This window comes from Silene latifolia, chromosome 6 (genome assembly GCF_048544455.1).
Source record: "Silene latifolia isolate original U9 population chromosome 6, ASM4854445v1, whole genome shotgun sequence".
NCBI lineage: Eukaryota > Viridiplantae > Streptophyta > Magnoliopsida > Caryophyllales > Caryophyllaceae > Silene > Silene latifolia.
Window position 1 is genome coordinate 14,527,715 of NC_133531.1, and position 72,089 is coordinate 14,599,803.

A 72,089-nucleotide genomic window follows, 5' to 3' on the forward strand; every position below is an offset into this window, starting at 1 on the left:
ATGTATTAATTTTCCCTTTCATCTTCACCTACTAACGTATTTATCCTAAATGACAAAGAGACGTTCAAACTTTCACATACAAATTTTAGTACAAAATCTATACAATCTAATTAAAAGGCAATCTTAACCATTTAATTTTTTTTACATGGGGCCATGAGTTACAGAACTCATTGATGATTTGAAGGTGTTTTTTTTGTTTTTTTTAAACCCAAAATGTTATTAGTATATTAATTAAAACAACAAATAAAGTACAATATATAGTTTATTGTTAAAGAAATAAGGCGTTAACTAACTAAATTTTATATATTTTAAGACTACATTTTTAAAATGGATCAACTAATTGCTCGGACAAATATAAACAATAGAGAAAAATAACTAAACTAAAACAGATAAACCCGTGAATTTCACGGGTCACAAACCTAGTTTATTAGATTTCTAACTGAAGGAATAAATCGCGCGGCAGGTGATAGAAAGACGCCATTCCAAGAAGAGATACGCTTTAAGACACTTTCAATCAGACCTCTATCTTATCTGTTCTATCAAGCTTATCAACTTATTTTCTATCGGTATTTAAAATATCGATAAGTGTGACTAAGAAGATTAACTCTCTCTTGTGGCATTTTTGGTGGGCGGGCTACAGATTAGGTAAATCGCTTCACTGGTGTAGTCGGATGTTTACCAGTCTCCTCAAGAGAGAGGGAGGTCTTGCATACGAAATATTGAGTGTCTAAATCAAGCAATGCTGGCCAAACATGCGTGGAGGTTAGTCTCTGATGAGGATTCCTTATTCTGCCGTACCTTCCGGGAGAAAATCTTAGGCTGCTCCTTTTTTCAACATGTGCCTGTTCATAGAGTGTCTGGTGACTTTTTGTTGCCAAAAAATTTCTCTCTACATGTTAGAGAGAGTCTTTTCTCTCGTTTGAGAGTTTTAAGTAAACACAAAAAAGAAACTTTTAATTTTAAAGCATGTTTTTTTACGCAAACTTTGCTCTTCTTTTCCTTCCAATTAAAAAGAAAAACAAATTTCTTCTTTTTGCATGTACTTTTGGGAAATTACATTTCCTTTTTAACCGTTTGCTCTTCTCCAAGTTCTAATGATTGCTATCCGGCGCAATCTTTTGGAGTTCTTTTTTAAGATCTTTTATTTTTTGTCAGAACTTTTCTTCCTTTTGCCTTACATGCAGTAACGGATGTTGGTTCTTTTAATTATTTAAACCTTCAATCTTCTCTTCACCTTTCCATTCTCATCCGCTTTCTCTTTATAAAACTTCCTTTTTAAATCTCTGTTTCTTTTCTAAGTATGGAAAATAGCTTTAACTTTTACATGGAGGATATAAATCCTCCTTTGGAAAATACCTTCAATGATATAAATTTTCGCACGGAAGCAGCAAATAATCCTGGCATCATTAGTGAATGGCGTTTTCCAAGAATTGGGAGCATTGTTTCTCCTAGTCCTGAGGGTTTAGTTGATTCAGTTTATTTCTGGAACCAGTGTCTTTTGGGCTATCTGGTTGATTATAGGCTTCTCCGAGCTTATAATGTCAATCGCATTATAGAAGATCATTGGGCTACAAGGGGTCATGTACATGTTCGTCGCATGGGAGATTTATATATCATTCATTTTGATGACATGCATGACCTCCAGGATGTGCTTGATCGAAGCGTTTTGGTTATTGATGGTGCCCTAATGGTTTTAAAACTGTGGCAGCCTGCTCTAGTTCCTCGCACGGTTACTTTTCCCACAGCTAGGGTTTGGGTACGTGTATGTGGATTACCATTTGAGTATTTGAATATGCATGTTGCTAATCTGGTTGCTAGAATATTCGGGGATGATACGATTATTGAAGAATTTAACACCATTCCAGATCATGATTTTCTTCGGTTAAGGGTTACTGTTCAGTTGGGTAATCCATTAAACCCGGGTTTCTTTCTTGCATGCTGCGAGAATAAGCTGTTATGGATCCAATTTAAATATGAATAAATCTTCAAGTATTGCGTTCGTTGTGGTCGTGTGGGACACAAGATTGCTCAACGCATTGAGCAGATTGATGATATTGTTCACAGCATTAATTCATCTTTGGAATATGTTATTCAGCGAGGCTTTGCTGTCTTTCAAACACGTTACCAGTTCACTATGTTCAATCTCAATCTTTGTGCTTTTCCTTCCACAACTAGATTCGTGACTTCACGAATAAGGCTCGGACAACATAGAGGGAGTTATGTACCAGCTGATTATCTCACTGAACGGGTCATTGATTTCGATTTGGGTCTTGTTTATGGAGGACGAATTTATCCGGGGATGGAGTTTGCCGTCACTGCTCTTCCCTTCGCAAGTCCAATTATCTATGATAATGTTGATATTTTAAATCAACATATGCAACATGCAGCTGATAATGGTGAAGATGTGCATGTGAATGTTGATATGGAGACGGAGGATAATGGTAATATTACTCCAATGATGCATGCAGCAGTCCCTACTGAATAGAATGGTCATGCAGAGCATGCGACGGAGGATAATGGAAATTTTACTCCAATGATGCATGCAGAAGTCACTGCTGAACAGAATGGTCATGCAGTACATGCCAATGGTTTTTTGGCCCCGGCTGGCCCTCCTAATGGTCCCATGCATCCTTTGGATCCACATGCAAGAGAGTTGAATGGTTTTGGGGCAACAACAATTCTTACTGCTGACGATATCCAGAATATTCAAGATGATCAGGAAAATCGGATTGACGGTTTCAATCCAAATGGCACTATTGTGGTAGGGGACCCTCTTACTGATGGTAATATCTTTTTGGTTCCAGTATCTGAACCTTTACAAAACATTGCTACACCTTTTCATCATATTGATCAGAATGGAGGTTTTCTTCCAAATGGTTTGCCTACTACTCATTTGGGCGATGCTGTTACTACAATTCCTTTTCATACTACTAAAGCTACTGCTGTTCCTGTCATGCAAGAAGATGTTACTCCTCCTGTCCAAGGTAATGGTTCACCGTTTCCTCCTGAAAATGGTCATGTTAACTTTTTCCAGGCTGAAATTAATCCCAATCCACCTGATGCCGGCCATAATGACAATGTTCATTCTTCTCCTGATCCTGTCAATGTATCACATCATAACTCTCCTCCTGCTTGGAATCAAGGTGAACCATATTTAATTTATCGTGGTCATGGAGAGATGGAATTCAACTTCAATGAAAATGCTTTCATTCTCAATTCTATTAGGGTTCGTAAGGAGAATCAAGAACTTCTTGTTCTTAGGGAAAATGATGATCGAGGATACAATCAATTTATTGACGCTCCTGAAGACGTTCTTATCTTCTTTCATGCTCCTATTGCTGATTCTGATTTTGATAATTTTGTGGCTGCTAATACTGTTCATAACAGTAATGCTTGTGGCTCCACGGATTCTGTTTTCTCTACACCTGAATGGCCTCTATTGAGTAATTCTTCTCATTCTCTGGATACGACTGGATCTTCATCTCATTCTGATTCACTCTTTCATGACGCTTTTCAGGAGCTCAATGAGGTCATTGCTCCGTTGGATAATAGAGTTACAGCAATACAAAACGCTGACAGTATTGTACCTCTTCGTGTAAACAATGATATTATTGTTTCCAATCTTCCTACCTCTTTGTTTAATCAGGATATTGTTAGGTCTGCTGATGTGCAGTTGTCTAATATTGACGGGAATGCACTAGTTTCTCATGGAAAAGGCAAAGATTTGCGTATGGTTGCTGAAAGCTTGGGTCATTCATATGAGCCTCCTTCTGCTTCTTCCAAAAGAAGGGCTTTCTCTGATCCAGGGACTTACTGTAGCACGGGCATGGAGTTATATGATTATGATGAAGATTTTCTTAAGGCTACTGTCAGTCCAAAGAAGCATAAAGCAAATTCTCTTTTCTATCATGGCGAGAGTTCTAGGCCATCATTTTCTGCTTTCCATTTAACTATTGCTGATGATGATATGATCATCTCTAGCTCTGAATCTGATGACAATGGAAATGGAGCAGCTAAAGGTTTTGCGGGGGTTGAGCCTAATCAACCCCCTTCGTCATCATGAGGTGCATATCATGGAATTGTAGGGGACGCAAAAATTCGCTCGCCCCTACAATTTCAAAGATTAGAGCGATGACCTATAAAAATAATATGTATGATATAGTTTTTTTATCTGAAACCAAATGTAGTACGCAGTATGTAGCTTCTATTTTTCACTTTTATGGGTTTGATCATTATGTGGGGGTTGATGCAATTGGTTCTAAAGGAGGTCTATGGGTTGGATGGAAGTCCTCTTGGAATATTGATTGTATCACTAAGAACCCTAACTTTATTATTATCAAGATTAATGAATGTGGCGGACGTTTCTGGTACATCTTCTTTATTTATGGTTCACCAAAAAGAGAGCAACGACAATCAGTATGGCTTCATATCGAACAATGGATTACACGTATGGATTTGCATTTTATTTTACTTGGTGACTTTAATCAAGTCGAATTTAAAGAAGAAAAATTGGGAGGTAATAAGGGATCCATTTACGGAGCAGAATTTTTCTCGGAATGGAAAGTTCGAAATTCCCTTTATGATATTGTTTATAAAGGACCGAAAATCACGTGGTGTAATAATCGAAAGGGTGCCAAAAGAATTTACGAACGTATTGATAAAGGGTTAGCGTCTCCTTTATGGTATTCATTGTTTCCCTATTTTGGTATAAAACATTTCCCTATTCAATGTTCCGATCATGCGCCAATCATTTTTTATACCGGTTTTTTTGAACCACATAAACGGAAATTTTTTCGCATGGAAGCCTGGGCTTTTGAATATGAAGATACACTTCAACTTTTGAAGCAAGAATGGTTTCATTATGATAGAGGATCTTCAGTGACAAAGCTTTCACGGAAATTACGACGAACTCGATATGTTTTCAAGAATTGGACTCTCAATAAGCGAAAATCATGGAATGAAAAATGGTCGGAGTTTGATGACAGATTAGAAATTGAGCTGGAAATAATTTTTAGTGGTCATAGTGAAGAAGGATATCAAAAATGGCATGATACCTATATTGAATTTAATAAAGCTGCAACACTTTATTGGCGACAACGATCAAAAATACATTGGATCAAATATGGGGACGCTGGTACTCGGTTCTTTTTTAATTCGGTTAAACATCGGCATGATCGTAATTTGATTGTGGGTTTGAAAAAGGATGATAATTCTTGGACCTTTGATAGGCAAGAGTTAGCTGGTATTTTTGATGATCATTTCAAAAATATATATGGAGTCAATATTTCTCATGGTACTTTTCAACAATATCAAGAGACTCATAAGCATTTGTTTGGGAATATAAAGTTCTTGTTATCTAGCGATCAGCAAGACTTTTTCTCTTCCTCTTTCACACGTAAGGAAGTAAGAACGGCTGTTTTTCAACATGGCTCAACTAAATCACCCGGACCGGATGGAATTCCTGCTCTTTTCTATCAAAAATTCTGGTTTCACATTAAAACCGAAGTTGAGGATGCTGTTCTTTTTATGCTTAATACGGGGAATATTTCAGCTGAATTCAATCGTACTGCTATTGCACTCATTCCTAAGGTTGCTAGTTCGAAAACAGTTGACAATTTTCGACCAATCAGTCTTTGTAATGTTATTATGAAGATTGTTACAAAGTGTATTTCTAACAGATTAAAAGGGGTCATGTCTTTTCTCGTAGGGGATTATCAAAATGGGTTTGTTCCTGGTAGACACATTGCTGATAATATTTTATTATCTTATGAGTTATTACATCACATCTCCAATAAGCGTATTGGAAAAAGGGGTCTTATTGCTGTTACAGTAGATATGAGCAAAGCTTATGATCGGCTGAATTGGAATTTCATTAGATGTACTCTTCTTTCCATGAAGTTTCCGTTTACTTTTGTCGACCTTATTATGAATTGTGTCACTACGGTGTCTTATGAAGTTTTGATCAATGGTTCGCCAGGGAAGAGTTTTACTCCAAAAGCTGGTATTCGTCAGGGGGATCCGCTTTCTTCGTATCTCTTTGCATTATGTACAGAAGTTTTATCTCAATTACTTTGCTCAGCACAAGACAAAAAACTGATTAAGGGTATACGAATTTCACGTGATGCTCCTCCTATTTCGCATTTACTTTTTGCAGACGATTCTATTTTCTTTCTAGATGCTCGGGCATCGGATTGTGTTGCCTTAATGACGTTATTAACTCAATATGGGGACGCATCTGGCCAACGCATAAATGAGGCTAAGACTACTATTACTACGAGTCCTAATTGCACTCTTCGAAATTACAAAGATTGTTTGAAAATCTTGAAAGCACCGGGGCACAAAAGCATGGGCAAATACTTGAGGTTACCTACTGATTTTGGATCTTCGAAAAAGGAGATTTTTGCTATGGTCATTGATAAAGTTCGAACAAGAATTCAAAGCTGGAATAATAATTACTTATCATCGGCTGGACGACTGACTCTTATTAATTCAGTACTCTCTTCGCTTTCCCTTTTCTCTCTATCGGTATTTAAAATGCCGGTAACTGTGAGTTCGAAGATTAATTCTCTTCTCTCACAGTTTTGGTGGGGGGGTACTATTATGAGGAGAAGTCTTCACTGGTGTAGTAATATTATTATTAGTGCTTCGAAATCTGATGGTGGACTTGGCATTCGTAATATTGGTTGTCTTAATCAAAGTCTTTTAGCCAAAATTGGATGGAAAATTTTGATAGCTCCTACTAGCCTTATTAGCAAAGTTCTTGGGCCAAAATATAAAATATTTCCTCACACAATTTTTAGCTGTTCCTTTGCTACAACTGGGAATCATTCTTGGGGAGAGCGTGGAATTCGCTGGGGTGTTCAATAACTACGGGAAAATTTAGCTTGGCAAGTTGGTTTTCCATCCCTTCTTGATGTTTGGAAGGATAAATGGATTTATGGATTGTCGTTGGGTCAGCTTCTCGGCCTTTCTGAACATGAAATCAATGCGAAGCCATCTCTTACTGTGTGTCAATTGCAAAATGCTTCTGGGGATTGGGATGTTGAGGCGGTTTTTTCTATTTGTGGCAATATTTTGGCACCTTACATCCTTGCTCTTCCTCTTGCTGCTGAAGATTTTGATGATAGTCTATATTGGACTAGAAATAAAAATGGTCAGTATTCTGTTAAAAGTGGATATGCGATGGCCTTGTCGAAATTTTGGACTACCAAGGCTACTCATACAGATCATAATCGGATGACTGCTTCTTCTAAATCATTTTGTAAAAAACGATAATGGACTCTTCCTATTCAGGGCAAATGGAAATCTTTCCTTTGGAAACTTTTATCCAATTCTCTTCATATTGGTCTTGAAGCCAGTAAAAGAAATCTTCCATGGAATTATCAGTGCAAACTTTGTGCATCTTTTGATGATCACTTGGAATCTTTAGAGCATCTTTTTCGTGACTGCTTGATTTCATCACACATCTGGGCGGGTTCACCGTTAGGCATTCGCAGTTTTAATGGCAACAATATTCCTATTCAGTTATGGGTAATTAATTGGATTAGTTTTCTTCATAAGGAGTATTCCTTGGATTCCTGCATTCTCTTTATAAGCACGTTATGGCGAATATGGTGCTTACGGAAAGATTTGGTTTTTCGTCCGGACTCGGTTATGGGGTTATCTTCACAAATTAGGATTCTTACGACGGATGCTATCAATAACACTTCAGTGGCTAAGCTTCGTCTTTCTTCCTTTGCCATTCCACTTTCGGGGGATTCATCTGTATTGGAGTCAATTAAGAATCATCTGCCATTTTTTATCATCAACAATTGTCTTTGCTCCGATAACATCCGTCTTATGTGCGATGCTTCTTGGCATTCGGATTTTAGGGCTTCTGCTGGATGGATTCTTCAGGATTCAGTTGGAGACGTTCTTTATACAGGACGTTCTCGTTTTCGGGCAAGCTCTGCTTTTCAAGCTGAAGCAATGGCTCTGTTTCATGCTCTCAAGGATGCTGCTTGTAAGGGTTATTGGCATGTTGATGCTCAGTCTGATTGTCTTCCTCCGGTTCTTCTTCTTGCTGGCTGCACGGATGTCCAACAAGACCTCAAGACTCTCTGTCGTTCTATTTTTAATGTTCTTACTTCGTTTCATTGTTGTTCAATAAGTCACTGTCCAAGGGTTCTAAATCGGCCTGCTCATTGTCTTGCGATTTCCGCAAGATGATGATCTTAGCCTTTCCGTAATAAAAAAGGGTGTCTGGTGGTGCCTCTTAGGGCACTAGAAGTATTGCTCATAGCTTGGGTTTTATTTTGGATCATATTGCCTTGAAGCCAGGGAGAGAGTCCAATCTGAATATATGGAGCACTCGGTGGGTCGATGGAGGATTACCTGATCCTAATGAAGATTTGTTAGACCCGAGTTTTAATTTCTTAACACTAATACAGATATAGGGTATAACAACGGTTAAAGACCGTTGTTATATAAAAAAAGTGGACGTTGTTAAAGTGTCCGTTGTTAAAGGTTTTAACAACGGTTGGTTTTTTAAGAAACCCGTTGTGAAAACTATAACAACGGTTAAAAACCGTTGTCGTTACGAGACATTCGTTGTGTAAAGTGTAACTAATTTTTGGTGGGAAAGTTATAACAACGGTTACAAAAGAAAAAACCGTTGTTATAACTAAAGACAACGGTTTTTTTTTTAATAACCGTTATTATTGTGTTTAAAAAAAATAAAAAAAATAAAAATACAAAGCATTACTGCCAAAATCCCTCCTGCATCAATTAATTATTACTAGATGCATGCATTATTACTGCCAAAATCTCTGCATGAAAGGACACAATATATGGAATGCGAAGGGTTATAAGATTTGAAGCAGTGATATGGCACAACTTCCTAAACAAAATCTGTATTAATTTAAGCATCAAACCCTAAATATATTAATTAAAAAACAACTCAAACAACACATTACTAATTATAAATTCATTCTACTATCTCAATAACCAATCCATTATATCACTATCTCCACCCTAAACTTCAAACCCTAAATCTTTCACTACAAGAAAATAGGATTCGGACGACTACTTTAGGCAACTGAAAACAGTCGATAAAACCATATTGGCGACTGAAAGTAGTCGCCCGAGTCCAGTCGCAGGCACAAGTCGCCAATTTTGATTCGGGCGACTGAATTCAGTCGCTAAATTTGGCGACTGCTTTATTAGTCGCCAACTAGGCAATTTGGCGACTGAAAGTAGTCGCCAATTTGGCGACTGAAAACAGTCTTTAAAGACTTTTTTCAGTCTCTATTTTCGCGACCATGTTCTTTTCGGTCGCCATTTTTCTATTAAAAAAAGAAGCTACAAACCTGTCAATCCAGCTCAAAAACCCAAAAAAAATCATCAATAAATTTACATTTATTTACTAAAAAAGTCGCGTATCTACTCATTTTTATACTAGATTTACAATCAAGTTTAAGATTAAACCACCATCAGCATTAACAACAAGTTCATATACCACGGAAAGTACAATGAATTTTTGAGCTTCCATTTCCTCGTCGAACACCACGCTTCCCTTTCCTCCTTGTTCTTTTTTGTTTCCCTGTTCGTGTTCTTCCTTTTGCACCTATTACCACAATAAGTTTTAAAGTAAAATCGATTTTAATTCAAGATCTAAATAGAAATTTAAATGCATGTTAATTTAAAACGAAAATACTTTGAAATTAAAATCTAAAAAATTAAATCTATAAGATAAAAAGACTAATACTTTTAATTAGATCAAGGAGGGTGAGGTTATGATGAATATTAGACGAGAATAGCAATTAAACTTGAAATTGGATAAAAGAATATTGTTTTAACGAGATGAAGTTGGGTACTTTTGTGATTAAACAAAATATTGGGAAAAGAATTGATTTCAAATCAAGAATCTCGTTTTAACGAGATGAATTTTTGGAAAAAAAGACGAAGTCAAAGTGATGAGGATTTGTTTAATACTTGTTTGTTTTGATGGAAAAGATGAGTGAACATAAGAAAGAGGGAATCCAATGTTTGTTTATTTGTGTGCGAGGGAAAATAAGAAAGGATAATGGGTTTGTTTGTTTAAAGTAAGAGTGAGGGTCAACTAGGGGAGGTGGGATCCTATGTTATTTGTGTGCTGTGCAAATAAACTGGCGACTGAAGGTAAAATTGGTCGCCAATTTGGCGACTGATTTCAGTCGCCATTTCTGAAATTCAGTCGCCCGCTCTAATAATTGGGAGGAAATTGGTAGTCGCCAAATTGGCGACAGTTAGTAGTCGCCCGAAGTTTTTTTCAGTCGCCAATTTGACGACTATTTCAGTCAGTCGCCATATTAAGTCGCCCGAAACATGATTTTTTGTAGTGTTTAAAACCTAATAAACTTCAAACTTCCTTCAATAATGAATGATACCATTCGTTTAACATGCATTATGACCGAGTACAACAAAAGTTTCATACGCCGCTTGCAGGAAATCGAGAGTAAGTACAGGCTCTTCCATGAGGAAGCTCGGATCGCACTCAAGGACGCCAAAAAAAAAGGCTTGTTAGAGCCGCAGATAATGCAGCTATATGAAGATATTGCATTTGCGGAACGAAACCTCCAAATAGCAAAGGAGGAGAGGATGAATATCATAGAAGAGAATGCATCCCTATATGACCATTTAAGAATTGTATTTTTAACAATGCATTAAGTTTATGTATATATATCAATTAATTAAGTTTATGTATGTTAAATGTGGATTTGTTTTACTATCCTCTCCATCATCTTCTTTGTTTTATTTTATTTAATTTGTTTTACTAATAAACGCAGAAAAACTAAGCGAATAATAATTATAGAAAGAACAATGACGGAGAAAAACACATGTAAATAAAATAATTAGAGAAAGAACAATAATGACGGAGATGACAAAACCTAAAACCATAAAGCGATAGATATATACCTGATAATTAGAGAAAGAAAGAGACGATGACAACAACAGTGACGGAGATGATAAAGCGACGATGAGAAAGAGTGTGGTTGTGTGTTTGTGTTTGTGTTTGTGTTTGTGTTTGTGTTTGTGTTTGTGTTTGTGTTTGTGTTTGTGTTTGTGTTTGTGTTTGTGTTTGTGGCTGTGGCTGTAGCTGATCTGTGTTTGTGTGGTATTTATTGTGGTAAAGTACTGACAAAGGTTATTATACATAAACCCGTTGTCATTAGATAATATATTAACAACGGTTCCTTTGACAACCGTTGTTAAAAAGTATTAACAACGGGTTCTAATATAACCGTTGTAATTACTTTTCACTAATTTTGTGTCAAATTATTAACAATGGTTATAATGTATTACAGAGTAAACTGTTGTTATTAGTTTTTATATTAACAACGGTTGTGCAAGATTGACCCGTTGTTAAAATCAATAACAACGGTTAACAATACATAACCGTTGTAATTAAGTTTAGTAAAATTTTGCGCCACCATCAACAACGTCTTATGGTGATTTTCGTGAATAAGAATTGTTAAAGGGCCGTTGTAGTTGTCTGGATTTGTAGTAGTGTAAAAGACCTCCGTATCAAGGATTTATGCTACAATGCATGGGGGTGTAATGAGGAAATGATTAAGTTGGTGTGTAGTGAAGAGAGTGCTAATAAGATCTTAACAATACCTCTAAGAAGTCAGCAATGGGGGGACGAAATCTATTGGCCGTTTCATAAAAGTAGTGATTATTCGGTGAAGCGAGGGTATGGTATTATTTTTAAAAATTACTTTGAAAGTAAGGGATCAAGAAAGGATAAGAAATGGCTTGATCAAGGACGACAGTTGTTCTGCAAGGCTAGACTATGGAGGCTTCCTGGACCGCAAATGCGGAATATTTTAGTATGGAAAATTATTACTAACTCCCTCCCTGTAGGCGATGAATTTATCAAAAAAAAGTTGTATTGGGAGCCCTACTGTCACTTATGTCACAAGGACAAGGAAAATATGGAATCGTTGGATCACCCATTCAGGGATTGTGACATCGTCTCGAGGCTTAGGGCTGGTTCCTTTCTAGGTATTAAAACGGAACAGGCTCACAGTATAAGTGTTGGGGACAGGATTATTAACTGGATTTACTACCTGGGAAAGCTGGAGGATGGAAATGCAAGGATCCTTCTTTTCTTGGCGACTTTGTTCTCTATTTGGACTATGAGAAATAACTGTATATTTAGGGGTGATGTTCTTATTCCCAAGGTTTTCTATGACCAATGTCACCTGCTGGTTAGTCTGGCTTCTCGAAATGCGGATGTTAAGGACGAGCCTCAAGACTTAACCCTTAATTCTACTCCAGTTTGCCAGGAAAGTGTAAATGATGTGTGTAGGCTGAGGGAGGGCAATCGTTTTACTGGATTGGAGACACTGGCTCTTGCAGGATGACGACTATTTATGTTGATGCAAGTTGGGAGTCTACGTGTAAGGCAGCTGTAGGTTGGGTGGTTTATGATGAAATGGGGATTATTCGATTTGAAGGGAGCGTTAAATGCAGGCACTATAAGAGTTCCAGTCTCGGGCGACTATAATAGGCGACCAATTTTAGTCGCTAAAATTAAATTGGCGACCGAAAGCTGTCGCCCTGCAGTAGTCGCAAGGCCTAGTTGCCTAAATTGACTCGGGCGACCAATTTCTGTCGCCAATTTGGCGACTAACAAATAAATTTCGTCGCCAAATTGGCGACCGATTTCTGTCGCCAATTTGGCGACTGCCACGTCATCCGTCGCCAGTTTTGCTATTTTTTTTTTTAAAAAAAAGTGTCACATCTGGAAACTCACGATGCAAATTTCTTCGTTTCGACATTGTTCTTCACCAAATGACAACAACAACAACACAATCAATTCCGCTACAAAATTTAGACTCTAAAATCACGCTGCAAATTTTTATACGATTACATTACAACTAGTGTAGATCCCGCACACGAGCGGTATATATAGAAATTTTATTTTTAGTTATTATTTATATTTTGAATTGACTCATCAATAATTTGTCATGCACCTCACTTTTTGAGATGAGAAAAAAATTGAACTATAAACTAATCAAGAAGATTAAAGATATAAAATGTATATTTACTGGAAAAAAATCTATTTTTTCTTTACCATAAAACTAATGATTACAATTTATAATTTTTCTCAATTTATTTTAATGATCTTTTATTTTTGACGAAACTTATAATATCCGTGTTACGTCATTATCTAATATATAATAATAACAACAATAAAAACTTAGAAATTTATAGTTTATAAAATTATAGCAAATTTATCTTAGTTTAAGTAAGATTGTAATTTAGATTTTAATGAAAATATTATATTCGATTAAAAGATTATATTTTGATGAAATGATAATAATGTAATGAATAGTCTTTTCGTTTCCTTATTTAACTTGATGCTTTTGGAGGGAGAATCTTGAATAATTTTGTTATCTCAGTATATAGGGGATGAGATAATTTAATTATAGTAATGATTGATGATTCATCTAGTTTATATTTTATATTTTATTTTGTGAGCTTGCCTATTTGGCCCATAGTGTGCTTAGTAGAATGAAAAATTAAAGGCCGAAATAGAAGATAATATAGTTAGGCGGGAAAAAACGTAGAATCACCTATTCATTTAGTAAATAGGGGATTAAAAACTTGAAAACAAACCATGGCTACACGATATCAATAAATTTACATTTAGTAAAAAAACCATTTGCTCATTTCTATATCAAATCTAAATTTACATTTACATTAACTTTACATTACATTACAATCAAAATTAACATAAAACTACCAACAACAACAACAACAATTGGAATAACACAAAAAAACCAAATTATCGACACGAAAAAAAACTAATTACACCCCTTTCTTCTCGCCTCTTCTCCTTCCTCTATCGTATCTCACCACCATGTTCCACGCCGTCAGCTTGTCGTCGACCAAAATACTTTGAAATTAAAACAGGTGAAATTGAGATGGGTTTGGGTAAAATTTGATAAAGAATGAAGAAATGGTAAAATAAAAAAAATGAAGAAAGTGGTGGATTTGATAAATAAGAAGAAGAAAAAAAAGTAGAGTAAAAAAAATTGAGAGAAGAAGGGGATTGAACAGATGAAGAAATGAAAGCGGGGAGTGAATAATTGTTGTTTGATAATGAAATGAAAGAGGAGTGCCAAGTATATGGGGGTTATGTAGGGGGAAAATGGATTCTCTCTATTTTCTTTCTCTCCATTTCCTCTCACAATCTATTTGAATAATAATAACCCCTCTCACTCCTATTTTCCCTTTATTTTTATTCGTAAATTTAAAACCGTTAGATGTTACCAAAATGCGATCCGGACCATTAAGAGGAACTTGCCTCTCCATTTCTTTTGAGGAAATGGAGAGAAATTGGGCTCATGTAGGGGAGGTGGGATTTGTTCTGGGTACAACAAAAAAGGCGCAGGATTGAACAAGTATATGGGGTTATGTGTGGAAGGTGGGATTTATTTTGGGTAAAAAAAAAAAGGCGTGTGAAATATTGCGACCGAATTTCAGTCGCCCATGTCAATATTTCAGTTGCCATATACAATTATTGTACGGAAAATAGCCGTCGCCAAAAGGGCGGAATCCCCTTTACAAGCGGAGGCACGAGGGGTCTTAATGGCTATAGAATGGGCTTGCAATCAAGAGGTTCTGCACTTGGATTTGGCATCAGACTGTCTACAGTTACTGCTGCAATGGGCATGAACGGAGAGCAAAAATCATCAAATCAAAGGGCTTTTGGATGACATTTCTCGATTATCGGCATCTTTCCATTGTTTTTGTTTTCGTTATGTGTGCAGAAGGCGTAATGAAGACGCTCGCCGCCTTGCAAGACGGGCGCTGGTTTCTTTTTAGGAACTTATTTTTCTGGCTACCAAAAAAAAAAAAAACTGAAGGAATAAATGTAACAATTGTAAATATGGAGGCGATAGAGTCAATTGTTGATTTGTTGTATCTTTAAATATACGTCAAAAGAAAATAGAGTATCGAGTGCAACATAACAATGAACATAATTGATGTTACAAACTCGATTCGTAACCATAAACAACTTTATTGTTGTGTGATTTTATATATGCAGTTTATATACTTTAGTTTTCATTACTTTTGCCAAAAAAAATTATTTTACTTACACATATTTTTGTTTTTTCATGCTTATGAATTTGATGTCCCATATTGTTACTTTCTCTAGAGCTAGGAACCTAGCCTTAAATGCCATCCATCAAGGGTGGACTATTTTATTTTTTTTTTTTATTTTTTTTTATTTTTTTTTTTGAATTTGTTAAACACCTCCTTAGGGCATCAACAATAGAGGTTTGTCAACAAAGGTTTGTGTACTTTTTAGAGGTTTGTTGACAAACCTCTCTATTGTTGGAGATGGGGTTTGAGGTTCATCCATAGGAATGGTTACACATTTGTATAAGGATTTGTTGATTGACATGGCAAGTGGTCCCCTAAAAGTTAGTATATTTTTATTCTCCAACAACATATATATAAGGGGAAAAAATGGGTAATTTTATGTGGGTCCTATGATATGAACCTTGAAAATATTTGTTTATTGTTGTATATGGGTTTGTTATTGAAGAGGTTTGTTAAATTGATGATGTGTCATGTGACAAACCTCTTTAGAGGTTCATCTATTGTAGATGCCCTTAGCATACTCCCATATCATATTGTCAACTTACATTAAAGTTTATAGTGAATCTTACAAAATTCAAATGGTCCATCTTATTATAGATGGATAGTGGTCTTCTCACAAAATTAAAATAGGCGGGTAAGCGGGGTATTCATTTCCCACAACTTGCACTATCCAGTACCCACTTACATTTATGAGAGGGACAACTATAAACGGATAGTGTCGTCTATGAGAATTTGTGAAATCCAAATTACATCCCATACTAGAAGATTTGTCTTTTTATCACTGGTATATAAATCAATTAGTTATGGAGTAAATATCCATCTACAATAGGTGGGTAACATTACAACTTAATATGATAGTCATGACTTCAGACAAATTTTGATCTAGCATACGTCAAGAATTGACTAGTTTTTCCTTTTTTTTTTGAATTTTTTTGTCAAAAACTACTTAATATTTATCTCATTTTCATACATACTACCTAAAGTTTTTAACTTTGCGAGAAACTACCTAAATTTTCTTGATTTTTGTCAAACACTACCAAATCTAAAAAATCCGATTAAATTAGACAAAATTCTAACTCGAAAACATTACTTTTGGCATTCAACATACATTACTTAACCACCGCCAATTGTTTAGATTAGCTACTAACACATTTATTTCAATTTTTTTTTTACTACAATTTTGACTAGTTTGGCGCCGAGATTGTGATTAATTTGGACAAAATTATGATTAATTTGATTGGTATTTTGACTTAAGTGCTTGTTTGGTTACTCACTCAATTCATGGGAGTTCTAAAATCCCATGAATTGAGTTTTTTCAAACTTGTTTGGTTGCCCTAAATATGGCAAAATATAGGAATTTACAACTCTCTGGAGTTTCCAACTCCTACATGATGTAGGAGTTTAATTACCTAGCCCCCCCTAGGTAATTGCAAACTCCTCCATCTTATCCTTCTAAATTTACCCATTTACCCTTAATACAAATTTGAGGCTAGTAATATTTTTGAGGGATATATTGGTATTTAGAAATTAAAATCGGGTGTATTACATAGTTTAACCAAACAAACCATTGGAGTTTAATTCATGTGAAAAACAAACTCCTCCAAGGCAACCAAACACGTTTTTGCCATTTCATGTGATATGGGAATTGAAATCCGGTGAATTGTAAACTAACACAGGAGTTCAATTCCTGTATGAACCAAACGAGTTAGGTAGTATTTATGAAAATAAGGTAAATATTAGGTAATTTTTGACAAAAAACTCTTCTTTTTTCACAAAATCTCATTGAAGACGGCACGTATCCGTCACTTTGCAGTGACGGATACCATTTTCTCTCACAAATGACCCAAATAGAGGAGAGAGGGAAACACATGGGGTGCCCCCACCTTGTCTCCCCTATCCGTTTTATGAGTGACATTACCCGTCAGTCCGTCACTTGCTCCGACCCGTCTTCACCAAGACTAACAGTTCTTTTTTAAACCAAATCGAAAACTTCCTAGTCTTTGTAGAGAATAATAATCACCAAGTTAGAGTAGTTACTTAAAAAAGATATTAGCATTATAGGCAAGCTTAAGTTTCTATCATAAATATAATGATATATAATCCAAATTTTTTAAAAAGAGCAAAAAGAAGTTATTAGATTTTACTTTTTTGTGTAAAAGTCACAAGTTTTTAAAAACTGGAAAAAAAAAACGCACATACATAAATACAATTAGATTTGTTACACTTGTATGCAACGCCACTATATATAACTAGTGGTAAGTTCGTAACTTTGTATCTTAATATTTTATCTTAATAATGATAAATAATTAAATTTAAAATTCGGAACAATGTAGGTGTCGTGGTGTAGTTGGTTATCACGTCAGTCCAACACACTGAAGGTCTCCGGTTCGAGTCCGGGCGACGCCACTTTTTCTTTTTCGCTTTTCCATTCTTGTATTCCTCCGGGCCTCATCAAATGACTACCTTTTCAATGGGCAGAAGTGTAAAAAATTAAGCCATCTACAATGCACTGCCACTTCGTCCTCCACCTCTACAAAGACAGTACAACATTTCCTCGCTCACTTGTAGGCGACTTCCGAAATGAAATGTGATCTTCTACTCTCTTCATAGTTCATCCATGATGTCGCATTATTCATAACTGCCTGTTAAGATTATTTAATATTGTGTGATAATAAGTGTTAGTTATTATGTGAATCATGATGATCCTTGTGAAGCATCGTGACTTTTAGTGTGGTTATCCTAATAGTTTGCTCTATATAAAGAGCAGATTTGTGTATGTATTTTATATCAATAAAACCAAATAAAACAATTTATTATATCAGTTTATTCTATCAGTGGTATCAGGCCAGTGAGAGAAACGTTAAACAGAATAAAAGAACATCAAAGTTAGATTAGTGTACAATACTAATAATTGTTCATGGCAGCGGAAAATTACGTGCATGCTTCAATTCCTCGTTTTGATGGTCATTATGATCATTGGAGTATGTTAATGGAGAATTTCTTAAGAAGAAAGGAATTTTGGGATGTAGTTGTTTCTGGCGTAGCGGAACCAACCAATCCCACAGAGCCACAAAAATCCCAACTTGAGGCCATGAAGTTAAAAGATCTCAAGGCCAAGAACTTCCTGTTTCAGGCCATAGACAGACCCATTTTGGAAACCATTCTTTGCAAAGATTCTTCAAAGGATATTTGGGATGCCATGAAAAGGAAGTATCAGGGAAACGCAAGGGCCAAGCGAGTGATGTTGCAGGGACTTCGCGAGGATTTTGACGGTTTGCGTATGAAGAAAGGAGAGTCCGTTGATGATTTTTTCTCAAGGATGATGACAATCGTCAATAAGATGCGGATCCACGGAGAAAAGAAGGACGACTCCATAGTTGTAGACAAGATTCTCCGATCCCTGACAAAAGATTATAACTTCATTGTATGTTCAATTGAAGAATCCAAGAATCTCGATGAACTCTCCATTGATGAATTACAAAATTCCTTACGAGTTCATGAGAGGAAACTACGCAGGCAAGATGAAGAGGAGCAAGCACTACAAGTAACAACAAATATCCCTTCGTTATCACCAAATAATGATGACGAGAGTAAAAGCGGAAGCAACAAAGGGAACAATTATCAAGGAAGATGGGGTAGAGGAGGAAACCCATCATGGAGCAATAAATCAAAGTCAGTAGACAAATCTAAAATTCAATGCCATAGATGTCGTAATTATGGGCATTACAAGTTCGAATGTCGAATTAACTTGGGTGGTCGAGGTGGCGAAAGTTCTAATTTCGCTGAAAGTGCAGAAATTTCCGAAGAAATTTCTTTGTTGACAGTCTCAGAAGAGAAAGGAGAACCCTCAAAGAACATGTGGTATCTAGATACTGGGTGCAGCAATCATATGTGTGGAGACAAAAAGGCATTCTCCGAGTTAGATGAATCTTACCGTGATGATGTCAAATTTGGTGATAATACAAGCATAAGTGTCACAGGGAAAGGCAAGGTAATAGTCCAAACTGAACAAAATGTTATTCACACTATTTCAAATGTCTTGTATGTCCCTGTTTTGAAGAAAAATTTGCTTAGTGTGGGTCAACTTCAAGAAAAAGGGTATGAGATTTGCATAAAAAATGGTTCATGCGAAATCCGTGATGCACAACAAGGTTTAATAGCAACTGTGAAAATGACAGCAAACAGAATGTTCCCGCTTTTCTTCCAGAATATCAGTCACTTGTGTCTCTCTGCAAAATTGAAGGATACAGCGTGGTTATGGCATCTCCGATATGGGCACTTAAGCTTTGGTGGGTTAAAGACGCTGGTGGAAAAAGACATGGTAAGGGGGCTCCCTTCCATAATAACCCCGTCTGGATTGTGTGAAGATTGTGTGATCGGTAAACAACATAGGGCCTCATTTCCGAAAGGAAAAGTTCACAGGGCGTCAAAATTACTTGAAGTAGTGCATTCTGATCTTTGCGGGCCAATTAATCCCACATCAAATGGAGGAAAACGGTACCTCATTACCTTTATTGATGATTTAAGTAGAAAAGCATGGGTATATTTCTTGCAAGAAAAATCTGAAGCCTTCACTGCTTTCAAATCATTCAAAACACTAGTTGAAAAGGAGACGGGAAATTATATACGTATACTACGCACTGATCGAGGAGGGGAATACAACTTAAATGAATTTAATGATTTTTGCGAGGAGCATGGAATCAAGCGTCAACTCACAACTGCCTACACACCTCAGCAAAATGGTGTATGTGAGAGGAAAAATCGCACAATAATGAATATGGTGCGCAGTATCTTGGTGATGAGTGGAGTTCCTAAGAGTTTCTAGACCGAAGCAGTCAATTGGAGCGTTTATATTCTAAATAGGAGCCCTACCTTTGCTGTTCAGAACATGACTCCAGAAGAAGCTTGGAGCGGACGCAAGCCTGCGGTTGACCACTTTAGAATATTTGGAAGCATTGCATATGCTCATATTCCGGATCAAAAAAGAAAAAAGTTAGATGACAAAGGAGAAAAATGCGTTTTTCTGGGCGTTAGTGATTAATCAAAAGCATACAGACTATATAATCCTATCACAAAGAAGTTGCTCACAAGTAGAGATGTTGTCTTTGACGAAGAAAAATTTTGGCCATGGAAAAATAATAGTGAAGTTAAGCAAGTTGTTCCCATGAATCTTGATGGTGAAAATGATGTTGTTGCAACACAGTCTCAAGAAGTAAATAACCCCTCTGCAAACCAGCCTTCAATGCCTATAACAACCTCAAACAATGATGTTCAACAAGAAGAAGCACGTGAAAGCACACGTCTACGTAGACGACCAACATGGATGTCGGATTTTGAGGTACAACTACCTGGTCATGATGATTCAGATGACATTCTCACACATTTTGCATTATTCTCTGATTGTGACCCTACAAAATATGAAGATGCTGCTAAAGAAGAAATATGGCAAAATGCTATGGATGAGGAAATAGCATCCATTGAGAAAAACAATACTTGGGATTTGGTTGATTTACCAAAAGGACATAAGTCCATTGGTGTGAAATGGGTGTACAAGACAAAGCGGAAGGAGAATGGAGATGTTCAAAAATACAAAGCTCGCCTTGTAGCTAAAGGGTATAAACAAGAATTTGGTGTAGATTACACTGAGGTATTCGCTCCAGTTGCGAGGCATGATACAGTGCGGTTGATTATAACATTGGCAGCTTGTGAATCATGGCCTATTTTCCAATTTGACGTAAAGTCGGCGTTTTTGCAAGGAGAACTTCAGGAAGAGGTATTTGTAGATCAACCTCCTGGTTATGTGAAATCTAGTAATCTGAAAAAAGTTTACAAATTAAACAAGGCTTTATACGGACTAAAACAAGCACCAAGGGCGTGGTATAGTCGTATAGATGGTTATTTTTTAAGGGAAGGATTTAAAAGGTGTCCATATGAGCATACTCTTTACACCAAAGTTCAAGCCGGTGGAAAAATGCTTATGGTATGTTTATATGTAGATGATTTGATTTGTACTGGAAATGATTGGGCTATGTTCGAAATATTTAAGAAATCAATGATGGTCGAGTTCGAAATGACTGATCTTGGACTGATGCATTATTTTCTTGGGATTGAAGTAGTTCAATCCGACATTGGAATTTTTCTTTGTCAAAAGAAATATCTACAAAATCTCTTACGGTGGATAGCTTCAAGAAGTTCAGAAAAATACTTGGGGTTTGCAGCATACAAGACTCAACTTGACTGAAGATGTTTATCTATTTAAACTGGTTTCAAAGTTCAGTTTAAGGGAGGGAATGTTAAGATTATTTAATATTGTGTGATAATAAGTGTTAGTTATTATGTGAATCATGATGATCCTTGTGAAGCATCGTGACTTTTAGTGTGGTTATCCTAATAGTTTGCTCTATATAAAGAGCAGATTTGTGTATGTATTTTATATCAATAAAACCAAATAAAACAATTTATTATATCAGTTTATTCTATCACTGCCTCCTCCAGGGGTATTCATTCATCAAGGTCAAGATTGAGTCGCCCAATTCGCAACCATAAGCAACTTTGATGGTGCCCTGGTGGGTGATTTATGCATTATTTGTCCTTTGATTTTGATTTTATATTTTTACTTATATACTAGATTTCATGCCCGGGCGTTGCCCGGGTAATATCTTAATAGTGACGCTGAGGTAAGGTGGATTAATATTCAATAAAATAATGTATCTTTGAAATACTTTTGTGTTAAATGCGATCTTTCACTCTGTTAATGGGTCGTTTTGTTGTTCTTTTTTTCCATTTTTTGCCTCAATCATTTATTGTCTTTCTATTTTAAGAATGAAAACAGACCAAAATATAACGATGTTATTTTGGCAAACTTAGTTATAAGAGGAATTCTTTTTTACATTAAACTTAGTTAATGTGCAAATGATAATTAGGATGCTTACTGAGTTATTAAAAAGTGATTTCACTGAATAAGGAGCTAATATATTTCCCCTGTTTTAATTGACTTCGTTTTTTTTTCGAAGAGAATTTTGATTGACTTTAATATGTCGTGGTATCGTCATAGTCCTCAATAGATATTATTAAAACAAAAAGCTATTTCATGGTTAGATTATACATCCTTTAATAAGGCAGATTAATATACTATAGTGTCCCACTTAACTTTAGCTGCTAGCAACCAAATTTTATGGTCGGTATCATTAGAATTAGTCGTATTCATGATAATTTTAACCAAACTCAAATAAGCTAACAACTCGTCTATCTTAAGATAAAGGTATATGATAAAAGCGGCCAAATATCATCCCGTGGGTATATATACAAATCTTTTTTTTTTACCGATGTTTTCTTTTATTCCCCCGTATAAACGTATTTAACCCGTCATAAAGTTAAGACTGATATACCCGTCACAAATACCTTCAAAGGAATATGCAGCAATAGAGAGGTGCATACAAATTGACAAAAAACATAGGATACACTCTAAGATCTAAAGCATTATTTGCTCCAAATTGACAATTGAGTAGAATTGCAGGTGCCCACACGACCTGCAACTAAAGAGGAAAAATCATTAGATCGTTACTTATATGTATGTATGAAGAAAGCCAAACGAAAACGAAAATACTTCTAAATATAAGGCTTGTTATATATGTAGTTATTATGAACAGTACTCCGTAACTTTAGTTTCTCTTCTATATATACTTTTTATGCTTATGCGTAATAGGATACTGTTGATAATGCAAGGGTAGAGAAACAGAGAAGGAGATGGAGGAAGGGATTTTGTTGTGTTATTGATTACTCAAAAAAGCATGGCTATATATAATACAAGGATACCAAACCAATCCCATAAAATAAGGGGAATAATGGTAATGTTAGGTGACAAAAGGCATGATATTGGGCAACTATTATGCTACCTAATATACCACTAACTTATGCTACCTAATATACCACTAACACCCCCCCTCAAACTGGAGCGTGAAGATCAAGAACGCCCAGTTTGCGGAGAAGATAATGAAATTGCTGAACTGCTAAAGGCTTTGTAAATATATCAGCGATTTGCTCAGTTGTAGGGACATGAATCGGAGAGACAAGCCCAGCCGTAATGGCGTCACGAACAAAGTGACAATCAATCTCAATATGTTTCGTACGCTCATGGAAGACGGGATTTTGAGCTAGATGGATGGCAGACTGATTGTCACAGAAAAGTCGCATTGGAGAATGCAGATCGATACCAAGGCTTAGAAGAAGGCCCTTCAACCATTTGAGCTCACAAACAACCGCGGCCATAGACCTGTATTCGGCTTCAGCCGAGGAAAGTGAGACCGTTTGTTGTTTCTTTGTCTTCCAGGAAATAGGAGAGTCCCCAAGGAAGACGAACCAACCGGTAACAGAACGTCTAGACAAGGGGCATGTACCCCAATCAGAGTCACACCATCCGGATACCGTGAATGGACTATCAGATTTCAATAACACACCCTGACCAGGACTGCCTTTCAAATATCGGACCACGCGGAGGGCAGCTGCCATATGGGCTTCGCGAGGTTGCTTTAGAAATTGGGAAAGCATATGAACCGAGAAAGTTAAATCAGGTCTAGTCACGGCTAAATAAACCAGGCGACCAACCATGCGTCGATAACGTTCGGGATCACTTAAGAATGCGGTCGTATCATTAGCCAAATTGTGGTCGGTCACCATCGGAGTAGGCGCAGGTTTGGCACCTAAAAGACACGCTTCACTAATAATATCAAGGGTGTATTTCGGCTAATAAAAATTCCGTCAACACTTCGCGCAACTTCAATCCCAAGGAAGTATTTCAAGGGGCCTAAATCTTTCATTTTAAAACAACGGTTCAAGTAGCCCTTAAAATTGCTAATTGCCGAACTATCATTACCCGCAATAACGAGGTCATCCACATAAATCAAAACGTGTAAGCATACCTCATCCTTGGAGTAAGAGAAAAGAGAATAATCAGAGTATGAGTGACGAAATCCATAGTCACGTAAAGCCGTAGCTAGTTTAGCAAACCAACAACGCGGAGCTTGACGGAGACCATACAAAGACTTCTTCAAACGACATACTTTTCCTTCATGACCACGAGTGAAACCCGGTGGAAGCTTCATGTAGACCTCTTCAGTTAAATCACCATGTAAGAAAGCATTATGGACATCCATCTGATGTAGTTCCCATTTTTTAATGGCGGCGACAGCAAGGAATGTACGTATTGTGACCATTTTGACAACTGGAGCGAAGGTTTCCCCATAATCAAGTCCTTCCACTTGGTGGTTACCAAAGACAACAAGACGTGCTTTTAGTCGTTCAACGGAACCATCGGATTTATATTTGATTTTATAAACCCAACGGCACCCTAGAGCTTTCTTGTCAGGAGGTAAATCAGCGAGCTCCCATGTGCCATTATTTTCAAGAGCGTCAATTTCCTTTTGCATAGCCCGACACCATCCGTCATCGCGAACCGCAATTTTAAAGGATGAGGGTTCAAGTCCTGCGGTTATAGCTGCAAGAAAAGTGCGATGCCGGCTAGAAAATTTATCACAATTTACGTAATTAGCTAGAGTATAGGGGGTACCTGAGGGCGATGCTGGAGAGTCCGGTGAACTTGAGGAAGATGAACTATTTGTTGTTTCGAGAACGTAACCTTGCAATCTAGAATTTGGAAATTTGAGCCTATGACCTCGGCCCAAAGTAGCATCCGAGTTGGGCTCTATAAAGGCATTTGAGTTGGGTTCGTCTGAAGTGGGCTGTGCTTCACCACTCATAATAGCATTTTCTGAATTGGGCTGGTCATCCTCAACTGGGCCGGTTTCGGGTATGGGCTGTTGAACTTCAACAGAAATGGGCTCAGGGGAGGGATCCTCCTGTGTACCGGGCTGGACTGGAGATTCAAGTGATGGGTCATCAGTAGGCAGGAAATTTGTGGAGTTGGGGTCAACGGTATCATTTGGGCTGAGATTGGCAAATGGAAAATTGTCTTCATAAAAGACCACGTCACGGGAGATGAGAATGGAATCGGACTTGATATCATATACGCGCCATCCTTTCTTATTGTAAGGATATCCGAGGAAGATACATTTTCGACTCCGTGGTGAAAATTTATCCCCTTGAGTTTTTCGATTGTGGACAAAGCACAAACAACCAAATACCGTAAATTCGTATAAGACGGTTGTGCACCAAATAAAACCTCATATGGAGTTTTGTTATGAAGGACGGACGAAGGAGTACGATTAATGAGATGAGCTGCTGTAAGAACACTCTCACCCCAGAAGCGCGTGGGAAGGTTGCCCTGAAATAATAAAGCTCGGGCCACATTAAGTATGTGGCGATGTTTTCTTTCAACACGCCCATTTTGTTGAGGTGTCCCGACACAAGAGGTTTGAAAATGTATGCCATTATGTAAGAAATACTCGGCCATATGATTGAATTCATTTCCATTATCGCTCCGAACTACTTTCACCTGTTTGGAAAATTGAGTCCGGACCATTGATAAAAATTGCATAAAAAAACTCGTGACCTCAGTTTTAGCCACCAATAAATACACCCAAACGGAACGAGAATGATCATCCACAATGGTCAAAAATATTTGCACCGGAAGTAGAAGGAGTGCGATAAGGACCCCAAAGATCGCAATGTATTAATTCAAAAATATCCGACGCAGTGTTCGTACTTGAAATAAAACCAAAGCGTGAGTGTTTGGCTTGGTGACATACTTCACAAACCAAATTATCATTAAATGAAATAGGACGAGCTAAAGGTATAAATTTAACCGCATGATCTCCTGCGTGACCGAGCCGACGATGCCATAGAGTGTACCCGCCAGCCGTGTCAGCAACATGAACCGAGGACTGCATTTTTATTGACGAAAGCAAAAATAGTCCATCATGTAGTTCACCGGCTCCAATCATCATCCTCGTAGAACGGTCCTGTATGAGACAACGATCTTTAGTAAATTGTAAGACATAGTCATAATCAGCTGTCAATTGGGAGACCGAAAGTAAATTGCAAGTTAAATGAGGAACAAACAAGACTCGACGAAGACTTATTTGATTGTTAACATTTACGGTCCCCATCATTGAAGCGAAAATTTGTTTCCCATTAGGTAAACCGACGGCGCGTGGGGGAATATCCATTGTTTAGTAAATAAGGAAATATCTGTCACATGATTAGATGCACCGGTATCAATAATCCAAGAATTACACATACCAGACAACCGATCCGAAGCGAGAGTATGAGCGACATTAGCGTGAACTTGAGAGCCAGAGCCTGTCCCTGACCCGGCTGAATTCAGACCGGACCCAGTTCCCTTTTTGCGACGAAACTCGGCTAGTGTGCGAGGCCGACTCCCCCACCAATCCGGAAAAATGTTAGTTTTAAAGAAACAATTGTTTATATCATGTCCACGGATTTGGCAGTGAGAGCAAAAGAACTGCCGTCTTTCTTGCTTCTCCTTTTCGCGAACGGCCTTCCAATCAGTGGTTGGCCGTGATGCTCCGGGTACGGCAAAGGCCATAGTATTCGTGACATCGTAGGAAGCCACGGTATCAAGCAGCAGCCGTTCAGTTTGCAGGGCCGCATGATACCCACGGTTCAAGGTTGGCAAAGGGTCTAATTGGAATTGTTGATTAGGAGGGGAGCATACTGGTCTCGATCAAGTCCCATGAAAAAGCGATGGAGTCTTTCATTGTCTGTAGTTTAATCGCGCTGAGACGATATGTCACAAGTGCAACGACCACACTTACGAGGCAAAGGGAGGTTCGTAAGTAGCAAGGGCGTCCCAAAGAGTTTTTAATTTACCGTAGTATTGATCACGGACATACTTTTGAGTTGTTTGCAATTGCCGAGTTCCGTCTTGAGCGTGTGTATGGAAGTGCCATCAACCACCCCAAAACGTTCTTCCAATTCCCGCCACAAAAGCAGGCGTCCTCCACGAAAGGAACACTCGCGAGAACAGAGGAGTCGATCATATTACGTATCCACTTAACGATAGTACAATGAACGACTTCCCACTTTTTCGAGTAAATTTGCATCGATCGGTTGTTTAATAGAGCCGTCACAAAATCCGAATTTTCGTCGGGATTTGAGAGACATCCGAATATCACGACTCCAATCTTCATAATTGGAACTTGTGAGAGAAACAGTAGAGATTTTAATCCCTGGAATATCATGAGATCCAAGGTAGAATGGGGATAAAGGATCAATTTTGAATTCAGTTTTGTTTGGGTCGACGCCTGCAACTCCAGACATGTCGACTAAGCAGAGAAGAAAAGAAGAAAAAAAAAAAAATGAAATTTAGGCCTGGAAGACCTTGCTCTGATACCATGTTGATAATGCAAGGGTAGAGAAACAGAGAAGGAGATGGAGGAAGGGATTTTGTTGTGTTATTGATTACTCAAAAAAGCATGGCTATATATAATACAAGGATACCAAACCAATCCCATAAAATAAGGGGAATAATGGTAATGTTAGGTGACAAAAGGCATGATATTGGGCAACTATTATGCTACCTAATATACCACTAACTTATGCTACCTAATATACCACTAACAGATACTGATAACAAAAAAAGCTTTCCCTAAAAATCTAGGAAGCAACAAAAAGAAAGCTTAAGAACACCGAAATATTTTTCGTAACTCGGTTGATGTACGACAGTTTCAATGCGGATAATTACCTTTGTATATGTTGAATCTTAGATTCTTAGAAGACTATAGACACTGATGACCGCCAATAACAATTGATTTGCTATTCCTTCCTGAAAAGTAAATAAAGCAATTAAAAACGGATGTACACAAGACAATAAATACATAAACAATAAGATGCCAAATTTTCAACAATATTAATTGCAAATATAAATTTCAACAATAAGCTATCATAAGTTCACAATAAGGATGAACAGTACGAACAACACATGCAAAAAAATAAAATGAAAAAAATAAAAATTAATGTTGTTGTGATTGAAACCATCCAATATTATACGTATATATAGTGCAAATTATGAGCTTTAATATACTAAGACAGATTAAGAGTCCAAGTTAAGCTCAAGGTCCAACATTTACCTGCTTAAAAAGATATTTATCTTTTTATAATTTTTTACCCATCTAATAGAAAACTTTTCAATAGTTTATAATTAAGTACTAATATATTTATCTTATTTCAATATTTTATAACTTAAATAATTTACCAAACTTGAACCAATAATAATTTATTCAGCAAAAGATAACTTATTCAATAAAAGCAACGGCCAATGAAATCGCTTCAAAACAATAAAAATGAAATAGGCTTCAAAAGTTCTCTTTTAAGTATATCTTAGATTTAATAAAGTGCAATGCACGCCAAAGTAATAGCTTCTCATTTTACAGTTCTTCAAGAACTCGCAATAAAGTTACTCTCTGAATAAAGTCTTTCAAATTATTATTACGATTTTAGTTTTATAGTTCATAAAATATAGTCTACCTTCTTAAAAATTTGGCTCCGGTTCGCTTAAAATGTAGTCTACCGTCATTAGTAACACCGTTACTTGAATAATACTCCGTACTTGGTGTAGAAAGCCACAATAACCTCTAGAGTGTTTTTATAAGATTGTTGTGTAATATTAAGTGACATAATTTGTTTAGAGTGTAGCTTAAAATGATACTTCGAATAGTTCAAAGTTACCCTTTTTGTAAATTCTTGAAAGTAACCTTTATTTTTATTTATTTATTCTATCGTTATTTCTTCTCAAACCTTTTGTAAATTCTTGAAAGTAACCTTTATTTTTATTTATTTATTCTACCATTATTTCTTCTCAAGCCTTTTATATTTTCAACAAATTCTAGATAGAGTTATAAAAATGTGTAGAATAGTACTATACAATTCTCAGGATATTAATGTGATATTATTTGTATGCTCTATAAATTATTGATAGAGTTGCACAAATGTTCGGAAAGCTTTATGATATTATTGATATAGTCATGCATAATAGAAATAATAATACATGGTGTAAATTAAATTGAAGCATTTGACAATAATTGGCTCTTAATTTTTTAAGTTGAATCTCTCATTTCACACATCGACCCTTGTCCGACTCAGCTAAGTTGAATGTTTAGCCGAAAATGTAATTTGATTTACCTCATAAATGATGTGAATCCATAAAACATAGTCAAAATGTGTTGTAATCCTAAAATATGTTGTAATCCTCATTAGAATTATAGATGGGGTAAACATTATGAAGAAATAATGTCAGCATAACATCGTAGAATAAACATAGAATATGTGTATGTTTTCTCATCGTAGATAAAATGGCTGCAATATTAAAGAGTCGTATACTCGTATGTACAAAAATGTCTCAATCATTTGTTTACCTATTTTATTTTGGGTTATCTCAGTCAATTGTTTCCCTTTTTATTTTATGAATGCCTTGAAATTTGGATGTGTAATTTGATTGCCCACGCTTAATTTGGTTCACTTGTCACCTAATAATTGTCTACTTTCACTTTTCTTATCTTTGTATTAAAACTAAAGGTAAACAAAAGGGATACATTATAGTGTTTTTTCAAGTACGCAAGACCCACTTAAAAAGAAGTTTCATGGCATTAAAAGTACGATGCACTATCCATCACCCAATTGCATAAACAACGTTGTTACCAAGCAAGAGATGGTTGTGAGGTTTCGGCTTGAACAAATCAAATACTTCCTGAAAATAAAAAATAAGTTATCAATTCCAATAACACACTTAATTATAAGCAATCTTACGAAGTTTGTTAAATATTAATCCGTACTTCTAAATTTTTAAAGAACTTTTCTTCAACAATATTTACAACGACAAATAGTATCACAGATTTAATATACTCCGTAATAGAGTATATTAATGAATGAAGTAGTATTGTTGATGCTTGTATGGTTTCTACATGAAAATATTTCATTAGTAGAAAATTGACGTAAAGATTTCAGTCAAAGTAAAACTCATATTTTATATCTTTTTTGTTAAAATTATCAAAATGTTGCCTAATTCGTAAAAGTAAGTTGGAGATTTTAATATCGCTCGAAAGTATACATGGATCCGAATGGAAAAAAAAAGAGAAAACTAATTTACTATTCAAACCATTAAGTAAATACGCACTATACTTACAAAAGGATAAAACAAAATAAAGTGAATTAAAAATACCATGTATGGATCCGCTTGAAAAAAAAAAGAGGAAGAGAAAAATAATAATAATTTACTATTCAAACCATCATGATAGAAAATAATTACCTTAGAAGGGTGATGCAATGTTATAAAGCGCCAAGTAACATCACAATAGTTATTGCAGAGACGCATGGGACTATAAGACGCTCCTGTTGCGTAAAAGGAATTATTTGTTAATATTTAGTGAATAGTTCCCCTACAAAAAATATAGACGTGCTTTGCTCATGCCTCAAGTCACACAAATACGTATCTTGCCGTGAGTTGCCGGCACATGTTTTGCTCCACAAAAGTATCCTTCGCAAGTCATTTGAAATCATGAATCATCATTAAGACCTTAATAACCTTAATGATACTTCTTATATCAACATTGAGCTAATAAGGTACTTGTGTTAAAACAATGCGAGTTACCTTTTCAAATAGAATTATTTAAGGATTTGTTCAGACATGGATTAAACAACCTTGTTAACACTTAACCTAATGTTATACCTGAAATTTTCAACCAAATTGCACGATTAGTATTGGCTAAGAAACAATATGGATGTATGATATAGAATCATAATAATAAACAAACTACGAAGTATCTATCATAATAAAAATTAATTACTTACCATATGGAAGTAAAGCCTTTGTATTGATCATATATAAAGAACACCCACTTTTTCGAATCTATGTACTATGGAGCTTACCATATTTTCGAATTTATGTATATAATATGGAGCTTACCATATATTGATGCGAATATCATCATGCTATTCATGCACCTCGTTTAATGTTGTGTCAAATTACTCGGAATATTGATGACACGATCATCTTAAAAAAGCTTTTGTAATCAAGGACTCAAGGTACCTGTCAAAAGAAAAATATATCTTAGAGAATTAGTAAAGAGAGAAGCTTAAACAAAGTGAACAATAAAGATCACCGAACTCTAATAAAAATAAAAAATAAAACAAAAAGTATAGACGACGATTACAAAAGATGTGCATATATAGTGTATAAAACGTAGTTTCCTTTTGGCAAACAAATTACATATAGTCGTTAATTTTATCTACTTTAATCTCCTTGGAGCCTTGGAGGCCTAGTAGAGTAGAAGCCAGAAGGCTAAAACTTCCATACGGAAGGTTACGAAATTCTGATCTACTATAATATAATAAATATAAATATTGCTTTGTGATTGGTTTGATAACAGTATTAATTATCATCTTACAATATTTACACACTATTATAATACAAAGCATGCATTAGTAGTTCAATGGGATTCTTTTAACGGAAACGACAGAATTTGTTAGAATTTGTTTTATCGTGTGATTATATTTCTATCTACCTACTTTTGTATACATCTAATCAAATTCAAATTCTTATATTTATCTGCGAGGTAATTTATTAGGAAATATCCCACTAATGCTCCACTTACTCCCTAATCTATGCCACTAATGCTTCACTAATGCTCCACTTACTCCCTAATCTATGCCACTAATGCTTCACTAATGCTCCACTTACCTAATTTAGGGGAATAATGCTCCACTTACTCCCTATTCTAAGGGCTATGTTTCCACCATTAGTTAGTATAATGCTTCTTGTAATCCTATATATATAGGATGTTATTATTGTTGAAATCAGTAAGCAAGAAACACAATATATGCATTATTTGCAATCTTGTCATCCAATTCTCTATTCCTCTATATCTTAACATGGTATCAGAGAGGTTTCCATCCTCTCCCTACAAACCTCTATCCTAAAACAAACCCTACTCAAAAAAAAAAAAAAAAAAAAAAAAATCCAACAAACACTCATGGCTGGAGACGACACAGACACAAATCCACTTTGTCGTTTTCCCAAGAATCGATCCTCTAATCCTTATTATCTCGGTTCCCAAGATGGGCCGGGTGCAAAAATCTCCAATATCGAACTTCGTCATGACAACTATGACGTCTGGCATATGTCCATGAAAATGTCGTTGAAATCGCGACGCAAGTTTGGCTTTGTTGATGGAACAATAGAAAAACCCACCAAGGAATCCGATCTTGAAAACTGGGAAGCGGTCCATTGTACTCTTGTACAATGGATTCGTATCACGATCTCTCCCTCTCTACTTGATAACGTGACTTACGGCTACGATGCTTCGATTTTGTGGGCCGAGTTGGAGTCACAGTTTGCGGTGGTAGACGGTATGAAAATTCATAATCTCAAAACTCAGTTAAAGAATTTTAAGCAAACCAAAGGTATGACTGTCACCTCTTATTTTGGTAAATTAAAATCGCTTTGGGACTCGCTTGCTGTTCATGAACCACCATTTTCGTGCAAATGTAACAAATGCGAGTGCGACATTGGAAAGGCTGCTATTAAGCGTCTTGACAATGAAAGATTGCATCAATTTTTTATGGGACTAGATGCGACTTTATACGGTAATATCCGCTCTCAACAGTTTCAACTTGATCCCCTACCCACTTTAAATCGTGCGTATAATATTGTGCTTCAAGAGGAGCGTCTTCGTTCCGAGTACATTCGGATGTGTCGATGTCGGTGCATTTGCCTTTGTCTTACGCCAATGACAATTCTGCTTTGTGGATTGGCGGGTCATGCGCGATAAAGAGCGTGCTCATCGGCGTCCTCTGTTTTGCTCTCCTTTGTGAGACCGCGGACATGCGGTTGCTACTTGCTTCTTCAAGACTCATCGCTTCCCTGACTGGTGGGGAAACAGGCCACGAACCCTCGCTGAATATCGCCAATACCGGATGACGAACACAGGAGGCTCACGTGGTTCAGGTGCCTCTGTTTCTGGGGCTGGTCGAGATAAGGACGAGGCTATCCCTGTTCGTGCTAATGCTGTGCTGGGTCCTACGGCTCATTCTCTTCTTGCCTCCGATCGCCTAAGCGGTATGTGTAATTGGATTCTCGACATCGGGCTTCCAATCATGTCACGGGTACCTGTCATGTTTGCAAGACCATAAAACAATCATTGGTAGGCCTGTTTGTTTACCGAATGGCCACCAAGTCATCGCCGCTATGTGCACCGTTTACATTAATGAATTTCTCACTCTTCAGGATGTTCTTTATATACCGAGCTTACAATGCAATTTGATATCTATTTCGCAGCTTACATCGAACACTAATCTATGTTTTGAATTTGCTAAATCTTCTTGTCTTATTCAGGACCGTTCCTTGAGGACGACGATTGGAGCCGGTGAGTTACGGGATGGACTATATTGGATTCGTGCGGGGACAAGGACTGCGGTGGTGAATAACGTGACGCAACAAGGTACTCCTAATATTGTTTGTGAATTAAAATGGTTGAAAGGTCTTCTTCTAAATTTCGACATTCATATCAGCACTCCCATGAAGGTATTTTCTGATAGCCAATCCGCAATTGATCTTGCTCGCAACCCTGTTTTTCACGAACGCACGAAGCACATTGAAATAGATTGCCACTTCATTCGGGATGCTATTATTGATGGCTTGATCACCACGGCTCATGTGTCTACTACATCACAATTGGCCGACATTTTTACCAAAGCCTTGGGTGCACCGCAATTTCTTACTCTTCTCCGCAAGCTAGGCGTTCTCGACCTTCACGCTCCAGCTTGAGGGGGGGTATTAGGAAATATCCCACTAATGCTCCACTTACTCCCTAATCTATGCCACTAATGCTTCACTAATGCTCCACTTACTCCCTAATCTATGCCACTAATGCTTCACTAATGCTCCACTTACCTAATTTAGGGGAATAATGCTCCACTTACTCCCTATTCTAAGGGCTATGTTTCCACCATTAGTTAGTATAATGCTTCTTGTAATCCTATATATATAGGATGTTATTATTGTTGAAATCAGTAAGCAAGAAACACAATATATGCATTATTTGCAATCTTGTCATCCAATTCTCTATTCCTCTATATCTTAACATAATTTGTAAAAGTTGGAGTCTCTGTAATCGCTCGAAAAAAGCTTCCTTTAATAATATAGATAGATATTGATACTTTATTTATTTTTTGGCATGTTTATGTACGCATCTTTTGTCCCGTATTGGAAATTTTAAGTTTAATCGTTAGTTTATAATACAATTGATCACAAAGATTAACGCCTATATGCAATAGATGGGTAGTGTTATAATTGCTTGCATGGGGCCTTCTAGCCATACGTCAAGATTGGAATAATAGACGTAATATAGTTAATACACATACGTGTTTCATATTAGATAATTTCAAATTTCAATAGTTAGGTAAAAGTGTATCGGATAATAATATTAGTGACATATAATAATAATAATAATAATAACTTTTCAGTAGTTATTGCATGAGACGGTTGCACACCGTAAGACAGTTCCATTGATAAATAGCTACAAATATTGACCGTCTTACAACCCCTTCTTATTCTATAATTTGTGTTTTAATAAACCCGTCTTAATCTTAAGATCCAATCACAAAATATGAGCCCAAATCTGAACAAAATTAGATGAGTTAAAAACAACCCATCAAACTAACCCATTATTCAATTAAGACTCCAATATGACTCTAAGTCCCCAACCTCTTCTATTCTCCTAATACTATCTAACCCTATACTTCCGCCTCCTACACTAATATAACCCCTCTCTCTCCCAAACATTAATACCTCATCTAGTCATCTACCTCATATCACTTCCTCATATCACTCCCTCCTGGTATTTTTGTATAAAAATTAAAAGCCACCACCATTGATAAGTGATAACACGGTACATTAATTTCATGCCTTTCGATCATTAGCCATTTTATAACGGTTAATTTTCATTTACATCTTTCAATTTAATATAAAGTTTTGCATACTTTTTTTAGAATATACCCTTCTTATTTTTCTTCTGGATTGTTTTTATTTATTTTATTATATATCCATCTCCTTATTTGCTAACAAAATTATTTTTGTCTTTCTCCTCTTTAATTTTGTAGGTCATTTTCTTTTATTAGCATTCAAGGCATCCCTATTTTTTTTCCTCAAATATTCTTGTTAATCGTAGTGGGTTTGTTTAAACGACTTTTCATTTAAAAATAATTTTGTTGTGATTTTTACTTATCTACAATTTTCCCATTTTTTTCTCAATACTTTCAATATTTGTAGTCTTTTTCTTATTTTTTTGTAATTTATTATTTTTAAATATTTTGAATTATTTTGTATTGTATTGATTACTGTAAGTTTTCATAGTTGATGAGACCCTAAATTGTGGAGAGAGAGTAATTAATTCCCCAAAATTTCGTAGGGGCCCACCACTGCTGAATAATAGGAATCAAAAGAAAAACCTAGCTTTTATACTAGGTAGATTTTGTATTGTATTGATTACTGTAAGTTTTCATAATTGATGAGACTCTAAATTGTGGAGAGAGGGTAATTAATTCTCCAAAATTTCGTAGGGGCCCACAACTATTGAATACTCCCTCCCATCCAGACCAAAGGTTACAGTTGCTTTATCACACTTGTCGAGACACGTTTTGTAACGCGCATATCTTTAGTTACACATTATTAACAATTATAAAAATTTGATATTCTTATAGCATTCATGACGATAAATCAAACAAGATCTCACATGACTATATTTTATTTTATAGATTAAGAATAATATCAAAGATTCCCAACGGCCATGAATAGTGCCAAAAAGCAACTGTAACCTTTGGTCTGGATGGGAGGGAGTATAAGGAATAATAGGAACCAAAAGAAATACCTAGCTTTATACTAGGTAAATTTGACCTAAGAAAAATATACGGAGTAATTGCAAATTGCGTGTTTGATAAACGACATTACAAATACTCTATATTAATGCAAAAGTCTCTTCATTTTTTTTCTTTTGCAACAAATTTTCTTCGACAATTTGTGGGATAAAGATTTTAAATTAACACGGAAATATATTTCGACTATTAAGAGAAGCTTAAAAATTGAAACAAGGAAATGTCATACTTTCGACTTAAAAAGTAGACAAAGTGAGTAGAAATTACTTATTGGAAAACACTTGTTCAAACTTTCATAATACCCCTTCATCCCGGTCACTTGTTTATAGTTCGAATTTGAGCATTAACAATTATTATAGTTCACATATCATCCATTAACAATTGACGGTTACGAAAAAGAATTTACAATCAAAGATTCATGTAATTTGTTATGGAAAATGCACTAGGTTAATATTCTACTTTTATGAGTTGAACTTAATGAACCCTTTTCAAATAAATATCGAATAGAATTTACAATCAAAGATTCATGTAATAATGGTTAAATTATCCAGTCATTTGGACTAGTTTACAATCAAAGATTCATGTAATAATGGTTAAAAATGAATTTACAAATAGCCAAAATCGCCCATCGGTCATGGGTGGACTAGTTTTTTGACTAATCACAAGCTTAATGTTTTTGCGATGAAAATTCCTCGCATACTTTTAAGTTTCAATAGCCATCGAAATATGAGACCCTGTGAATTTATGTGCTCGCTTAGATTTTTAAGGTAACGTAACTAGTAGTAATGCAAGCTTGAAGAATTCTTTATAGGTTGGTAAGCCAAATTTTGTCTTGGCTAAATTGGCTATGAATAATCTTGTCACCAAATTAATGTTTACGACAATATCGGGACTTCCGACAAAAGACATGCCTATATAACGTTTTAACATAAGAAATTATTGTCATGTGATAGACTCCATAATACTTGCTTCCAAAAAACTACTTCAACGGCAACCGCTGGAATAAGATGAAAACAAATGGTGGCGAAATCAATGGGCTAACAAAACTTTGATTTTACTTTTATGTACTTCTTGTTTACGTTTATGTATCCTATGTCCCATATTAGATAATTTACTTTATAATCATTGATTTATAGTAGATTTATTTGTGGAATTGGTACCCATCTACAATAGGTGGGTAGCATTACAATATAATTGATATTGAAACTATGACTTTCTTAGACAAATTAAAGTTTAGCCATTCGTCAAGAGTGGACTAGTTTTTTTTTTTTTTAATTTATTTAAATAAATCGAAAACTTACTTTTGCGTATGAGATTATTTGGCTCCTAATATAGGAAAGCGTGATTTTCTTTTATATTAGTTTAAAACCTATGCCAGTGCTGGTAGATGTAGATCCCAACATTTCATCACAACTACTAACACACTGTAATCCTTGCAACATTATTATGAAACTATCTTATAGAAGAATTTGTTTAAAAACGTACCGTTGTCACTTATATAAATATAAAATGCTACAAAGTGTATATATAGTCGATAATCTGTGTTCAGGTCTCGTGTTAACTATAACGGGATTTGAATCAAGTTATGAATATATTGATGATGGGAAACTGTCAGATATTTAAGGTCGCGAACTGGTAATGCAAACTCGAAGAAAGCTTTCACGCATGTCCTTTGTGATTTTTTATACCTAACCATGCCAAATTCTACTACGGCTAATTTGGCTATGAATCTCGTCACCAAGCTTATGGGTTATGATTTGTAAAAGGAAATTAAAAAAAAAATAGTCCACCCCTCACGCATGGCTAGTAGACTTTTTGCCTAAGAAATCAATGTCTTTATAAATTGTATTGCTACTCACCTATTCTAGATGGATATTAACTTAATGATTAATTGTATTATAAAGAAATTATTTTAGAGTAAATCTTCTCATATGGGACGTAAGAAATAAAATAGTAAAAAAATAAATAAATTATACTTCATATGTAAGTAAAATAGAAATTAAAGGACATGTAACAATGTTGCATAAAATCAAACATCAGAGTTACTTAGGATTTCGAATTGGTTGTGTAAAATCAATTACGGAGCATGTTAATAGATAAGTTAAGTGCATGATACTTTATAGGCTTGCAAAACAGGGGCAGAAGATATACCTGTTTTACTAACGAAATCGGTTCATTTGATTAGCAATATTTTTAGAGTTTAAAAATAAGATTCAAATTATTGTCATGCATGTAACTTTATAAAAGGTGGTTACGGATCACACTTTCAAACGTACACCCAATCCCAAGACCATTTCTTAATTAAAAATGGAAATACAAAACATATATTATGTAATTAGATTAATGTTTCAAACCATATCCAAATGATCAACGTCCCTTACTCAAAGCTTAACTTTTTAGTTCCTCGGATTGCCTATTTCAATACGAAAATCAACCGTATAAAGAGTGACTTACATAGTATTTATTAGATTTCTAGCTGAAGACATAAATACAACAACTGTAAATATGGAGGCAATAGAGTCTACTGTTGATTTTGTTATATCTTGAAATATACGTTAAATTAAGCAACTCTATTGTTGTTTAATTTTATATATGCAGTTTATATCCTTTAATTTTGATTTTACTGCTGCCATCAAAAAATTGATTTTAGTTACATGTATTTTTGTGTTTTTGTTGGAGGAAAAATGCAGCAACAATGTAAAAGCGAAAAAACAGAAGAGATATAACCCGAATCGTAGTGCCGTGGTAACGGAGCCACTGCCTTGAAAACTATATTCCGGTACGACCGTGGTGGCGATCAGCTAGTGCCGGTAGTTCCCCAAGGATAACACTACAGTCTCCAACTCAGTTGCGCCCACTCGGAACTGTGAGACTTGGAACGAAAATAATTATCATTTACCCAGAATTATTATAAGAAGAGAAGAGGAGAGGAGAGTGTTTGATTTCTGTGTGTTTACTGTGACGGTAGGGCTCCTATTTATAGCAAAATAGGAGCAGTTAGAGGAGCGTAAACAACTTCCTAAAACGGGGCAGTCAAGGACTGAAAGTGGGGAGGAAGAATCGCACCCACTAACAGTCACAAAGACTGATTAAAAACCGCACAAGCCCAATGAACTTAGACAGTTCAGAAACACACAAAACCAAAAACAAAGGACAAAAGGGGGCTCTACCCGAGCTCGAGCCGGGCCGGTGCGCGCGCGTGTGTGTGTTGGACCCAAACCCACAGGCCCAACAAACACAACAAAACCCACCTTGGTCCATTCTCTTAACCATACAAAGGAGGGAGGATATAAAAACAAGAGGAACTTGTTGTTTCCCACCGATGTGGGACAACAAAACAAGTTTTTGCCTTCTTCTATTAGGCATTATATCCAACAATCCCCCACTAATGGCTAAGAGAAGACAGAAAGAAAGAAAACTGGGTAAAGGAAGGATTTGATACTTAGGTATCAATATCTTTCGATTTGAATTGACACTTTAGTGAAATGAGGAAACAACTTACTTACAGCGAGAGAATATCTTGCGATTTGAATTCCTAGCTGAGCTTCGGTCGATACCCCCCACAACACATATCATACCTTCAGATTAAGATCGTTCCGCGAAAGTGCAACGCGCTCTTTTAGAGCTATGCGTTTACCTCGGTACTAATAGATGTGTTCAGAAGACTTCACATAGTCTAATGATCGTTACATCTACGTAGGTGACTCAAGTGCTTCTCAGTAGCACTTCTCACATGAGTCATTAAGGACCTAAGTCCAACCTGGTGTATGATCCATCAAGTGCGTCTCAAAAGCACCACCATAAAGGCTATGAATCATACAACGCCATAGGAATAGAAGCTTTAGACCTAGTCAAGTCTCACTCTTGACCTAAGGACTTAAGCCCCATTCCCCTCGACGTATCAACGACTAGTCTCCTAGCTTGACCCTTTAGTAAAGGGATCAAGCAAGATTGTTTTCGGACTTCACATAGTCCAAAGCAATCACTCCATTGTCTTGGAGTTGTCTAACTGCAGCGTGCCTTATTCGAATATGTCTCTTTTTCGAATTGTAGACACTATTCTTTGCAACACCAATAGCAGCCTGCGAGTCACAGTGTAGGGAGACCGGTGTTAGCCGTCCGCCCCATTTGGTATATCAGCTAAAAGGTTTTTCAACCATTCAGCCTCTTGTCCTGCCAACTCAAGAGCTATGAACTCAGATTCCATGGTAGAGCGTGCAATACAAGTCTGTTTAGAAGACTTCTACGATATAGCACCTCCACCCATGGTAAAGACATAACCACTAGTAGAACAGATCTCATCGTTACCTGCAACCCAGTTCGCATCACAATATCCCTCTAACACAGCAGGAAATTTACTATAATGCAAACATAAGTCAACTGTTCCCTTTAGGTATTTTAGTAAACGACGAAGAGCATTCCAGTGTTCATTGCTAGGGTTATGTGTATAACGACTCAGTCTACTAACTGCATAAGCAATATCTGGTCGAGTACAGTTCATTAAAAACATCACACTACCTAGGATTTTAGCATACTCTTCTTGGGAAACACTCTTGCCCAAGTTTTTACACAATGCTACACTAGGATCATAGGGTGTTCTAGCAGGCACATCATCAAAGCAGTTAAACTTTCTCAACACTTTTTCAACATAATGAGATTGACTTAGACAGATTCCATTGGGGTTTCGGATGACCTTAACTCCTAGGATAACATCAGCTTCTCCTAAGTCCTTCATCTCAAATTGTGATGACAAAAATTCTTTGGTTCTAATTATCACCTCTAAATTATTACCAAGTATTAACATGTCATCAACATAAAGGCATATAAGCACACAATCGGATTCTATTACCTTTGAATAAACACATGAATCAGAATTATTAACCACATAGCCATTACTTATCAAAGTGTTGTTAAATTTCTCATACCACTGTTTAGGTGCTTGTTTGATCCATAAAGAGACTTGTTCGGTTTACACACTTTACTCTCTTGACCCTCAATCACAAAACCTTCAGGTTGAGACATATAGATCTCTTCCCTTAGTTCACCATTCAAAAAGGCAGTTTTAACATCCATCTGATGTATAAAAAGGTTATGAATAGCAGCTAAGGCGATAAGAGTCCTAATAGTCGAAATTTTGGTCACTGGAGAGTAAGTATCAAAATAATCAATACCCTTCTTTTGTGTAAAGCCTCTAACTACAAGTCTAGCTTTGAACCTCTCTATTGTACCGTCAGGTCTCATTTTCTTTTTAAAGATCCATTTACTTGTGATGGGTTTACTACCTTTAGGTAAATCAGTCAACTCCCAAGTCTGATTTGACACAATAGAGTCAAGTTCACTTTTAATAGCATCTTTCCAAAAATTAGCATCAATGGATTTCATTGCCTCACTATACGTTTTTGGGTCATCTTCTATTAAAAGGTGAAACAAATTCATCACTAGCACAAACAGAGTATCCATGTTCGGACAAAGCAAAGTTGAAAACAAAATCGGCTCAAAGTTCTTTGGACATCTAGGTCTCTTAGTTCTTCTAGGTTCAACAACATGATCAATAGAAGTGCTACTACTAGCATGTGAAGAGATATCAACGGATGTACGGGTAAACTAGGAGGTGAATCAACATTCTTTCGTAATGGAAAAACATGCTCAAAAAAAACACAAACATCTCTAGCTTCAGGATATAGAACGGTCACTTAAAGACATGAATCTATAAGCGGAACTATTTTGAGCATAACCTATAAAAACACAATCATAGGTCTTTGGTCCAACGGTAGGTCTCCTAAAATCTGGTAAACCCACTTTAGCCAAACACCCCCATACCTTAAGGTAACTCAGGTTAGGAGGATAGCCCTTCCAAATTTCATAGGGTGTCTTGTCAAGTTTCTTATGAGGTACACGGTTAAGAATGTGACAAGCCGATAGAATTGCTTCCCCACATATCGTCGGATAGGCGAACTTAAAAGCATAGCATTCATCATCTCTTTTAAGGTTCTATTTTTTCGTTCGACTACGCCGTTAGGCGAGGTAAGTAAGGTGGACTAGTCTCATGTATTAAACCGTTAGCGGCACAAAAGTCGGCTAGATAACTAGATTTATACTCACCACCCCTATCAGACCTTACCCTTTTAATTTTTACGTCGAGTTGATTTTCGACTTCAATTTTAAAGTTTATAAACGATTGTTCTGCTTCATCTTTAGTCTTAGCGAGATAGACACGGGTGTACCTTGAACGTCGTCTATAAAGGTGACATAATAATTCTTTCCACCTCTACTTGCCACATTTTTGAAGTCAGCTAGGTCGGTGTGAATTAACTCAAGAAGACTCGTATTCCTAGTTGTGACAGGTTTACTAGGTTTCTTTGTGAATTTAGCCTCAACACAGCTAGCACATTTAGAGAATTCTTGACTCGTCAAACTTGGAATTAAACTCATATTTCTAAGTTTTTTAATATAGTCAACATTCACATGACCTAATCTACCATGCCAAACATCAATAGACTCAAGAATATAAGCGAAGTAGATGCATTATTATTAAAAATCGAATCGGTGTTCAATACAAAAAGACCCCAGAAAGATAACCCTTGCCCACAAATTCCCCATTACGCGACATTACAACCTTGTCAGCCTCAAAAACAAGTTTCAAACCAACTTTGTTCAATAAGGCACCGGACACGAGGTTTTCGACGCAATGAGGGTACAAATAAAACATTGGTGAGAGCAAGTGTTTTCCCAGAGGTGAGTTTGAGAAAGATCTTGCCTTTACGTGATGATTGCAGATGAATAATTACCCATGTAGACACATTCCCATGACTACTTCCTCGAACTCGGCAAATAACCCCTTATCAAAGACAGAGGTGTCTAGAAGCACCAAGTATCAAGACCCATTTGACCTTGCCCACCGATTAGCTTCCACAACCACAACAAAGCAATGACATCGTCGATCAAAGAACATTAGCTTCAGATTTTCTTTTCGATTACCTTTGGTAGGCTTTGTGACCGGTTTTCCCACGCAGACGTAGCAAACAATGGGACCCTTTGGTTTCGAATCTTAGCAAGCGGTTTGGTATGCTTCCCCGGACCACTCTTCTTAGCCTGACCCTGGTTCTTACCCTGACCAACCTTGGCCTTACCCTTACCCTTGAACTTCTCAGTATAAGACGGACCACCAGACTCAACCAGATTAGCATTAACAGCAGCAACAGAAGTTTTAACAGGTTGACTAACAGGTTTGTCTTTAAGGCGATTTGCCTCTTCGGTCCTCATGTGTCCTACTAGTTCTTGGAGAGACAGGTCCTTTTTCTTATGCTTAAGGTGGTTCCTATAGTCAGACCAGGAGGGAGGGAACTTTTCTAACAGAACATTAGCCACGAAGATGTCATCTAATTTCATACCCTCATTCACTACATCAGCACATAGGTTTTCGTAGACATGAACTTGTTCCATGATGGGTTTCCCGTCAGCCATCTGAAATTCCAGCCACTTTCCCACAACATATTTCTTTTTCCCCGCATCATCAGCCCCATACTTGGCTTCTAAGGACTCCCATATCAGTCTGGAGGACTTATGAACCATAAATAGGTCAAAAAGGGTGTCGGTCTTGTTGTTTAGAAGCTGGCATCTAACAAGTTTATTGTCCTTATCAAATTTCTTAATATCCTCTTCGTTTGACTTAACAGCAGATTTAGCAGGAGGGGTGTTCTCTACGGTCTCGAATAATGACCTCTTTAACGGGAGCGGGCGGGTCACTAAACAAAGACATAATCAATTTTCGGTTGTTCGAAAAACATCAACGGTTTACGTGACCAACGCTTATAGTTATGACTAGTCTAATTTCTCAAGTTTAGTCAAATCGGGAAGGGTTTTGCTAAAGCAGACGACATTATTCTGACAATTAACAACAACAAATATATAGTTTTCAAATTGTTGGAGGAAAAATGCAGCAACAATGTAAAAGCGAAAAAAAAAAAGAAGAGATATAACCCGAATCGTAGTGCCGTGGGTAACAGAGCCTTTGCCTTGAAAACTATATTCCTACACGACCGTGGTGGCGATCGGCTAGTGCGGTAGTTCCCCAAGGATAACACTACGGTCTCCAACTCGTTCGCCCACTCGGAATCGTGAGACTTGGAACGAAAATAATTATCATTTACCCGAATTATTATAAGAAGAGAAGAGGAGAGGAGAGTGTTTGATTTACGTGTGTTTATTTGTGACGGTAGGGCTCCTATTTATAGCAAAATAGGAGCAATTAGAGGAGCGTAAACAGACTTCCTAAACAGGCGATCAAGGACTGAAAGTGGGGAGGAAGAATCGCACCCACTAATGATCACAAAGGCGATTAAAAACCGCACAAGCCCAATGAACTTAGACAGTTCAGAAACACACAAAACCAAAAACAAAGGACAAAAGGGGGCCTCTGGCCCGCACCGCAAGTGCTCTACCCAAGCCCGAGCTCTAGCCGGGCCGCGCCGGCGCGCGCATGTGTGTGTTGGACCCAAACCCACAGGCCCAACAAACACAACAAAACACACCTTGGTCCATTCTCTTAACCATACAAAGGAGGGAGGATATAAAAACAAGAGGAACTTGTTGTTTCCCACCGATGTGGGACAACAAAACAAGTTTTTGCCTTCTTCTATTAGGCATTATATCCAACAGTTTTTACGTTTATGTATCTCACGTCCCATATTAGAAAAATTACTTTTTAATCATTGATTTATAATACAGTTAATTGTAAATCTACTACCCATCTACAATAGAAGGGTAGCAATATAACATTACGATTTTGGGCTTATATTAAAAAAAAAAAAAAGAAAAAAAAAAAAAACGCCATCTATCAAGGGTGGACTAGTTTTTTTATTTTTTTTTTGAAAATTGTTTATTTTAAATTAACAAAACACCTCGTAAAATTTATAGTGAATTTTACAAAATCCAAATGACATCGATCTTCTAACAACTACTTTTATTTAGTGGCAATTGCCCCTAAGATTTTAATTGTCACTCCCCTTATTAAAAAACATTATCTCCCATTCTTTCCATACTCCTTTAAAATCCTAAAGGATTGCTACTGTAGCCAGCACAGTAAAATTTAGCAATTCTACCGGTTTTGCCCCTGTCTCAACATGGTACATTTGTCCTTTTCCTGTTGTTTTCCCTTCCTTTTTCCGCCTTCCTCTTTCTCACTGCCACTTCTCTCTCTTTTCTTCTCTCTCGCAGCTGTCATTAACATGGCCGCCTTCTGTTTCTCTACTTTAATTTCTTCTGCTTCCTTTCATTTTCTGACTACTTCTATCAGCTTTTTGCCACCAGTTTTGCTGCTTTCCAATGCCGCTATGGTTGTTCTTTTTCTTTGTTCAAAGATGATTGGCAATAGAGGTACATTTATTTATCCGTCATTTGAATGCCGTTTCAGTCACTACATCCCATCTCCATTACTCATGCGCTTTCTGTCTTTATGTTGTTGTGACTTTCACTTGCTAGGATTGTACTCCACTTCTGCAAATCGCTCGCCATTTCAACGATTAGGGTTTCGATTTTGATAGATTATTATTAGTAAAATCGGTTCGAGTTTAAAAACAATGTTCAAATTAGTATTTTTCACTTTATTACGGGCTTCTATAATCTTAACTTTTGACATTTACCATACTATCTTCGATTTGGGTATGCATGGAAAAAAAATTCCTAGGTCCCGCCCCTAACTTCATGTCAAAACATTGACTCAATTAAAATATTGCTAGCTAGTTTTTCCCTGAAGCCGTAAGAGGTCTATAAAAGTATGAGTAACAGACTAATCTCAAGCCAAATGCTTCTGCGATGAGCATCTGCCGCATACTTTTCGATTGCGATTGAAATATGTGACGAAACATTGAATTTATGTGCCCGCTTAGATATGTAAGGTAGGGAACTAGTAATGCAAGATCGAAGAAAGCTTTCACGCCAAATTCTATTATGCCTAAATTTGGCTATGAATCTCGTCACCAAACTTGCGTTTAAGTATAACTTTCAACAGCAGAGATTATGCAGTATTGTTATATGTCCTTTAATTTTGATTTTACTTATATACTCCTTATAATTTTTTTTTTTCACGTTTATATATCATACTTCCCATATTAGAAAATTTACTTTATAATCATTGGTTTATAATACAGTTAATTATTATTTTATTGCCCATCTACAATAGGTGGGTAGCATTATAACTTATCCACTGGATGTTTAATTCATGTCTCTCGGCACATGAATTTCCTTAGACAATGTCTACTAGCCATCCGTCATGGGTGGACTAGTTTTTTCCTCTCTTTTTTTTTTAAAAAAAAAAACCGACAACTTGTTACTCCGTAGTCTCTTGACATAATAATCACTAACATGGACCAAGATATTAGATTATATTATGCACTACACAGAAGATGAATGATTTGTTCATTCTGGTTTTAACATAGATGGATTATTACATTTATGTGTTACTCTTACTAAAAAGTTGATAGCAAAGTATTAAGATGAAAACAAATGGTTGCGAAACCAATGGGCTAACAAATTTTGATTTTACGTTTATGTATATCTTGTCCCATATTAGATGTTTTACTCTATAATCATTTGTTTATAATACACTTAATTATAAAGTTGGCACCCATCTACAATAGGTGGGTAGCTTTACAATCTAATTGATGTTGAAACCATGACTTTTTTAGACAAATTAAAGTCTAGCCATTCGTCAAGGGTGGACTAGTTTTATATTAGTTTAAAACCTATACCAGTGCCGGTAGATGTAGATCCCAACATTTCATATCAACTACTAACACGGTGTATTCCTTGCAACATTATTATGAAACTGTTTTATAGGAGAATTTGGGCAAAAATGTACCGCTGCCGCTTATATAAATATTAAGATGCTAACAAAGTGTATAAATAGTCGATAATTTGTGTTCAGGTCTCGTGTTAACTATGACGGGATTTGAATCAAGTTATGAATATATTGATGACGGGAAACTGTTAGATATTTAAGGTCGCGAACTGGTAATGCAAACTCGAAGAAAGCTTTCACGCATGTCCTTTGTGATTTATAACTAACCATGCCAAATTCTACTACGGCTAAATTGGCTATGAATCTCGTCACAAGCTTATGGGTTATGATTATGCCGACAAAAGACGCGCCTATATGAAGTTGTAACATACGCGTAAGAAATAATTGTCATGTATCTTCGTAAAAATTGCTTGCTAAAAACTATTGTAAACGTGCGGGCGGTGTCTAAAATCACAAATGAGAATTTGTGATCCCACAAACATGTCTCAGTTAAAAATGGAAATACACAAATATTCTGATATTCCGTTTGATTCGATTGATGTTTCAAACCATTCTCTTACGTGAGTATCATTTTATTTTTTTGTCAAAAGTTACCTAAGATTTATCACTTACAAATACACTACTTAACATTTTACTTTTTGCAAGACAATACCTTTAATTTTTTAAGTTTTGTTGAAATCTACCAAAACCTATTTTCCGGCCAAATTTTGGTTAAACTCCGGCATTGACCTTATTTACTCCAATTCTCATGTGTGAACTCTCTTATTTTCTCATATTTGTTTCCCTAATTCTTCTTTTACCATAGTCCCCATGCCTATTTCCCTTTCTCATTGACCTATTTAGGATTGGTGAAGTTTATTGTAATCCCTTATTCACTATTTTGTAATGACAAAATGTAAACAATGCAATTAAAAAGAACCAGTATTTGAGTACATTACATTGCATTTCATGTCAAAATAACCTAATATAACATCTATTTGAAGTCTACATTAGCCTTGACATTGAAATACATAGCAAACAATATTGAAAACACAAATCTTATGAATATCTTAGCTTTCTTCTTCTATGACCTCAACATCTCCAACGCAAATCTCCATCTCATCACATTTGACTTCAAACTCCTTCAAATTCATCTTCTCTCCTTGCTTAAGTTGATTAACGTTTCTCATAACACGAAACTTTAAGATGTTTTAGGTACAACATGAATGCAACGATTGTATATCTTTCTTCTAGTTCAGGTTTTCGTGGATCTTATTGAGGTACTTGACATTGGGCAAAATAAGAAATGGAGATGAAGGAGATAAGAAGAAAGATAAGAGGGATAGGAGAAGAAGATGGTTGTGAATTAGAAGGGGTTAAATCAGGACAAGAATGAGGAGGGAAGAGAGGGTGTTGGAAATTCAAGGGAAAACAGAATGAAAGGGTAAAAAAAGACAGTTCCCACGTGATAAAAGGAGTAAACAAAGTCAATGCCGGACTTTGACCAAAATTTGGCTGGAAAATGGATTTTGGTAGTTTTCAACAAAATTTTAAAAATTAAAGATAGTATCTTGCAAAAAATAAAATGAGACGTAGTGTATTTGCAAGCGAGACAAATTTTAGGTAGCTTTTGACAAAAAAAACCCTTGTTTTAAAAAAGGAAATTTAAAAAACTAGTCCACCCCTCACAGATGGCTAGTAGACTTTTTGCCTAAGAAATCTCATCTTTTTAAATTGTAATGCTACCCACCTATTGTAGATGGGTGTTAACTTAATAATTATCTGTATTATAAACAAATGATTATATAGTAAATCTTCTAATATGGGATGTATGTAAGTTGTAAAGTCGTGAAAAAAAATTAAATTATACTCCGTATATAAGTAAAATAGAAATTAAAGGACATGTAACAATGTTGCATAAAATCAAATACCAGAGTTACTTATGGTTTCGAATTGGTTGTGTAAAATCAATTAAGCAAGTTAATAGATAAGTTGTATTCCATACTATATATTCTTTGACATGTAGATATGTAATTCAAGATACAACAATTGACTCTATCGACTCCATTTTTAACGTTGGTACATTTATTGTTGGTATTTGATATTTTGATGACTACGAATGATCTATTTGTACTCGGTGATAGTTTGAGAAGAGAATAAATTTGCTTAGTTTTGATTTTGATTTTACTTATATATAAATTTTAATTTAGAAACATAAATAAACATGTCCTTTAATTTTGATTTTGATTTACTTTTTAGTCCCTGGGTTATACTTTATAGTAACCTAGACCAATGACTTTCTTAGACAAATTAAAGTCTAACCATCCGTGAAGGGTAGACTAGTATTTTTATATATTTTTTTTAAAATAAATCGAAAAATTACTTTGTAGACAGTTAAGAGAATAATCATCAAGACGGGTAGTTACTGGGCTAAGAAGTTAGAGTTTTGTGTACGAGATGTATATGATCCTAATGTAGGCACGCTTTATATTAATAACCTAGACCGTCTATCATAGATGGCAGGGTGTTCTAGCTTGAGTGCATGATACTTTATAGGCTTGCAAAACAGGGGCAGAAGATATACCTGTTTTATTAACGAAATCGGTTCATTTGATTAGCAATATTTTTAGAGTTTAAAAATAAGATTCAAATTATTGTCATGCATGTAACTTTATAAAAGGTGGTTACGGATAACACTTTCAAACGTACACCCAATCCCAAGACCATTTCTTAATTAAAAATGGAAATACAAAACATATATTATGTAATTAGATTAATGTTTCAAACCATATCCAAATGATCAACGTCCCTTACTCAAAGCTTAACTTTTTAGTTCCTCGGATTGCCTATTTCAATACGAAAATCAACCGTATAAAGAGTGACTTACATAGTATTTATTAGATTTCTAGTCAAGACATAAATACAACAAATGTAAATATGGAGGCAATAGAGTCAATCGTTGATTTTGTTATATCTTGAAATATACGTTAAATTAAGCAACTCTATTGTTGTTTAATTTTATATATGCGATTTATATCCTTTAATTTTGATTTTATCTTTGCCATCAAAAAATTGATTTTAGTTACATGTATTTTTGTATTTTTACGTTTATGTATCTCACGTCCCATATTAGAAAAATTACTTTTTAATCATTGATTTATAATACAGTTAATTGTAAATCTACTACCCATCTACAATAGAAGGGTAGCAATATAACATTACGATTTTGGTCTTATATTAAAAAAAAAAAAAAAAAAAAAAAAAAAAAAAAAAAATGCCATCTACCAAGGGTGGACTAGTTTTTTATTTTTTTTTGAAAATTGTTTATTTTAAATTAACAAAACACCTCGTAAAATTTATAGTGAATTTTACAAAATCCAAATGACATCGATCTTCTAACAACTACTTTTATTTAGTGGCAATTGCCCCTAAGATTTTAATTGTCACTCCCCTTATTAAAAAAACATTATCTCCCATTCTTTCCATACTCCTTTAAAATCCTAAAGGATTGCTACTGTAGCCAGCACAGTAAAATTTAGCAATTCTACCGGTTTTGCCCCTGTCTCAACATGGTACATCTGTCCTTTTCCTGTTGTATTCCCTTCCTTTTTCCGCCTTCCTCTTTCTCACTGCCACTTCTCTCTCTTTTCTTCTTTCTCGCAGCTGTCATTAACATGGCCGCCTATACATTTCTCTACTTTAATTTCTTCTGCTTCCTTTCATTTTCTGACTACTTCTATCAGCTTTTTGCCACCAGTTTTGCTGCTTTCCAATGCCGCTATGGTTGTTCTTTTTCTTTGTTCAAAGATGATTGGCAATAGAGGTACATTTATTTATCCGCCATTTGAATGCCGTTTCAGTCACTACATCCCATCTCCATTACTCATGCGCTTTCTGTCTTTATGTTGTTGTGACTTTCACTTGCTAGGATTGTACTCACCACTCGCAAATCGCTCGCCATTTCAATGATTAGGGTTTCGATTTGGAGCTTCTACAGGTAAGTTGCCATATTGATTATTGTCATTTTTTTCCTACATGTTAACTATTGAGGTGGATTATTGATTAATTAAGTGAAATAGTTTACTTTTTTTTTTCAGTTTAAATTGATTTTGATTTGATTGCATGCAATGATTTGAAACTCCTTATTTTAGGTTTAAATTGATTGCATGTGATAATTGGGGCTATTTTAATTTCTGGGTTATATTTGATTTGGGTATAATTTATTTTTCCTATTTGTTGAAGTTTAAACTAATTTGGTGCAATTTGGAGTCTTGTTTATTTAAGATCCTAGATTGTAGTTTGACATGGTTTAGTTTCAAAGTGGGTATGTCATTGGGAGCTAGATGATGTCAGCCTGGGTTTGGCATCATTTCTTTGCATGGATCCTTGTCTCCCGTTTTTTTTTTTTTTTTTTGCTTAAATCTCATAGCTCTTGTTGCCGAAAATTTATATAAGGCTTAAGCGCTAAGCGACATTGTTTAGTATTTATAAGGTGTATGATGACATTAAACTGTTTTAATTTGCGGTATAAACATCTTTGGGATGGACGATTATGGTAGCGATTGGACTCAATCTTTGCGAGTATAATGTTATTTTGTCAGGTATTTTACTGAATTTCCACACTTTCTTAAGGATTGTTTGTTTATATAATGGTATTTGCTACTTGAGGTTCGCACTTCGTCAGTCTCGGAGATGTGTTTACTTTTTATATGTTTTATTTATGCGAGGTATTTAAATTTGAGGCAAAGCAGACGATTCGGACGGAATGAGTATAAGCTAAAATTGTGTGAATTAGTTTTCATTTGAAGGAGTAATCTTGTAGTAAACCATTTGAGGGGTTGTTTGAGTTGTGCTATGTTGATTATGTGTTGATTAGAGTGATGGAATTTTGTGTGTTTTGTGATTAAAATCAGGTTGTAGGGATTAGATTAAGCGAGAATATTTCTATTAATAAGCATTTTGAGTGAGAAAAACGACATTAACAAAGTTGTTGAATGTCATACAAACTGATGATAGCGTTTATGTTGGAGATAGAGAAGGTCGGATGTATTTAGCGTTTTGACAATTTTATTGATCAAGTTTATTTGTGACAGTCAAACATGATAATTTAGATTCAGGAGGAGCATGGTTAATATCCTCTCACCTGGTGGAGAGATTGATGTAAAACGAGAAGAACGAGGTAATTATGTTTCCAAGGACTTGATTCTATCTACCAAGTAATGATTTATAAAGGAAGCTTATGACATGGATGTTGGTGCTCATCATGGTAAAATGGTGTATCCGTGTTGTTTTTGCAGGTTATCGTTCTATTTCACTGGATCAAAGGACAACCATAGGAAATGGAGTGGTCATCCAAGATTCGAGCTTATCCATTATGGTACTCATCTCGCAATGATCTCTTGTTATTGTTTATGTTATGTTCATAACATAAAATTATTATCTGATTTACTATTTTCTGATTTACTCAGCTTGCCAGTGGTACTTTTACTTTTGTCAAGCTGTGATTCAGAAAAGTGGTTTTTTTTCTTTGGCTTGATTTATGCTTTTCGGTTACAGACACCTCGTGAGTAAATGTTGGGCGGAGACCACTTGAATCAGGAAGATGCTTAAACCCCGTGATTGATGGCCACTGGGATCGAGATAACAAAGTATGTTACTGCAAGAATGAGGGTACAGATGTAGAGAACTGGATACCATAAAAAGGAGTTCTAAGAACACCCTTAAAGCCTAAAAAGCTTAGGTTTGAGCTCAGACTGTTTATTATGCATTAGTGGTTTACTCTTTTCTTTTTTTATTTACATCACCTGGTAATATAAAGTCTTCGAGTCAGCCACTAAATTGATATCCTAAACCCGACAATCGCGATCATCGTAGTCATTCTGTGCAGTTTTATTCACCTGCTAATGAGAGATCTTGGGACGCAATCCGAGATTGAGAGATTGCTCGTAGATATGACTCAAAAGGTGCGCAACTTTGTTTTATTTGCAAAAATTGTAGTAGTAATTTAGTATTTTGTTGATCTTATGAGAGAATATTAATCCCTCCGCACCAATGATTTATTTACATTTCGTTAAAATAACCCTGATAAAGAGAAGGTAAACAGATGGTTGAGACGGTGGGAGATTGGGAGTAGGCTATATATTACAATAAAAGTTAACCACTGAGTTGTCTAATTGAAAGACTTTACATATTAAACTTAAGTACACGAAATAAACCCCTAATTTGGATTTGTAGCCTTTGACAATGAGATACGAGATTTTACCAACTATTGTTTGTTCTATCAGTGGTATGCAGTGTGATTAAAACTGAAGATGAAACAACTTGGATAGAAAGTGCTTATAAGATACAGACATATCATATTCAAGTGGTTGAAATGTCATTCTAAATGAGGGAAGAATTAGGATGAACTTATGAGATTGTGATGTGTATATATGTGCGGTAGCTTTACACCGAAAAAGTAGTAATGATGATTAGTTTACGAGTACAAGTTGTGATTGAATTGGTTCTTTGTTATTTTTCACTGTAAATCTTGGAAGCTTTCACGGACAAATTGCAGCATCGTTTATACGACATCATCAAGCGGTGGACAGGAATGACCGTGCACGTCAACTGTGTCACCAGCGAGCTATAATGACTCTATTGAGGTATTGCATACTTGCCTCTCTGTATTTCGCACGCTTTAATTTTAGGGGTTCTTTGTGTAGGGTCAAGGGTGTTAAAAGGTATATGCGAGTGTGTGTCCTTATTTGTTCGGCCGCCTACCGACTTCCCAATGTAGGTATGTAGGTATAGGAATGGATATGGGTAGCCTGATGGGAACAATGCCAAAGTTGCCAAGTCATACCATAACAGACTTAACAGGTGTACTACTTGTACTGTTTGTCTTTGATCGGTAGCTTAGGATTTTAAGCGAAGAGGAACCTTAAATTCATCCAGCGTCTTCATTTAGATTCACAGCTAGACTCTGTGAAACTAATTGTTTGATCAATGCAATGCTTATATATTAAGGCTTAAGTGTGTGAAAGGAACAGTAGCTCTAATTAATTACAATGTTCGATTCTCATACTTCCTTAGTTGAAGATGTTATGGAGAGCTTCAAAATGGAACGCTATTGTCAAAGTAATAATGTTGCTTAGATTTTAATAACCGAACAACAAAAAATAAAATAATCAATAATTTGAGGAAGGCATCATCTTTAATTTTAATGGAGTGGAACTCCCAAAATTCTTTGATTATGTGTTCTTGTATAATTGAATTTAGCAAAATGGTGATCGTGTAGTTCGTCTTTTTCTTTTTCCATTGTGGCGGTCATTAGATGCGAATCTTGTTGCAATTTTCACGTGGGTCATGTGGAAACTACCTTTGTATGTTGTCAACTTAAGAGTAAATTTGTTTCCACCCGACCCCCTTACCTATAATTTACGGGAGCCAATATACGGGGTATTGTTGTACTTTGAGGGAGTTTTATTGTTGAAGATTCTGTTAAGTGGCAATACTCATTTGGAAAAGGCCATAGTTCCATTCTCAAATGCCATGGTGGGTGATGAATATTACGTGGATGTGAGCTAACTATTGCTATGGTGATTGAGGCACGTTGGTCGATCTGTTGGTGGTTTTCAAACGAATTATCTGAATTCATTGTTATTTTTACTGTCACTCTTCTCTATTCATCCATCAAATTTGGGACTTGTTGCTCTGAAATTTTAACTTGATCGGTTTTATTCTACGATCCCGCATCGATATTCTCGATACATTCTTGATAATTAAAGATAACACCATATTGATCCTTCACTTTCTGAGGCATAGTTCCTGTAATATGCAGAAAGTATAGCTAGCGGATATAAATCCCGGAAAGTGATTGATCGATGCTATATCAAAGATTCAAAGGTCCTTCCCGATTTTGAATGTGTTCAATAGTTGTTGGTGTGACACCCCGCGTTAACGCAGAAGATAAAGCTTATAAATTCAAGCGGAAAATAGGGAATTTTTGAAACTTTTAAAATTTAAAGCACGGTTTTATTAAAATACCAAACACAAACAAAGAATGCGGAAATAAAGTTTAAATTATACAAACGTGATAGTCAAGGTGAGGGAAAAGATATCCCTCGAATGACAATACAATAAAAGGTGAGTCTAAACAATCCTAATAAACCGACTAAAAGGCGAAAGTGCTCGCTAGCTCACACATGTCTTCACCCCATGAATGCACCAACTAATACCTGTCATTCATGTAAACATGAACGCCACAGTCAGTGGGGAGTAACTCAAGGTTACGCGACCACAAAATGTCAAAACGAACATAACAAGGAACTAAAACAGGTAAGTCATATAAGATATATACAAAAGATAAGAATATTAAGTTTATATGTAAACATGGCAAATAATTGAGATGGAACAAGATAGGCCAACATTAGCATAATAAAGATTCAACTGTTCACGTTAGACCATTAAATAATATGAAAGACAGGAATACGGTCATTTATGCAAAAGTACGCATTTCAAGGAATTACAACATAGATATGAGATTAGAATCCGAATCATGTGAAGCAGTTAAGTAAGGGATCAACCAATGCAAATTACAAGAATAGAAACCGTAGCCATTATTTGGAAAACCACTTAGCAAACATTGCACGGGACGTGGCTACTAATGTCACAATCATACTTATGGCTTGCATCTCACCATAAGAACGGATGGGAACATCAATCCCGACGATCATATCGCAACTAGAGGGCTTATAGCTCACCTCTAGTTTCCGATAGGACCAAGGCAAACAACACAAGGCATAACTCTTGCCTTGAAAGACGAATACCAATATCTATAACCAAGCAAGACCTTTACTACTCATATATAAATATATAATTCCCCTGGTAGGACGACAATGGTACTCCCAAGACTCAGTCCTAGTCTAAATCTGGCCAGACTCTCGGGACAGTACAGTTCCCGATTCGACATGCGGCAGAACGGTCCGCATCCAAGACTCGAAGACAGATCGGAAATCGAGAACCCACAATCGGCAGGACAGTCCGAAAGAGGCGGAAGATATGAGCTAAACCCACAGTCGGCAGGACAGTCCGAAAGAGGCGTAAAGATAAGTCAAGCAATATGGTATAGTATAAAGGCATTATCATAAGAGACTCAACCAAGCGATACGAATCAACTTGGAAAGAGACTACTACTACATGAACTGATGATAATCCAAGTGAGACATTTCATGCCAAATCATAATCATGAATATGAATAAGTAACCCATTTCTTCAATATTTGTCACTAGAATAAAAATGTAAACAAACGGAGATGAACCATTTATAATATGCAAAACAAGCATCCAATTATAAATGACTTAATTTAATTAAATAAGTAGAACAATTCACTCATATTTGAGATACGATAAATAAATGAGAATGAACGGATTAAAAATTCCTATTATAGGTAAATAAGACATTTCATCATATTTTGACTTGAATAAATAATAAATTCCACATTTATAATTAATGTGAGAAAAATATATGAATGAACAATATTTAACGAATTAAGTTATATAAAGCATGAAACGGGATTTAAATAATTCAAATAACCAACTTGCGCCAAAACCATCCATAACTACGACTCAAGGAGCTAATTAGTAGCACCCACACATGGCCTTACAGTTAACCATACATGGTCTCAACCCGTGACTAGCTAGGCCTCGGCCAGGCCACTGCCAGGACACGGCAGGCCACTGCCAGACTCGCCCAAAAGAAGCCATGAGCAGCCCCGACACAACTACCACTCGACTACCCACAAACAGACCAGAAACAGGCCACCAAAACAGTCCCCAAAGCAGGCCAAAACCGAATACCAAAAAAAGGTTGTGACCGACCCAAAGACTGACCACATAACCCGCCAAAACCAGACCACAAAGCAGGCCCAAGACAGCTGCAAAAGACCACCCAAATTAGGCTGCATACACCCTCAATGTAAGCTGCAAACACCACAAGGACAGGATGCTAATACAGCCGTAACAGCCCCATTGCAGGCTATGAGCAGCCTCCACACGACCACTATTCGACTGCCCACAACCCTCATTCACACCACCACAAATGTCAGACAGCCTACAGCCCGGCTCCAAAAACCGAGCCAACACAGGCCCCCAAACATTCAGCCGTGACAGACCCCTGCAAAACAGGTTGCCACTGACCAACCCGTCTGCAACATGACTCCAAAACAATCCCAAAATCGAGTCTAGACAACCTTTCCACGGTTCCGAAGACAGTACCTATGTATCGACTATTACCACTACCTAAGACGCACCAAAACAGACCCAACAATGCAAACAACCCGTCCCTAAACTCAACCTGCAATCGTCTAAGAATTCGTCTCAGAGCCTGCAATTTCAAGCACCAAAACTCGTTCCATCAAGGTACCATATCACGACTAAAAACAGTCCTAATAGCATTCATTCCTACCCCCCCAATACAGTCTCAAATAACCACCAAAAGCCGGCCTAAAGTAAACCGACAGAGCAGGCCATACCCTCATGTTTATGCGGGTACAAAGAAACAGAGCGCAAGCAGTCCTAAACCGAGTTAAAACAGTCCCATTTCAGCTCAGTTTTCAGACGGAAACTGTCACACAAAAGAGAAAACAAAAAGGGGCAAACTTTATCAAACAAAAGCACATAAAACAACACAAAAGAAGGAAATTTCGACATTTGTCGAGTAACCTATCACCGTTACCTCTTTACTCTTCACACTTCCGACTCAAAGCTACTCCGAGATGTCCAAGTTAACATCTACACACAAAATGCACAAAATTAATGAGGAATTTCGAAATGAAAAAGGGGCGGCAGACTTGAAATGTGAAGAAAGTCAGTCCCTTTCTTACATAGAAGGAATGAGGACGGAAAGAGTAAGAGTTTGGTGCAAAATTTATCGAATTTGATTGAGAAATGTGAGAGAAATCGGGGTTTGAAGGAGACGAGAAACGGTGTTTGTTGTTGCTGTTCATTGTTGTGGCTGCTGTTGCTTGTTTTCGAAAGAAAAGAAAAGAGGAAGGAGGTATGCAGGTGGAAGGTAGGGACACGGCTAAAAAGATCAACAACAACAATAATGTCTAATAATAATAATATAATAGTAATAATATATAATAATAATAATAAATGAATAATAATAATAATAATATATATAAAGGTAGAGTGTAAGAGGGTAGGTGAGCGTGTTGTCAATATCGGATAGGTCGAGAAAGATTAGTCTCACAAGTGGAAATGTGACGGTCTATAGCTACACGGAAATTAAGACGGAAATTACTATTTTTACTGTAACTATTATTGGGTCCGACCAAAAATACGTATACATACATTCTTATATAAATTATGTCTTAAAAATACAATTTAATAATACGTATTTTTATATAAATGAGCTTTTATATATATTACTTTTATAAAAATCGTGTTTGAAATAAAATGAATTAAATTGAATAATTCAAAAATATAAAATAAAGTAATCAAACGGTTTAATAAATTTTAAATGTTAAAAGTGGAAATTCGCGGGTGTTACAATCACCCCATCTTTTAAAAAGTTTCGTTCTCGAAACTTGAAAGTAGAAATGAAAGGTTATATAAAATAAAACTGGAATTTTGGAATCGGTAACCAAAACATTTAAAAGGTTACTTATCGTAAGAATTAAAATTCTTTCAAAAGCTTCAAATAAAATTTTTAGACAAAATCGGTGAAAGGTAAATCATTGGTATAAAAATCAAAATGTTTTCAAAAACATTGATGAAGAGTTTTCGAAAGTGCAAGTCTCATTCATGGAACGAAATTGCTCTTGTCGTGCACACAAGAACGCCTACTTTCCAAGTTAAAGACAGAATCAAAACAAAATTAATTCGCCGACAAGCGTAGAACCAGTTATCAAACGTCTCCAATAATGAGTTCTAACATCCGATCAACGTTAAAATCAAAAGAGAAAGGTAATTTACTCAAATTTTCTTTCACAAAAGCCAATATAAAAATAATATTTTCACTTTTAAACTCAAAAAGGAGTCAAGTTTGTGAAAAGATAGCATCAATCCTTGGCAAAGAAATCACAAATAGATCAAAGTTAACAGAAATTAGATAAAATTTAAAGAAATTTCGGGTTTAGCATTTAAAATCATGATAAAGAAGTCTATACTCAAAGAACAAATCGGGAATTGAATCAAATTTTCATTTTCAAATTTTAAAATAGGTAAGGTTTGTAAGGGTAGCATAGATTCTTAACAACGAATCAAAAATGGCAGCTTGAAAGGTTAGACATTGTATAAAATGAAAAGCAATTTAGACAACATAAATACTAAGTAAGCTAAGAGAGTCCAAACTTAACCAACAAAAAGAGCTATGATGAACATCGTAGAGGTAAGAATTGAAGTAAGGTCTACAAGGAGGTCAAAGATAGAGATTTTATAGGTCACTAGCATCAAATTTTAAGGAGGAGCATGCTGAAGCGAGGAAGAGAGGTATGAAGAGTAACGCTTACGATCAAGGAGGAAGGGAAATTAGACAACAAGGAAAACGCCAGATACTCAAACCTCAAACAACAACATCAACCTAAGCGGTTCCGAAAACTTCTTAGCAACAAAACTCATAACCACGTCACTCCCAAGGATTTCCTCAAAACACTCATGTTATTTCATCTTAAGCTATTCCATGAAACAAGGTATTTCACTTTAAGTGTGATTTCACCACTCCGAATCCTTAAACATCTATAAACAACTTCCACAAGATCAAGGTCAAAGCTTCTAACAAAACTATACTCATATCCAACTAGGGTCAACTAGGAGTTCCTCAGAAAAGTAAACCCTCAATCAAAATCCCAAGGTATATTCTTTCAAATCCGATATCCTAGCACTCTACTTACCATCGAGTTCCCAAGAAACAAGATCTCAGTTGTAACAACGCTTTATCACCGCATATTTCCTCATCCTAACACCCAAAATCAAAGCTATGTCCTTTAACTTAACAATTGGCGTCAACCATACCATTATCTCTTCTAGCTACTAAAACAAGCGCCAAAACTTCCCAACAATGTAGCTTAGTCTCACTCTCATACCATACCTCAAGTAGTAATCAAGATCACTCACTTAGACCAACTAATAATCCCACAATTAGCATTTCTCATATGGTAACGTACACATTAAACCCTCATATCCAAAGCAACTACGAAAGCCAATCACAAACTCGACTTACTTAGTCAATCTTACATCCTCAAATCCACCATTCAATTTCATCCGTCTTAAGTCAAGTACTAAGCACTAGTATTCCAAGACACGTCTCACTACACTTCCCGAGGCTTTCAAATCCCAAACATAGACAACAAAGCCAAGTTCTATAACCTTAGTAACAAATGCAACTCACACTTGACAATACAAATAATTCCACTAGACAACCACACTCACTTTACCAAGGAACTAGGCATAAGAATCACTAAGCATGTCTCATCACACTACCTAAGTCTTAATATCACAACCTCTTAAAACCAGGGCTAAGGTCAACCATAAACAAACTCCACCAAGCTAAATTATCCAACCAAGGTTAACATCCCACAAAAGAAAGAGTACTATCAAAAAGGCGTTAAGGGAGGATAAGCAAGGAACAAAGGACAAATTAAGGGTATAAGAGTAGCTTCCAAAGTAAAACAGAAGAGATTTTAGAAGAAGGATAAGCATCAAGAGATAAAGAATAAGGCAAGATACACAAGGAATGAGAATTATCTTCAAGGGAGTAGAAGCATTCTTCAAAGGTTTATCAAATCTTCAATTCCCGGCAATAGGCACCAAATCTTTATCTTCACGTAGGTAGGCTTACGGTCATTGATCCAAGGGTACAAAAATAATTGACAGTCAACAAGCATGTTAGAACCTACCACGAAGCATACACAAAGAGACTACCAACTTAGGTCCTTATTTCTACCCATCTCTCATTAATTATTTAAGGTAAAGTTCAATTTAAATTTGGGGCACACGTGTGTGCGTCGGGAGCAACATAGGCTCTGATACCAACTGTGACACCCCGCGTTAACGCAGAAGATAAAGCTTATAAATTCAAGCGGAAAATAGGGAATTTTTGAAACTTTTAAAATTTAAAGCGCGGTTTTATTAAAATACCAAACACAAACAAAGAATGCGGAAATAAAGTTTAAATTATACAAACGTGATAGTCAAGGTGAGGGAAAAGATATCCCTCGAATGACAATACAATAAAAAGTGAGTCTAAACAATCCTAATAAACCGACTAAAAGGCCAAAGTGCTCGCTAGCTCACACATGTCTTCACCCCATGAATGCACCAACTAATACCTGTCATTCATGTAAACATGAACGCCACAGTCAGTGGGAAGTAACTCAAGGTTCTCCCAGCCACAAAATGTCAAAACGAACATAACAAGGAACTAAAACAGGTAAGTCATATAAGATATATACAAAAGATAAGAATATTAAGTTTATATGTAAACATGGCAAATAATTGAGATGGAACAAGATAGGCCAACATTAGCATAATAAAGATTCAACTGTTCACGTGAGACCATTAAATAATATGAAAGACAGGAATACGGTCATTTATGCAAAAGTACGCATTTCAAGGAATTACAACATAGATATGAGATTAGAATCCGAATCATGTGAAGCAGTTAAATAAGGGATCAACCAATGCAAATTACAAGAATAGAAACCGTAGCCATTATTTGGAAAACCACTTAGCAAACATTGCACGGGACGTGGCTACTAATGTCACAATCATACTTATGGCTTGCATCTCACCATAAGAACGGATGGGAACATCAATCCCGACGATCATATCGCAACTAGAGGGCTTATAGCTCACCCCTAGTTTCCGATAGGACCAAGGCAAACAACACAAGGCATAACTCTTGCCTTGAAAGACGAATACCAATATCTATAACCAAGCAAGACCTTTACTACTCATATATAAATATATAATTCCCCTGGTAGGACGACAATGGTACTCCCAAGACTCAGTCCTAGTCTAAATCTGGCCAGACTCTCGGGACAGTACAGTTCCCGATTCGACATGCGGCAGAACGGTCCGCATCCAAGACTCGAAGACAGATCGGAAATCGAGAACCCACAATCGGCAGGACAGTCCGAAAGAGGCGGAAGATATGAGCTAAACCCACAGTCGGCAGGACAGTCCGAAAGAGGCGTAAAGATAAGTCAAGAAATACGGTATAGTATAAAGGCATTATCATAAGAATACGACTCAACCAAGCGATACGAATCAACTTGGAAAGAGACTACTACTACATGAACCGATGATAATCCAAGTGAGACATTTCATGCCAAATCATAATCATGAATATGAATAAGTAACCCATTTCTTCAATATTTGTCACTTGAATAAAAATGTAAACAAACGGAGATGAACCATTTATAATATGCAAAACAAGCATCCAATTATAAATGACTTAATTTAATTAAATAAGTAGAACAATTCATTCATATTTGAGATACAATAAATAAATGAGAATGAACGGATTAAAAATTCCTATTATAGGTAAATAAGACATTTCATCATATTTTGACTTGAATAAATAATAAATTCCACATTTATAATTAATGTGAGAAAAATATATGAATGAACAATATTTAACGAATTAAGTTATATAAAGCATGAAACGGGATTTAAATAATTCAAATAACCAACTTGCGCCAAAACCATCCATAACTACGACTCAAGGAGCTAATTAGTAGCACCCACACATGGCCTTACAGTTAACCATACACGGTCTCAACCCGTGACTAGCTAGGCCTCGGCCAGGCCACTGCCAGGACACGGCAGGCCACTGCCAGACTCGCCCAAAAGAAGCCATGAGCAGCCCCGACACAACTACCACTCGACTACCCACAAACAGACCAGAAACAGGCCACCAAAATAGTCCCCAAAGCAGGCCAAAACCGAATACCAAAAAAAGGTCGTGACCGACCCAAAGACTGATCACATAACCCGCCAAAACCAGACCACAAAGCAGGCCCAAGACAGCTGCAAAAGACCACCCAAAACAGGCTGCATACACCCTCAATGTAAGCTGCAAACACCACAAGGACAGGTTGCTAATACAGACCGTAACAGCCCCATTGCAGGCTATGAGCAGCCTCCACACGACCACTATTCGACTGCCCACAACCCTCATTCACACCACCACAAATGTCAGACAGCCTACAGCCCGGCTCCAAAAACCGAGCCAACACAGGCCCCCAAACATTCAGCCGTGACAGACCCCTGCAAAACAGGTTGCCACTGACCAACCCGTCTGCAACATGACTCCAAAACAATCCCAAAATCGAGTCCAGACAACCTTTCCACGGTTCCGAAGACAGTACCTATGTATCGACTATTACCACTACCTAAGACGCACCAAAACAGACCCAACAATGCAAACAACCCGTCCCCTAAACTCAACCTGCAATCGTCTCAGAATTCGTCTCAGAGCCTGCAATTTCAAGCACCAAAACCCGTTCCATCAAGGTACCATATCACGACTAAAAACAGTCCTAATAGCATTCATTCCTACCCCCCCAATACAGTCTCAAACAACCACCAAAAGCCGGCCTAAAGTAAACCGACAGAGCAGGCCATACCCTCATGTTTATGCGGGTACAAAGAAACAGAGTGCAAGCAGTCCTAAACCGAGTCAAAACAGTCCCATTTCAGCTCAGTTTTCAGACGGAAACTGTCACACAAAAGAGAAAACAAAAAGGGGCAAACTTTATCAAACAAAAGCACATAAAACAACACAAAAGACGGAAATTTCGACATTTGTCGAGTAACCTATCACCGTTACCTCTTTACTCTTCACACTTCCGACTCAAAGCTACTCCGAGATGTCCAAGTTAACATCTACACACAAAATGCACAAAATTAATGAGGAATTTCGAAATGAAAAAGGGGCGGCAGACTTGAAATGTGAAGAAAGTCAGTCCCTTTCTTACATAGAAGGAATGAGGACGGAAAGAGGAAGAGTTTGGTGCAAAATTTATCGAATTTGATTGAGAAATGTGAGAGAAATCGGGGTTTGAAGGAGACGAGAAACGGTGTTTGTTGTTGCTGTTCATTGTTGTGGCTGCTGTTGCTTGTTTTCGAAAGAAAAGAAAAGAGGAAGGAGGTATGCAGGTGGAAGGTAGGGACACGGCTAAAAAGATCAACAACAACAATAATGTCTAATAATAATAATAATATAATAGTAATAATATATAATAATAATAATAAATGAATAATAATAATAATAATAATATATATAAAGGTAGAGTGTAAGAGGGTAGGTGAGCGTGTTGTCAATATCGGATAGGTCGAGAAAGATTAGTCTCACAAGTGGAAATGTGACGGTCTATAGCTACACGGAAATTAAGACGGAAATTACTATTTTTACTGTCACTATTATTGGGTCCGACCAAAAATACGTATACATACATTCTTATATAAATTATGTCTTAAAAATACAATTTAATAATACATATTTTTATATAAATGAGCTTTTATATATATTACTTTTATAAAAATCGTGTTTGAAATAAAATGAATTAAATTGAATAATTCAAAAATATAAAATAAAGTAATCAAACGGTTTAATAAATTTTAAATGTTAAAAGTGGAAATTCGCGGGTGTTACAGTTGGTTTGTACTAGGTCAGACATAGCACAAATATTAATAATGACAATGAGAGTACTGAAATAACAATATTTGTGGTGATTTGCCGGGATTTAAAATGAAATTTATAGAAACTTCATGTTCAGCGTTCGTACCTGTTTAGTAATTTTTGTAGAAAGAAGGTAAATAGTGTCATATGGTAATCAGTTATCTAGGGAATGGATTTGAACATTTTTAGGAATATTTTGATGAGATTATTGTGCACTGCTGTATTGAGGGAGTTATAATTCATCAAATTATTTTTATTCCATTGTGGGTTAATCTTTGTCACCATTTGTTAACCATGGTTTTCTTCGTCACTTTACGCAGTTTATTCAGTTATTGTATGGATTCATTGAGTGTTTCTGGTCAACACAATTTTGTGGGTTTGATTGATTATGTTTTGGTTTTACTTAATTACCCCATTTCTAGGAGGATCCCAATGCCAAGCTCTCAAGAGACGCCTACATCTTCTCTTTTGGCGCTGCTCGCCACTTTCCCCAGGTACTATTTTTAAAAATGATTCATTTTTGCCAATTATTATTGGTAATTAAATTCAAATTTAGGGTATTCATATATGAGATGGGGAGGAGGGGGTGAATTCATCATTGCATCTATGAACAAAAGTTTTTCACTGACGTACTAGATATGTATTCTACAATTTATAAAGTAGATAACCTATTATAATGGACTTAGTCAAATTCCTTACTTAATTGAGCTCGACTGATGCAATGAGCCCATAGCCTACTGCTTATACAGGTCGTCTATTTAATGACTGTCATTGCATGCGATATCAAAAGTAACCTTTTTATAATCAAGTCTCAGACCCATCAGCCATTAACTTGCCCATAAGCGCAAAACATGTAGCTCTTTAAAAACCTAAGACGATGTCGACTCTATGATTTACATAAGAAGCAGGTCGACATCTTACGCCAGATGATAGTCAATCTACTTATTGCACAAGCTTTAACAGCACAAAAGCACGACCTTCCATGAGTCACACACATTATTCCTTTCACTCTTGAGCATTGACCCGAGTAATTTGTCACCAAAACCTGTTTGTGTATGGATACGTGAGAATGGCATGTTATTGAAACCATGTTATCTGTCAGTTTATGTTGAGCATCTTCAACCTCCCCTTTTGTTATGAATGGATTGACTCATACGAATTTTTTGTTTCATGCCAGGGCTCCATCCGTGGGATATCACAGTTTCAACCATCCAGGTCTCATGTTCGGGCTTCCACATCAGGTAGATCCATTTATATGCCGCCTATGCTCTTGTATTCTGGGTGCTTTACAGTTATGCGGAAATGGCGTGGAGATTTTAATTCTGTATTCTAGGATTTTTAAAGCCTTTAATGTGAGCGCGTAGACCAGTGTGAGGTACATAGATACATATATACCCTTCGTATTTTATTCAGTATACCATGGTCTCCCATCTGACTCACGTAGTCCCATATCCCTGCTTATTCAACCCACCACCATTTAAGAAATCGTTAGCACCTCATCCTGTTATCTTAGTTGATTATTTTCGGGCATTGATCAACTCTCCGATTAAATCTTGCTTTGCCTTTATATTGATTTCGTTTTTGTTGATTTAATTAGTCAAATTTTCTGATCGACCGACTGTTATTAATGTCCTCCGTTGAATTTCACAAATAGGTTGGCTTATACCGAAAACAACAATAAAGAGAGCTCTTTTAGTAGTTCATACGAGGTTTCGTATCTAAAAAAATTAACAGTAGTAGGGTTGACAGATGGTTCCTAGGAGTGATCTATTTATATGAAATAGAGCCATTGCTCAACTGGTTTAAAGAAATTTTGTAGAATATTTGATGTTCCTCGCCTAATATTTTGTGTCTTACCTTTTCTTTCATGTTATTGAAGGCGTATTAGGTGCCAAGAATTAATTTAGTTTTACGTATGCTGACTTTCTTTACGGTACCAAGATTCAAGGATGGGTGTTTAACAGAGTATATACGCTAACGGGTGGATCATATTGGTTTTTTGTTACTGCCTTTAGAGATACGGTGTTAAGATTGTTCATGATAGTGCGGTTTTTTAGAATTAACGATGAAAACATGCTTTGAAAAAAAAAACTGTACTGTAATTTCTAGACCTGACAAAAGGTAATGTGCCATCCCTCCTGTGTTGTTACGGGTGACGTACCAGTGGTAGGCTGACAAGACAAAGATACGTATATTGTGTTATACACTAAAAGGGAAGGGAAGGAGACGGAGAGAGGAAGATAGGGATATGGATGACAGAAATGTGAGTTTGTGCTTTGTCGAGGTATCATAGGGTGGGAGGGAGAGTCTCTATGTTTGTAATATGAAGAGGGAGGAGGTTTTAAAATCTATAATTTTCCCCTATTCTGTCCTCTCAATGATGAAAATGATCCATGATAAGGAGACGAACAATCCAAAAGACTATGCTTTTACCGAGTACAAGAATATACTCACACAAGGGACATGGAATGTTCTCTTACTAAGAATTGAGGGCTGAAGAGTTTTGGCGGATGTAGACCGTTGGAGAGCAGTTCCAAATTGGCGGCCTAGACGGTTAGTGGTGGATTATAAATATAAAAATTAGAGTTAGAGGTAAAGACGTCGATCTGAATTCCGAACCATGTTATGAGCTAAGTAGAATTCTTAAGATGTGGACATGTTAGGAGCCTCTGTTTTTGTTGTGATTGTTAATGATAGTGTGTATTTTTTGCAGGGATATATTTCTTTTATTTTCATTAAATTGTTATCTCGTCTTTCTTCTACATTAATTCACGTAATTAACTGTTTAGTGACGACTGGCCCATACGAGGGAGGGGGAGACAAGAAGAGATGGGGGGGGGGGTGGTTTGCTTGATTTTACTAAGGGAGGAAAATAGAGTATGTGCAATTGAAGTTACTTTCTACATTTACTGCACTTCACATCGCTTAGAAATGGCCTTTGCATCTGTCGTTCATGTTTTCTTTATGCCGTACTGAAACATAAAGGAAGTAAGAGTGGGGAGGTTTAGAGGATTAACAGGGTTCACTTAGAAATGGCGTTTGCAAATGTCGTCCATATCTCTTTCCTTCATTTCCATCATATATTTAGCATGGAAGAGTTATCGCCTATAAGATGAAAATAGTTTCATATACTAAATTGGTCGGGTGGACTATGTGCAGGTTCCAGATGCAGAGCGACTTGTAGGTAAAGAAGGCCTTGTTCATGTGAACGAAAATAATCCGTACGGTGGTGTCATGGAGGTACTTTAATAACTCCACGCAGGCTTTTAGCGAGAAATCGTTAATGTTTACAGAGGGCAGCTGACAAAGTAAGCTATATGTGGCTAGACCTGGCAAAAGTATACCGAACCCGAAAAATCAATCGAAAATACCTTAATCGACACCTAACCGTACATCCGAAAGGTAAAACTGAACTTCACCCCGAAACCTGAATCGACCTGAATTGATTCGAAATCGAACCGAATTTGTAATATCCGAAATAAACCCAAGATCAAATGAACCAGAACCGTTTCAACTGAATTGTATTAATCCGAACCGATATATACCGAACCGATTTCAACCCGTACATTGATGACTAAAACCCAACATTGAAACCGAAATGACCGAATATACCTAGGCATCACATCTAAGGGGTCTTTTTCTACATGAGTGTCACCCATTTGACTTCAATGAATTATTATTATATCGTAGTTATACAAAAAAACTTTATATATTACTTTTTAAAAATAAAAATTATTTGTATTATATACAAAAAAAACATTATATATTACTTCTTGACATCCGATCCGATTATGACCTGACTCGAATCTCATCTGCTTTGATATTGACCCGACTCGAACCTTATTTGCTCCGATATTGACCCGACTCGAACTGAACGGCCCGAAATATTTACAACCGATTAAAAGTGGGCCCGAATCAACTGAGTTGAACCGGACTGAAATCGAAAAAAAAAGATAAACCGAAATAACCGATCCGAAAGAACCCGAACCGAAACTGATCCGATTGACCCGTTTGCCACCTCTACAGGGTCATAGTTAAGGCATTAGTTTGTAATTCGAGAATTTGCTAAGCGTGTGGGTTGTCATTGGACTATGTTGGAGTTGTGTGTTCAGGTTGTTATTTTATCTTTGAAAAATTCTGATGTAAGGTGCTTTCTTTATTTTTATTGTTTGCTTAATTTGAAGCAAGCGTGTTATGTCACAACATTTGATGTGGCTCCACTCTTTTAAAATATATGATGTTGAAAGACATACTATGCTTTCACGTGCTCTTCGTATCTCACTTAACCATTTAGCCAAATTGGGCCACCGCGCCCGATGATAAGCATGGAACAACTAGTATGATTAAAAGGACAAAGTTGTAATCTATCCATATATTTTAAATTCTCAAAATCAAAAGTAGGATAATAAAAGTGAAATGGAGCGATTGTGTTACTGAGTGACATTTTTTTTATTAGCAGAAAAGGATAAAATTTCCGAGACCTACGACAAGTAGGGTCCCAGAAAGTTCACAAGAAAAAAGCGAACCTACCTTTTTCAAACCACAACGATTCTGCGTCTGATCACAAGATAACAAGCAACCAACAAAACCACCTATAACAACCATCATAACCATCTATTACTACTACCACAACCATAACTGAAATCAAAGGAGACGATGATGATGACCTACATAAAGCAATCCGGCGTCAAGACCGTTACCCGACTCAACCATCCCCTTCCTAAGGTGTAATCTCAAAGGTCTCAAGGAGGTGATTCATGGTGAAGGAGAAGTGGAATGAAGGCATTTAGGTTTTGGAAGAAAGGAGAAATGATTTGGGTTTAACGATTATACGATTTATAATTCCCCGCTACAAACCCGTTACTTGATCGAGTAACCAACTTACTCGATCGAGTGGCGTCTACTCGATCGAGCTCCCAAGCTACTCGATCGAGTGGCCTCAGCTAGATCGAGTAACACGCACACAAAGACTCACATCGTCACAGGTCATCACTCTTAAGGTTTCCGAAGGTCAAGGTAAGTGTCTAAGGTCAGTCAACGGGTCCCTAAAAGGACGGGTATTATAGTCTCCCCCCCCCCTTAAAAGAACTTTGTCCCGAAGTTCGACTCATCCTCCCCACGACGCAAGGTCAAAGGAACCAAAGCAACCACCTTTGTTCATCCGACACAGATCCACACAACCGTTAGAAATACTATCCCGCTATGAATGTTCATCGACCATCATCATCATCATCTACCTTAGCACGTATTACAGAACGCGACTTCCTATCGAATCACCAACTTCCTATTGAATCACCAAAAACACATTGTACCCAAAGACAACCAACTCGACTATTACTTGCACTCATCTCATGTTATTACTTAAATATAAGCCAACACAACCATCAGTCTATTCCTCCATCAATTACTTTCCAACAACCATCAGTTACAAAACACTCAAAAGCAACAGTTATCGGTTACTGACACACCACAACATATCATTCATTCCACTCATTCAGATTAATTCTTTTAACTCATCTCTATTACTCAATCGTGCAATAACAATTCTATTATTTAACCACTATCATTCAATTTCATGACAAAGATAGTGAACAATTACTTGAAAAAAGATACAATAACATGCTAATTTATTCAACAATTGCAATATACTACTCAATTGTACAATAACCACTACTAAATTACCCAAACAACCATTTAAAATATTACAAAATTGTCATAAAAATACCATAAAATTGCCATAATTACGTCATTTTCCATGCGCTATTACTCTTCCCTCTTAAAAGGAACTTCGTTCCCGAAGTTCACCATCAAAACATCTTTAACTATTACACAAGTCGATAAATTATTATTCCACATTGACGTTACAAACAACTCATGCTATACATTGAGACTCATGACGACCATGCCACGTGAAATTGCGTCATTATGATTCATTTGTATAAAACCATCGGCATAGTGAACTACACGGTAACATATTCCGTCATTCATTATTATACATTACATAAAATAATATCTTATGTGAACATACAACATATGCAACACGCAACATAACTACCACACTATATTACCTGAGGTAATCTGATTTAACATGCAAGATTATATAAACAACACCTAGTTTGTATGCACCACACAAATACTCACAACTGTAAAACCATATTGGAGACGCGACAATGATATAACCCACCCAAAACAAGAAACATTATCGCAAGAACCACCAATTCAAAGGTATAAACAAACGTTGAACCGAATAGATATCCTACAGGGGTACTCGATCGAGCTCGTAAAGCACTCGATCGAGTTGACGTTACTCGATCGAGTTTACCAGGCACTCGATCGAGTACGTCGAGATCAGAATGCATCCCCAAAGTCACTCCTACAGTTACTCAATCGAGTGAGGGGCACTCAATCCAGTAGTCACAGGTCGATATCCCCCAACTCACCACCTCGTGAGGGCCAAGAAATATGTACATAAGTCGGAAATGTATTACCGACACTGACAACCTGTATAAAAGTCTGAAAAACATCCAATATACGGCCTTATGGCCAAAATACAAACCAAATTCTACCAAATGTACCAACCAAAACAAGTGCCAAAAACTACAAATCCATGCAAACAAGATAGAAATAAAAGAAGCATCATCACTCCAAAGTCTGCTCATCCATCATCTCAGCTCCACCACCGCCTCCGGACGTGCCCGCTCCAGCTGTACCTGTACCTGCGACATCACCAGTGCCAGAATCGGCTCCCACTCGCCATGGTGCCAAGCAACCGTAGGGGTAACTTGTAGGCTCTCCCCAAGTAAACCGCTCCACGCTAAAGGAATAGAAGACCCCGTTGTAATCTCCCACACCTCTTCACCCACCGGCTGAGCCGCCTCGGTCCCGATGCCCTGAACATAACCCATCTCATGGAGGTTCCGGAGTGTCAAGGTGGCAGACACTCTCTCCGTAAGCTCACTCACCCTCATCTCAGGACTTAAGAAAGAAGGATAGCTGGGAAACTGATGCTGTGGGGGCACATGCTGCTCTGGCTGGGTCTCAGCCATCCTCTCCCTCACCCGTCGCGGCCCTCTCCCAACTCTAGGCTGTCTATCCTCGAGTCTAGCTTGATCCCTCTTTGTCGGCTCAGGCATCATCTCCAAAATATCCGGATCAATGAGGTAAAACTGCCGGGTAGGAACCTCCTCCTCATCATCAGAATCTGTTGCCACTACTGCCGCCGGTAAAGGCGGTCACGGGAAGGTGCTCGGGGACAGGTATTCTCATCCAACTCATCCCTCAAACCCTCCAGGCTAACCCACCACCCTCCAAAGTCCTCAACCATTTCTGGTCGAGAAATTACTCACGGTCCAAGGTAGGCACCGACGGGGTTAAAAGTGTATAGGCCGAGGAGGCCTCAAAGGTGGCCAACCGCTCCGCCAACCGTGTGGCAATGGCACCACAACTTAGGAAACAGGTGTCAGAAGTGGCCATCAAAGCTAAAATAGCACAGACTATGGCCGGGGCACTGAAAGAGACTCTCTGGGCTCGGGTGGGGTTAAGGTAGGCAGCAAGCAACATCACCTCATGTGAGTTAAGCTTACTCACATCCTTCCGGTCATAGAGTAAACAAGTTAAGGCACGAAGAAAGATCTTCAAAGTGATGTGTTGCACATCATTGACC

At 36.6% G+C, this 72,089-nt stretch overlaps 2 protein-coding genes, 2 long non-coding RNA genes and 1 other non-coding gene across 5 annotated transcripts; 3 read left to right on the forward strand and 2 right to left on the reverse strand.

Annotated features, from left to right (window-relative positions):
- Window positions 1-4,797: 4,797 nt before the first annotated feature.
- LOC141587553 (uncharacterized) lies at window positions 4,798-8,208 on the forward strand. Its single transcript, XM_074409027.1, has 3 exons — window positions 4,798-6,525; window positions 6,925-7,261; window positions 7,355-8,208. The coding sequence occupies exons 1-3, from the start codon at window positions 4,798-4,800 to the stop codon at window positions 8,206-8,208; spliced, it is 2,919 nt and encodes a 972-aa protein (XP_074265128.1).
- A 9,262-nt stretch (window positions 8,209-17,470) lies between these two features.
- Window positions 17,471-17,544, forward strand: TRNAV-AAC (transfer RNA valine (anticodon AAC)). The gene has a single exon. It is a non-coding gene; the product is annotated as a tRNA-Val (tRNA).
- An 8,182-nt stretch (window positions 17,545-25,726) lies between these two features.
- Window positions 25,727-26,731, reverse strand: LOC141658614 (uncharacterized). Its single transcript, XR_012549313.1, has 2 exons — window positions 26,335-26,731; window positions 25,727-26,054 (listed from the first exon to the last, which is right to left on the reverse strand). It is a non-coding gene; the product is annotated as an uncharacterized LOC141658614 (long non-coding RNA).
- A 5,350-nt stretch (window positions 26,732-32,081) lies between these two features.
- LOC141587554 (uncharacterized) lies at window positions 32,082-32,879 on the forward strand. The gene has a single exon (XM_074409029.1). It carries the CDS (start codon window positions 32,082-32,084, stop codon window positions 32,877-32,879), a length of 798 nt encoding a protein of 265 aa, XP_074265130.1.
- A 27,966-nt stretch (window positions 32,880-60,845) lies between these two features.
- On the reverse strand, window positions 60,846-63,930 carry LOC141658615 (uncharacterized). Its single transcript, XR_012549314.1, has 2 exons — window positions 63,575-63,930; window positions 60,846-61,070 (listed from the first exon to the last, which is right to left on the reverse strand). It is a non-coding gene; the product is annotated as an uncharacterized LOC141658615 (long non-coding RNA).
- Between the last annotated feature and the right edge of the window lie 8,159 nt (window positions 63,931-72,089).

What these genes read in the sequence shown, in the direction of transcription:
- LOC141587554 (XM_074409029.1), top strand. Translation starts at nt 32,082, where the DNA reads ATGGCTGGAGACGACACAGACACAAATCCACTTTGTCGTTTTCCCAAG.
- LOC141587553 (XM_074409027.1), top strand. Translation starts at nt 4,798, where the DNA reads ATGGAAGCCTGGGCTTTTGAATATGAAGATACACTTCAACTTTTGAAG. An exon ending in TTTCCCTTTTCTCTCTATCG is followed by an intron (nt 6,526 to 6,924) that starts GTATTTAAAATG and finishes GATGTTTGGAAG; the next exon opens with GATAAATGGATTTATGGATT. An exon ending in TGCTTCTTCTAAATCATTTT is followed by an intron (nt 7,262 to 7,354) that starts GTAAAAAACGAT and finishes TTGGTCTTGAAG; the next exon opens with CCAGTAAAAGAAATCTTCCA.